This window comes from Leucoraja erinacea, chromosome 10, assembly GCF_028641065.1.
Source record: "Leucoraja erinacea ecotype New England chromosome 10, Leri_hhj_1, whole genome shotgun sequence".
Classification (NCBI taxonomy): domain Eukaryota; kingdom Metazoa; phylum Chordata; class Chondrichthyes; order Rajiformes; family Rajidae; genus Leucoraja; species Leucoraja erinaceus.
In genome coordinates, this window is record NC_073386.1 from 3989119 (window position 1) to 4061207 (window position 72089).

Genomic DNA, 72089 nt, shown 5'->3' on the forward strand with positions numbered 1-72089 from the left:
AATCCCTTTACTGGGCAGAAAAGCCAGCGAGGCAATGAAGTTGATAAAAGTACAGTACGAGAATATTCTGGCTATAGACAACATAGTGAAGACAGAGCCGAGCCCAGTGACAAAGGGAGAAAGTGGCAAATCCGTGACCATGGTCAAAATAAATGAAGAGTTTGAGGATGTGTTCACTGGAGATGGCTGCATGGAGGGTGAATATAGAATAGAGATAGATGACAGAGTACCGCCAGTGAAACTGCCAAAGCGCAGAGTGCCTGTAGCTATGATGACACCTCTACAAGAGGAACTCAAAGATCTAGAGAGAAGAGGGATAATCACACCAGTGGAACGCAGCACTGACTGGATCAGTAGCATGGTCGCAGTGAGAAAACCTAATGGGAAGCTGAGGATCTGTATAGACCCAAAACCGCTGAATCGGGCACTAAAAATAAGTCACTATCCACTCCCAACTATAGATGACATCCTGCCGGAGATGTCAAAGGCAAAAGTATTCACAGTCTGCGACGTGAAGCAAGGCTTCTGGCACGTCAAACTAGAGGAAGAGTCGAGCTACCTTACCACATTCGCCACCCCATTTGGTCGCTTCCGTTGGCTAAGGATGCCGATGGGAATAAGCCCAGCACCGGAAGTGTTCCAAAGAAAGCTCATGCATGCCCTGGAGGGCCTCCCAGGAGTCTGCGTCATAGCAGATGATGTGTTAATCACGGGGGAAGGAGCAACACAAGAGGAGGCAGGAAAGGACCACGACGAGAAAGTCAGACGCTTTCTAACCAGGTGCAGAGAGCGTAACATCAAGCTGAACGCGGACAAATTCAAGCTCAGACAAAAAGAGGTACCCTACATAGGTCATCTGCTCACGGCCAAGGGACTGAGGGTTGACCCGGAGAAAGTACGGGCAATCAGAGGGATGCCAAGGCCAACGGACGTGAAAGGGGTACAGAGATTAGTTGGGATGGTCAACTATCTGTCGAAGTTCTATGACCACCTTTCAGATGACTCTGAGATTCTGAGACAACTCACGCGCAAGGAGAACATGTGGGAATGGACGGACATCCAAGAAGGGGCGTTTCAAAGACTGAAAGACAAAATCGCTAAAGCACCAGTTCTACAGTACTACAACAAGGAAGAGGAGTTGACACTTCAGTGTGATGCATCTGACACGGGACTGGGGGCCGCCCTGACACAGAAAGGTAAACCGGTAGCATTTGGTAGTAGGGCACTCACACCAACTGAAAGGGGCTATGCCCAAATAGAGAAAGAATGCTTAGCCATAGTGTTTGGGATGGAAAAGTTCCATCAGTATACTTATGGTAGAGAGGTCACAGTACAAAGCGACCACAAGCCTCTAGAAAATATACACAGAAAGCCATTACTTAGTGCACCTAAGAGACTGCAGAGAATGCTACTCAGACTGCAGCAGTATGATATTAGTGTGACCTATGTTCCAGGCAGGGATATGCTACTTGCAGACACGCTGAGTAGAGCATACTTACCAGAGAGCACTAAGGGAGAGAGTGAGACAGATATCGAGACTGTGAACATGGTCAGCTACCTACCCATTTCAGCAGAGAGGCTGAGTGCCATCAGGGCTGCAACAAACGATGACACAAAGTTACAGAGTGTGGTAAACAGAATTCTGTCAGGGTGGCCCAAGAGAAAAAAGGACCTACCAAGTGACATCAGGCACTACCACACGTTCCAAGATGAACTGAGTTTCCAGGACGGCATAGTGTTCCGAGGGGACAGAGCCGTGATACCTGACGCACTCAGGGTGGACATCACTCACAGGATCCACTCCTCTCACCTGGGAGTAGAAGGATGTCTGAGGCGAGCGAGGGAGTGTGTATACTGGCTTGGAATGAACGAGGAGATCAAGACCTTCATCGCCAAATGTGACATATGTAGGTCAGTGGACCCAAGGCAACAAAGAGAGACACTACATCCACATGACATGGCCAGCAGACCCTGGGCCAAGGTAGGAACGGACCTTTTCTCCTTTCACAATAAAGACTATCTGATAACAGTGGATTATTATTCAAACTTTTGGGAGGTCGATTATCTACCTGACACTAAGAGCAACACAGTGATCAAAAAACTCAAGGCACATTTTGCCCGACAGGGGATTCCGGACATTGTTATCTCGGATAATGGACCCCAGTATGCATCACAAGAGTTTCAGCACTTCAGCCAGAAGTGGGGTTTTGAACACCGTACATCGTCGCCGGGATACCCGCAGAGTAATGGGAAGGCGGAGTCAGCGGTAAAGACAGCCAAGCGCCTGATGCTGAAGGCTGCAGCAGCGAGACAGGATCCGTACTTGGCAATGCTGGATCATCGCAACACACCGAGCCAGGGCCTCAACACAAGCCCGGCACAGAGACTCCTAAGCAGGAGGACCAGGACCCTGCTTCCCACAAAGGACACTCTGCTGAAGCCAGAGGTAACACACGACGAACAGGGACTGAAATACAACAGACAGAGACAGGAAAAGTACTACAACCGCACAGCAAAAGACATGGACACTCTGAAAAGAGAGGACAGTGTGAGAGTACAGCCCTGTGATACACACAAGGGCTGGAGACCAGCGAGAGTGGTCCAACAGGTGAGCCATAGATCGTATGAGGTGGAGTTAGAGTCAGGAGGTGTTCTGAGACGAAATCGTCGCCACCTCAGACACAATCCCACCACGCTCACACCAACACAAAACACACCCACACCAACAGTGACTGAGGCGGCCATACCGCCAGATGGCCCAGCAGAGAACCAAGGCACGGTCACCAGGTCAGGTCGACAAGTTATCAGACCCCGCTACCTGACAGACTATACTCAGTGATTAGAGTATGGACTATGAAAGGAAAAGAAAAGAAATGAAAATGTGTTGTTTATGCACTTGTGGGAAAAAACTGATGTTTTGAACTGTTGATTTATTATTGCTTATGTTGTTAGATCTGTTGTAAATGAGCAGAGCATATGGTACAAGTTTGTTGCACTAGAATACCTAAGGGGAAGAGACTTAACTTGAAAAAAGAAAAAGAAAGATGTAACAATAGGATTGTTTATTTAAGTACTGTTGTACGGGGGACTGTTTTACTGTTGTACGGGGGACTGTTTTAGAGGTGACACTGGGCTTGTGGCCCAGTTGCAGATAAGGATACAGAGGCAGATGGATGAACTGCACAAAGCCAATAAAGTTCAAGTAAGCAAAGCTGCTTTAATCGTCCATTATGTATCGTCCAGATGCACAGAAACAGGCCTTTCAGCCCATCATGTCCATACTGACTCTCTGATATTCATTTAGACCAACCTAATTTTCATGGCCAATTATGCCTTGGTGGGTTAAATGTTCATCTTGATCTTTTTTAAACAGGTGAGTGTCCGCCTTCCACCATCCTCTCAGCCAATGTGTTCATAGATTCCAACCACACTCTGGCAAAAGTCCTTCCTCAGATCCCAACTAATCCTCCTCCTCTTTGCCCTTGACTCATGCCCACTGGTTTTAAGACACCACTGCTTTTAGAAACATAGAAACATAGAAAATATCAGCAGGAGTAGGCCATTCAGCCCTTCGAGCCAGCACCGCCATTCAACATGATCATGGCTGATCATCCAAAATGAGTACCCCGTTCCTGCCTTCTCCCCATATCCCTTGATTCCTTTAGCCTGAAGAGCTCTATCTAAACCTCTCTTGAAAACATCCAGTGAATTGGCCTCCACTGCCCTTCTGTGACAGAACTCCACAGATTCACATCTCTCTGGGTGAAAAGGGTTTTCCTCATCTCAGTCCTAAATGGCCTACCCCTTATTCTAAAACTGTGTGACTCCTGGTTCTGGATTCCCCCAACAGCGGGAACATTTTTCCTGCCTCTAGCCTGTCCCAATCACTTAAGAATTTCATACATTTCTATATGTTTCTATAAGAAAAGGTTTCTTTTGGGAAAGGTTTCTTAAGGGGCAGTCCCACTGTACGAGTTAATTCAAGAGCTCTCCTGAGTTTTAAAAAAATCAAACTCGTGGCAAGCACGTAGAATGTACGTAGCGGGTACGTCGGAGCTCGGGGACGTCTCTTAGCGGCTCGTAACCCTAACGGCAGGTACTCGGGAAACACGGTAAGCTCATGAAGGCTCGCGAAGATTTTTCAACATGTTGAAAAATGTCCACGAGAGCCCCGAGTACCTACGAGCGGCCATTACCGTAATTCTCTGAGTTCGAATCAGGGGAAACTCGGGAGAACTCTTGAATTAGCTCGTACAGTGGGACAACCCCTTTACAATTTAAGGATAGTAAGAATACTACGCCCAGCATCATTTTGGATACCCCTGTCAGAACCCTCTCGGCCCCCTCCATCCACTCCAGCAGATAGAAAACGGTATCTCCTCCTAACGTGGGGCGGCACGGTGGCGCAGCGGTAGAGTTAGTTGCTGCATTACAGCGCCAGAGACCTGGGTTCAATCCTGACTACAGGGGCTGCCTGATATCAGAATCGAACACGGGTCTCTGCCGCTGTGAGACAGTTGCTCTGTTACCTACGCCACTGTGTACCACCCATGGCCCATATTGAAAACTGTAGTTCAGTTCAGTTTCGGAATAGAGCTTGGGAACATGCCCTTCGGCCCACCGAGTCCCATGCTGGCCACCAATCACCCCGTACACTAGTTCTATCCCACACGCCGGGGGACAATTTAGGGAAGCCAATTAACCTGCAAAGCTGTGCGTCTTTGGAATGTGGGAGGAAACCAGAGCACCCGGAGAAAACCCACGTGGTCACAGGGAGAACGTGCAAACTCCGCACAGACAGCGCCCGTAATCAGGATCAAACGTGGGTCTCTGGTGCTGGGAGGCAGTAACTCTACCGCCAGCAATGATCCCCCTCATGGTTTCTACATAGATTGTCCACCGGGTGGCGCCGTCAGCAATGGCAGCCTCGCCAACGGTCTGTCTGTCTTTTTGTCTATTCTGTTATTATTTTTAGTATGTTTTACCAAGTTTTTGCTAATGTTCTCTGGTTTGTTTTATGTGGGGGATGGGGCAGGGGAAACTTTTTTTCAATGTCTTACCTTGCCGGAGATATGATTTTATTCGGGATCGTATCTCTGGTCGCTCTGCAGCCTAACATCATGGAGCTGGAGGCCTCGCTCGGGACTGACTTTGAGCCCCACCGCGGGGATGTGGACTTACCATCGGAGCCTGCGATCCCTTGCCTGGGATCGACGCTCCTGCGGATTCCACCATCGAGGAGCTCGCAGACTCGGGTAGAGACCGATGTCGGGATGTTCCAAAGTCGCAAGAGGTTCGACAGTCCCCGACCCAGGGTCCGATCGCCCGGCGCGGTGCGCTGAGATTCCCCCCCAATGCGGGAGCTTGATCGCCCCGACGTGGAGGGCCTGACTGCCGGCTACGGGAGCCAAGATCGCCCCGTCAACGGAAGGCTCGAGGCCCCCCGACCGAGGGGGAGAACAAACAAGGGAAGAGATTGAACTTTCTTTCGCCTTCCATCACAGTGAGGAATGTGGAGGAGTCACTGTGGTGGATGTTTATGTTAAAATATATTTTGTTGCTTTTTATTGATATGGACTGCATGGCAAATGAAATTCCTCATATGTTGCAAAACACACTTGGCTATTAAAATATGATTCTGATTCTGATTCTGATTCTGATGGTTGTGGCCCATTCATGGCACTGGGACAAGAGTACGTAAGTATTAACACAACTCAAAATCAACCAAAGAAAGTGATTACATGTATCAGTACGTTACATCCCAGTCATGCAATTTATTTAACAAATAAAAACATATGGGTACGTTCAGTTTCTGAATCTTAATGAATCCCACTTGGGTACATGTCACGTATAAAACATGCTTGGGTCCATGTTCCCATACATGCAGATCATATATAAAACATGCTTGGGTCCATGTTCCCATACATGTTGTGGGTCACATATATAACATGCTTGGGTACATCCTGTCATACATGCAGATCATGTATAAAACATGCTTGGGTACATGTTCCCATACATGCAGATCATATATAAAACATGCTTGGGAACATGCTCTCATATATGTCGCAGGTCACATATATAACATGCTTGGGTACATGCTGTCATACATGCAGATCATGTATAAAACATGATTGGGTGCATGTCCCAAACATGTTGAGGGTCACGGATAAAACATGCTTGGGTGCGTGCTCTCATACATGTTGCAGGTCACGGATAAAATATGTATCAACATTCCTGCTGTCTCAACGCAGAGAGCCATTGGTGTTCGGTAAGAAGGAACTGCAGATGCTGGTTTACACCGATGACAGGCACAAAATGCTGGAGGAGCTCAGCAGGTCAGGCAGCATCTCTGGAGTCAAGAAATAGATGGTGTTTCTGGGAGAGGAGGATCCTGACCTGAAACGTCACCTATTCCTTCTCTCCAGACGTGCTGCCTGACCCGTTGAGTTTCTCCAACGTTTATGTGACTACCTTGATATCCTGGTGATAGACACAAAAAGCTGGAGTACCTCAAGTAACCATTGCATCCCCTCTCTCTCCCTCCCCCACCCACCCAAGTCGTTGTACTAGTTTCAAAGTTGGTCTTGTTGAGTCTCATTGGCTGTAACTAGTTTTCACCCAGCACACAGCTAACAATGGCCTGTCTCCTTTACCATCGTTACTCTTTTGCCTATCGTTCATTAATTTGTTCTATATCTCTCTATATCACCGTCTATAATCTCTCTTTCCCACCCCCCACCCCCCCCCCCCCCCCCACCCCCCCTTTCCCTTTCTCTCAGTCTGACCCGAAACATCACCTATTCCCTTTCTCCAGAGATGCTGCCTGACCCGCTGAGTTACTCCAGCATTTTGTGTCTGTCCTCCAGTTGAAACCAGCATCTGCAGTTCCTTCTGGCACATTTCGTCATCTCCACTGCGAAATCTTCTCTTGATATCCTGGCCGCTCGTCTATCCAAGACTCGTGTCGGAGGAACCAACAAGGAAGGTTTTAGTGCAGCAGAGGGTTGCAAAGACCAGTCTGTGTGTCCCATAGGGTCTACTACCCAAAGCTTACAAAGCCTTGACATAACTCACGCACAAGTCAACCAGCATCGCCGGGATGCTCAGGTTTTCTGCGATTGCTTTCTCATGGAGGCCAGCGTGCGTTCCATAGCCGCCGACTTGATGGACCGTTCCAGGGTGCTGCAGTCCCATCTGGAGTGTCCCACGTCTTGCTTCCCCCGGCACAGCTGCACAACATCGTATCCCCTCCTCAGCATGGACCTCCGCAGCAGGATGTAGACCCAGGGATCCAGGATCTGATTCCAAGCTGCCATCCGTACTCCCAGGAGCAGGGAGCTTCTGGTCTGAGGGCCCTCGTGCGAACAGCCTATCATCACCGTAGTCACCTGGATGAGACGAGAAGGAAAGAGAATGTAACTCCTTTACCAAGGTCAATGATAGAAACATAGACATAGAAACACAGGTACAGGAGTAGGCCATTCGGCCCTTCGAGCCTGCACCGCCATTCAATTTGATCATGGCTGATCATCCAACTCAGTATCCCGTACCTGCCTTCTCTCCATACCCTCTGATCCCCTTGGCCACAAGGGCCACATCTAACTCCCTCTTAAATATAGCCAATGAACTGTCCTCAACTACCCTCTGTGGCAGAGAGTTCCAGAGATTCACCACTCTCTGTGTGAAAAAAGTTCTCCTCATCTCGGTTTTAAAGGATTTCCCCCTTATCCTTAAGCTGTGACCCCTTGTCCTGGACTTCCCCAACATCGGGAGCAATCTTCCTGCATCTAGCCTGTCCAACCCCTTAAGAATTTTGTAAGTTTCTATAAGATCCCCTCTCAATCTCCTAAATTCTAGAGAGTATAAACCAAGTCTATCCAGTCTTTTCTTCATAAGACAGTCCTGACATCCCAGGAATCAGTCTGGTGAACCTTCTCTGCACTCCCTCTATAGCAATGATGTCCTTCCTCAGATTTGGAGACCAAAACTGCACGCAATACTCCAGGTGTGGTCTCACCAAGACCCTGTACAACTGCAGTAGAACCTCCCTGCTCCTATACTCAAATCCTCTTGCTATGAAAGCCAACATACCATTCGCTTTCTTTACTGCCTGCTGCACCTGCATGCCTACCTTCAATGACTGGTGTACCATGACACCCAGGTCTCGCTGCATCTCCCCCTTTCCCAATCGGCCACCATTTAGATAATAATGATGATGCATGTTCTTGAAGGAACTGCAGATGCTGGAAAATCGAAGGTAGACAAAATTGCTGGAGAAACTCAGCGGGTGCAGCAGCATCTATGGAGCGAATGAAATAGGCAACGTTTTGGGCGGAAACCCTTCTTCAGTCTGATGCAGAAATGTTGCCTATCCTTCTCTCCATAAATGCTGCTGCACCCACTGAGTTTATCCAGCAATTTTGTCTACCAACGATGATTCATCTTCAGCGTTGCATCCCACAGCAAGAATCTCATTCTTCTATCCGGGACACAAGACTATAAATCACTCCTGACTCTCGACTGTCTTGACGAAAGCCAGAAACAAGGAACTGCAGATGCTGGTTTACACAAAAGGGCACAAAGTGCTGGAGTAACCGTGGCCCGGCGTAAGGAGGCACGGTGGCGCAGCGGTAGAGTTGCTGCCTCACAGCACCGGAGACCCGGGTTCGATCCTGACGATGGGTGCTGTCTGCGGAGAGTTTGCACGTTCTCCCTGTGACCTGCGTGGGTTTTCCCCGGGTGCTCCGGATTCCTCCCACACTCCAAAGACGTACATGGTTTGTAGATTAATTGGCTTCAGTAAAATGGTTTAAAAAGCTCCCTGGAGTGTAGGATAGCGTTAGTGTTTGGGGTGATCGCTGGACAGTGCGGACCCGGTGGGCCGAAGGGCCTGTTTCCACGCTGTATCCTTAAAGTCTAAAATCTATAGTAAAGCAATTTGTGTCAGTTTTAGCCACGTATCATTCTCAAATGCTTAGTCTATATTAGAGGCCTTGAAAAGGAAAATCTGGAATATTGGGAGTTGCAAACTCTTTGTTGCCAAGGCTCTGACATCTTCACTGAAACGGAAGAGATGGAAACAACATGTTTTATTCCTGGTTTTTACAGTTTACCTGGAGCCACAACAGGATCCGAGTAAATCCTTGCGTAATTTCAGAAGTCAATTCTAATTCAGTTGACATTCCTAATGTAGCTACAAACATACAGAGCGGCTCAGGAACAGGCCCTTCAGCCCACAATGTCCATGCTGGACACAAGGACAAATTAATCTAATTTGTTAAAATTTAGTTTAGAGATACAGCAACTGAAACAGGCCCTTCGGCCCACCGAGTCCACACTGACCAGCGATCCCTGCACACTAGCACTATGCTACCAAGTAGGGACAATTTACCAAAGCCAATTAACCTACAATCCTGTATAGAAACATGGAAACATCGAAATGTAGAAAATAGGTGCAGGAGTAGACCATTCGGCACTTCGAGCCTGCACCGCCATTCAATATGATCATGGCTGATCATCCAACTCAGTATCCCGTACCTGCCTTCTCTCCATACCCCCTGATCCTTTTTGCCTATTTTTGCCGAAACGTTGCCTATTTCCTTCGCTCCATAGATGCTGCTGCACCCGCTGAGTTTCTCCAGCACTTTTATCTTTCCATCCTGGGTAACAGGTTCTGACTGTCTACCCTATCTACGCCTCTCATCATTGTCCCTGCTAACATCAGGTCACCCTGCAGCCTCCAGCTCTCCAGAGAAAACAATTAAATTTGTCCAGCCTCTCCCTGCAGCTAAGACCCCCCCCCCCCCCCCCCCCCCCCCTAATTCAGGCAAGAAATCTCCTCCGCACTCTCCTTTCCAAAGCCCCCACATCCTTCCTGAAACGGGCAGCAAGGGTGGTGCAGCGGTAGAGATGCTGACTTACAGCGCCAGAGACCCGGGTTCAATCCCGCTGTCTATACAGAGTTGTGCAATCTCCCTGTGACCGCGTGGGTTTTCTCCTGGTGCTCCGGTTTCCTCCCGCACTCCAAAGACGTACAGGTTTGTCGGTTAATGGGATTGGGTAAAATTGTGAATTCTGTAGTAGGATACCGCTAGTGTACGGGGATCGCTGGGCGCTGCGGACGCGGTGGGCCGAAGGGCCTGTTGCCGTGCTGTGTCTCTAACCTAAAGTGAACTGCATGCAATTATCCAAATGTGGCCTAACCACAGTACTGTAAATCTACATCCTGACTTCCTAACTCTAATATGCCACCTTGTTTTAAAATAATTAAATCATTAAAATATTCCACTTAGGTAATGAAATGGTATCGCAAAGGTTGTAAAACAGGACCAACCAGTATGTATAAATACACCATGATAGATATCGTAGGCGTTGACACCTTTTGTAGACCTGTACATTCCTACAACACTACTAAGCTCAAGACTCCAACAATTCGGGCCTCATGTGTTTCACTGACTTAATTTACATAGAAACATAGAAAATAGGTGCAGGAGTAGGCCATTCGGCCCTTCGAGCCTGCACCGCCATTCAATATGATCATGGCTGATCATCCAACTCGGTATCCTGTACCTGCCTTCTCTCCATACCCCCTGATTCCTTTAGCCACAAGGGCCACATCTAACTCCCTCTTAAATATAGCCAATGAACTGGCCTCAACTACATTCTGTGGCAGAGAATTCTATAGATTCGCCACTCTCTGTGTGAAAAATGTTTTTCTCATCTCCGTCCTAAAGGATTTCCCTTCTATCCTTAAGCTGTGACCCCTTGTCCTGGAATTCCCCAACATCGGGAACAATCTTCCTGCATCTAGCCTGTCCAACCCCTTAAGAATTTTGTAAGTTTCTAAAAGATCCTCCCTTAATCTCCTAAATTCTAGCGAGTACAAGCCGAGTCTATCCAGTCTTTCTTCATATGAAAGTCCTGACATCCCAGGAATCAGTCTGGTGAATCTTCTCTGTACTCCCTCTATGGCAATAATGTCCTTCCTCAGATTTGGAGACCAAAACTGTACGCAATACTCCAGGTGTGGTCTCACCAAGACCCTGTAGAACTGTAGCAGAACCTCCCTGCTCCTATACTCAAATCCTTTTGCTATGAATGCTAGCATACCATTTAGTTTCGAGATACATCGCGGAAACAAGCCCGAGTCCGTGCCGACCAGCGATCCCCGCACATTAACACTACCCTGCACACACTAGGGATAATTTTACATTTACACCAAGCCAATTAAACTACAAACATGTTAAAGAAAGAACTGCCGATGCTGGTAAATCGAAGGTAGATACACAAAATGCTGGAGTAACTCAGCGGGTGAGGCAGTATCTATGGAGAGAAGGAATAGGCGACGTTTCGGGACGATACCAGGACATTAGTCTGAAGAAGGGTCTCGACCCGAAACGTCGCCTATTCCTTGTCTCCATAGATGCTGCCTCACCCGCTGAGTTACCCCAGCATTTTGTGTCTACAAACAAGTGCTTCTTTGGAGTGTGGGAGGAAACCGAAGATCTCGGAGAAAACCCACGCAGATCAAAGGTTTCAAAGGCCTTTTATTGTTACGTGTACCGATCAAGGAACAGTGATATGTGAATTACCATACAGCCATGCGAAAAAAAAGCAACAAGCCACACAACTACATAAAAGTTAACATAAACATCCACCACAGCGGATTTCCCACATTCCCCACTGTGATGGAAGACAAAAAAGTCTAATCCACTTCCTCTTTATTCTCCTGCGGTCGGGGCAGTCGGTCGGGGCGATTGAAGCTCCCGCAGCCGGCAGTCGAAGCCCCCGCGTTGGGGCGGTCACAGGGAGATCGTACAAACTCCATACAGACAGCACCCGTACTCAGGATGGAACCCAGGTCTCTGGCACTGTGAGGCAGCAACCTTATCGCTGCGCCACGGCGACGATTACTAAACACCGGTCAGGTAACTGTATCATTGTGCGTCTGGATTGTGAAAGTGAGACAATGCGGAGCCACAGTCCCACCCCGGTCACTCCCTCCCCTCTCCTCCCATCGGGCAAGAGATACTAGAAGTGTGAAAACGTACACCTCCAGATTCAGGGACAGTTTCTTCCCAGCTTTTACCAGGCAACTGAACCATCCCATCACCAACTATAGCGTGGCCCTGAGGTGCCAGCTACATCATTGGTAATCTTTCATCTTTAATCAGACTTTATCTTTCACTAAACGATATTCACTTCATCCTGTATCTGTGTGCTGTGGATGGCTGGATTGTAATCATGTGTTGTCTTTCCGCTGACTGGTTAGCACGCAACAATTGCTTTCCACTGTACCTCGGTACACGTGGCAATAAACTAAACTCAACTTGACGAATGGGTGTTCGATATGCAGAGTGAACTAGATGGGCTGAAGGGCCAGTTTCCACGCCGCATGCTTTAAGACTTTCTCTCTTACCAATATATGATACAGTGTTTGGTCTACTGTATGTCGCTCGAAACCTTTCTGATCCAAACCTGAACAAATGGTTTTATGACGATTGTTTTGTCATGAGAAGCAACGGGTGACGTTTCGGGTGGAGACCCTTCTTCAGACATCATCCATTCCTTCTCTCCAGCGATGCTGCCGGTCCCACTCGCTACCACCTAGTCGACGTCAAGCTACGACAACCGAGGGGACGATTCCTCGCGACTAGAGACGTCCAACTACGACCACACCTACCTTCAATCACACAGGCGACAACCTACAACCCGAAGTCAACCTACCTCCACCAGCGACAAGCTACAACCCTGTCGGCAACAAATGAAGACAACAGAAGACTTCTCTCCACGACGGAACTGTCGACGGTTGAAGTAGGCTGTCGCCAATGGAATTCACCGAGGTCATGACCTGGCGACAGCCAACGCCACCCGGCGACAACCTACGACAGGAGAAGACGGGCAACGTCAGGCAACGTCAGGCCCACTGTCGCTGAGAGGTTTTGAACATTTCAAAATCCAGCGGTGTCAAGAAGACCGCTCACAACAATACAGGCGTCACGCCGCGACCAAGCAGTCGCTGTAAAAATCGCCTAAGTGGGACAGGGGCTCAAACTAAAACAAAAACTAACTCTAAACACACCTCTATGTTGTTATAGAACCTGCCTTGGAACGACCTCTTCTGGCAGCTCATTCCATTTACCTACCTATCTTTAGCCACCAAGTCTATGCCAACCATTGTTATTGAGTTTGACTCACTTGTATTTATGTATCGTGTATCTGGTCTGACTGAACAGCATGCTTTAGAAAACTATTCTCTGTACCACGGTCGGCTTCAGACTTCACAGAGACAGCACGGAAACAGGCTAATCGGCCCACCCAGTCCACGCCGACCAGCGATCATCCCGTACACTAGCGCTAGCCTACACACTAGGGTCAATTAAGTGGACACTAAGACCACATCTGGAGTATTGTGTACAGTTATGGTCTCCTAATTTGAGGTAGGACATCCTTGCGATTGAGGCAGTGCAGCGTAGGTTCAGGAGATTGATCCCTGGGATGGCGGGACTGTCATATGAGGAAAGATTGAAAAGACTAGGCTTGTATTCACTGGAGTTTAGAAAGATGAGGGAGGATCTTATAGAAACATGTAAAATTATGAAAGGACTAGACAAGCTAGATGCAGGAAAAATGTTCCCAATGTTGGGCGCGTCCAGAACCAGGGGCCACAGTCTTCGAATCAAGGGGAGGCCATTTAAGACCGAGATGAGAAAAAACGTTTTCACCCAGAGAGTTGTGAATTTGTGGAATTCCCTGCCACAGAGGGCAGTGGAGGCCAAATCACTGGATGGATTTAAGAGAGAGTTAGATAGAGCTCTAGGGGCTAGTGGAGTCAAGGGATATGGGGAGAGGGCAGGCACGGGTTATTGATTTTGTTGGATGTGTTCACGTTTGACAAATTGTTTCGCATTGTTGGTATGACTTAGCTTCCTATTTTTGAAACGTCACCCATTCCTTCTCTCCAGAGATGCTGCCTGTCCCACTGAGTTGCTCCGGCATTTTGTGTCTAACTTCGGTGTAAACCAGCATCTGCAGTTCCTTCATGCACAAGAATCCATCTATCTCCTATCCATTGACTTGGCCTCCACAGCCTTCTGTTTCAGTGAATTCCACAGATTCACCTCCCTGTGAAAAGAAATTCCTCTCGTGTTCGTGGGAGGAGCAGGCTGTGGGTCCTCCAGGTTACTTTGACCAAAGTTAATCTCTCTTGAGAGATGTTCACATTCAAGTGTCAACACCAGGAGTCAGGTTATGCACAGCTCCCCTCACTTCAAATCCATTTGACAATATAAATCATATTTGCATGGCTGAGAACAAACATGGGTATGTTACGCAGCAACTGACAATCGCCTTGTGTCCCACCTTAGCTACTGTGTTTAGTTTTAGATTAAAGTCAAGGAGACACACATAGCAGGGAAACAGGCCCTTTGTCCCAACTTGAATTGAATTGAATTTCCTTTATTGTCATTCAGACCTTACGGTCTGAACGAAATTTCGTGCCTGCAGTCATACATACAATGATACAATAATAAACAACAATAAACACAAATTAACATCCACCACAGTGAGTCCTCCAAACACCTCCTCACTGTGGTGGAGGCAAAAATCTTAGGGCTGCAGTCTCTTCCCTCTTCTCCCTCTGCGCTGAGGCGATTCCCCACCGGGCGATGGTACAAACAGTCCCGCAGCTCACCGAACCCCGCGAACGGGCCGGTTCAAACACTGCGGCCCGGGGTGGTCGAAGCCGCCGCACCTCCAGTCCAGCACACGCAGCCGCCGGCCCGCGGCTGAACCCAGGACTCTGGACACCGCCGCCAGAACGTCGTCCCAGCCACCGGAGCACCGTCCCAGCCCCCGGACCGGATCGCCCTCACGTGAGTACCGTTCCACCCTCAGGCTGGGCCACTCCAGCGGGAGTGCCGGGTTCCTCCCTCGGGCTGGGCCACTCCGACGGGAGTGCCATTCCTCCCTCGGGCTGGGCCACTCCAGCGGGAGTGCCATTCCTCCCTCGGGCTGGGCCACTCCAGCCCCTCACCATGCCGCTCTCACGGGAGCACCGTTCCATCCCGGGCTGGGCCGGGAGCGAGCCCAGGACGAGTCCTGTCAGCTGCCTCCAGATTCCCGAGGTCGCCGGCTCCGCTAGGCCTCAGCGTAGACGGAGGCAAAGAAGGGGGATACGACAAAAAGGTCGTATTCCCCCGAAGGGAGTGACAGCAGCCCCCGTTTCACCCCCCACCCCCCTCCCCACATAAACACAGCCTAAAAACCAAAAACATAACTAGACAAAACGAAAAAAAACAACACAAAAAAGTAAAAGACAAACGGACTGCAGGCGAGCCGCAGCCGTTCCCAGCGCCGCCACTTCCGGACAACATTTAAAAGACATTTTGCCCATTCAGGCCGAAATGTCCCATCCAGGCTAGTCCCACCTGCCCACATTTGGTCCAAGGTAGACGAAAGTGCTGGAGAAACTCAGCGGGTGAGGCAGCATCTATGGAGCGATGGAAATAGGCCGAAACCCTTCTTCATTTGGTCCATATCCTTCTAAATCTTCCCTGTTCATGTACCCATCTAAATGTCTTTTAAATGTTGTTATATTATCTGCCTTCGAAAGGTGGCGGAGGCCAATTCTCTGGATGCTTCCTAGAGAGAGTTAGATTGGGCTCTTCAAGAAAGCAGAGTCATGGGATATGGGAAGAAGGCAGGAACGGGGTACTGATTGTGGAGGATCAGCCATGATCACAGTGAATGGTGGTGCTGGCTCGAAGGGCCGAATGGCCTACTCCTGCACCTATTGTCTATTGTCAACTACGTCAAGTTGCCTCAAGTTCATGTGATAGGAGCAGAATGAGGCCATTCGACCCATCAAGTCGACTCCGCCATTCAATCATGGCTGATCTATCTCTCCCTCCTAACCCCATTCTCCTGCCTTCTCCGCATAACCCCATGACACCTGTACTAATCGAGAATCTATCTATCTCTGCCATAAAAATATCCATTGACTTGGCCTTCTGTGGCACAGACTCGGCGGGCTGAAGGGCCTGTTCACGCGATTTATCTCTAAACTAAACTACAGTAAGTTTTACATGTTGATATAACCTTTTGGAATCAACTCCAGTTACTTTGCCAAAAGCAATGAGAAAGTGTTTCAGGACACCATGTCCTAATAGCTTGTTAAAATCAGTTTCTCTACATCCAGAAGGTCCACACAAGAGAACCCGATTTGTCCCGATTTGCCAAAGACGGCTGTGGAGGCCATCGATGGATATTATTTAAAGCGGAGGTAGATCGATTGTTGATTGGTACGGGTGTCAGGGATTTTGGGGAGAAGGCAGGAGAATGGGGTTGAGAGATAGATCAACTATGATTGGATGGCGATCTATTCTGCTCCTATCACATGAAATTATGAAGGTGTATGAGATGTTCATAGAAACATAGACAATAGGTGCAGGAGTAGGCCATTCGGCCCTTCGAGCCTGCACCGCCATTCAATATGATCATGGCTGATCATCCAACTCAGTATCCTGTACCTGCCTTCTCTCCATACCCCCTGATACCTTTAGCCACAAGGGCCACATCTAACTCCCTCTTAAATATAGTCAATCAACTGGCCTCAACTACCTTCTGTGGCAGAGAGTTCCAGAGATTCATCACTCTCTGTGTGAAAAATGTTATTCTCATCTCGGTCCTAAAAGATTTCCCCCTTATCCTTAAACTGTGACCCCTTGTTCTGGACTTCCCCAACATCGGGAGCAATCTTCCTGCATCTAGCCTGTCCAACCCCTTAAGAATTTTGTAAGTTTCTATAAGATCCCCCCTCAATCCTCTAAATTCTAGGTTATAGCAGCAGAATTAGGCCATTCGGCCCATCAAGTCAACTTCACTATTCCATCATGGCTTTTCTATCTTTCCCTGTCAAACCCATTCTCCTGCCTTCCCCCCATAACCCTGACACCTGCACTAATCAAGAATCTGAAGAAGGGTTTCGGCCCGAAATGTTGCCTATTTCCTTCGCTCCATAGATGCTGCTGCACCCGCTGAGTTTCTCCAGCACTTTTGTCTACCTTCGATTTTCCAGCATCTGCAGTTCCTTCTTAAACACGAATCACAAATCTATCTATCTCTGCCTTAAAAATATCCACTGACTTGGCCTCCACTGCCTTCTGTGGCAAATAATACCACAGATTCGCCACCCTCTGACTAAAGAACAGGGGAATCAAGAACCCGGGGACATGGGGTTAAGGTGAGAGGGGAAAGATTTAATAGGAACATGAGGGCCAACTTTCACACACAGAGGGTGCTGGGTACATGGAATGAGCTGCCAGAGGAGGTAGTTGACGCAGGTACTCGAGGTGGTAGTTGATGCAGGTACTTGAGGCATTTAAGTCATTTGGACAGGTACATGGATAGGGAAGGTTGGGAGAGATATGGGCTGAACCTGGGCAGTGGGACTAGTGTAGGTCGGCATGGGCAAGTGGGGCCGAAGGGCCTGTTTCCACACTGTATGACTCTATGACTATGACTCTCATCAGACTGTCTGCCTCTTGGGAAATTCATAGTACGGAGAGCTATTAATTTCCATTGACTGACAAACCTGCTTTTAGCAGGTTGAACTCAAATTTGATACCTTGATTGGTGCATGTGGCAATAAACGTGAACTTGAACTTGATCTAATGATTACGAATCCCAAATAAGAAGGCAATTTGCACGTCGTTACCTCAATTACACTGTAATTACACAGTCCTTTGTCTTCTCCTGTGATTTGAGCTGTTGTGAATGACATGGGTATTGTTAACTCAGAGAGCCACAAGACAAGGCCCTTTAGTTTCAGTTTTAGCTCTAGTTTAGATTAGTTTAGTTTAGAGATACAGCGCCCACCGAGTCCGCACCGACCAGTGATCCCCGCACATTAACACTATCCTACACTTTACAAATTACATTTATAACAAGCCAATTAACCTACTGAAAGTAGACAAAATTGCTGGAGAAACTCAGCAGATGCAGCAGCATCTATGGAGTGAAGGAAATAGGCGACGTTTCGGGCCGAAACCCTTCTTTCAGACATTGCCGCTCAGTCTGAAGAAGGGTTTCGGCCCAAATCGTTGCCTATTTCCTTCGCTCCATAGATGCTGCTGCACCCGCTGAGTTTCTCCAGCAATTTTGTCTACCTTCGATTTTCCAGCATCTGCAGTTCCTTCTTGAACAATTATTGTATTGTATTGTATTGTATTGTATTGTATTGTATTCAAATTTATTGTCATTGTCTCAATTAGAGACAACGAAATGAATTTTCCTTACAGGCAGTATCATAAAAATAAATAAATAATAAATAATAAAACATATTAAAAATAAAATAGAACTGAATTAAAAAAAGATTAACCTACAGACCTGGTCGTCTTCGGAGTGTGGGAGCAAAACTGAAGATCTCGGAGAAAACCCACGCAGGTCACGGGGAGAACGTACAAACTCTGTACAGACAGCACAGTCGGGATCGAACCCGCGACTCTGGCGCTGAAAGCGCTGTGAGGCAGCAACTCTACCCCTGCGCCACCGTGCCGTGCTAAGCTTGTAAAGGGGCGGCATGGTGGCGCAGCGGTAGAGTCGCTGCCTCACAGCGCCAGAGACCCAGATTCAATCCCGACTACGGGCGCTGTCTGTACGGAGTTTGTACGTGGCCCTGCGTGGGTTTTCTCTGAGATCTTCGTTTTCCTCCCACACTCCGAAGACGTCCGAAGAGGTTTGTAGGTTAATTGGCTTGGTGTAAATGTGAGTGTAGGATAGTGTTTATGTGTGGAGATCGCGGGTCGGCGCGGACGCGGTGGGTCCAAGGGCCAGTTTCTGCGCTGTATCTCTAAACTAAACTAAACTAAACTAGAGCTAAAACTGAAACTCATAAGCTAAAGGGCCTTGTCTTGTGGCTCCCTGAGTTAACAATACCCATATCATTCACAACGGCTCGAATTACAGGAGAAGACAATGGGAGGTGAAGACGTGTAAATTGCCTTCTTATTTGGGAATCGTATTCATTGAATGGAAATTAATAGCCCTCCGTACTATGAATCTCCCAAGAGGTAGACAGCCTGATTAGAGTCATAGACATAGTGGGTTTCCCCCGGGTGCTCTGGTTTCCTCCCACAATCCAAAGACAGGTTTGTACGGCAGGTACCCAAAAATGCTGGAGAAACTCAGCGGGTGCAGCAGCATCTATGCAGCGAAGGAAATAGGCAACGTTGCCTATTTCCTACCGAAGGGTTTCGGCCCGAAACGTTGCCTATTTCCTTCACTGCATAGATGCTGCTGCACCATTTCCTATTTCCACCGTTGCCTATTTCCTTCCAAAGGGTTTCGGCCCGAAACGTTGCCTATTTCCTTCTGAAGGGTTTCAGCCCGAAACGTTGCCTATTTCCTTCGCTGCATAGATGCTGCTGCACCCGCTGAGTTTCTCCAGCATTTTTGTCTACCTTCGATTTTCCAGCATCTGCAGTTCCTTCTTAAACAGGTTTGTACGCCAATTGGCTAGGTAAAATTGTAAATTGCCCCAAGTAGGATAGTGTCAAGGGTCTATCCAAAACCTGCCGATATTGACGGCGTCATATCAGGGTCGCCAAAAGACTTTGAACATTTCAAAATCCAGCGGCGACAAAAAAGTGGTCGCGACACTTGAAATAACACCGCGCGTCAAACGCCATCGCCGTCCCGTCATATGGTATCACGCCACGTATTTTTCGGTGACATGATACGTCAGTCACCGAAAAAATCTCCAAGTGGGACCGGCCCTATAGTGTCCAGGTTAATTGACACACACACACAAGGTTAATTGGCATCTCTCTACACTGTAAATGGCCCAATTGTAATCATGCATTGTCTTTCCGCTGACTGGATAGCACGCAAGGCAAGCTTTTCACTGTACCTCGGTACACGTGACAATAAACTGAACTGTAATGCCCCTGTCCCACTTAGGAAACCTGAACGGAAACCTCTGGAGACTTTGCGCCCCACCCAAGGTTTCCGTGCGGTTCCCGGAGTTTTTTGTCAGTCTCCCTACCTGCTTTCACTACCTGCAACCTCCGGCAACCACCTGCAACCTCCGGGAACTGCACGGAAACCTTGGGTGGGGCGCAAAGTCTCCAGAGGTTTCCGTTCAGGTTTCCTAAGTGGGACAGGGGGCATTACTGCACCCAAGGGCATAGGGTGCAAAAGTGGGGCCACATAGAACTAGTGTGAACAGGTGATTGATGGTGGATGTGGACTCGGTGGGTCAAGTTGTCTTTCCATGTTGTATCCCTAAAAAATGCTTTTCGACTCAGCTGCTTAGAGTTTAGAGATACAGCGCGGAAACAGGCCCTTCGGCCCACCGGGTTCGTGCCGACCAGCGATCCCCGCACACTAACACTATCCTACACACACACACTAGGGACAATCTTTACATTTACACCAAGCCAATTAACCTGCAAACCTGCACGTCTTTGGAATAGACAATAGACAATTGACAATTGGTGCAGGAGTAGGCCATTCGGCCCTTCGAGCTAGCACCGCCATTCAATGTGATCAAGGCTGATCATCCCCAATCAGTACCCCTTCTCCCCATATCCCCTGACTCCGCAATCTTTAAGAGCCCTATCTAGCTCTCTCTTGAAAGCATCCAGAGAACCGGCCTCCACCGCCCTCTGAGGCACAGAATTCCACAGACTCACAACTCTCTGTGAGAAAAAGTGTTTCCTCATCTCCGTTCTAAATGGCTTACTCCTTATTCTTAAACTGTGTGGCCCCTGGTTCTGGACTTGGTTGGGAGGAAACCGAAGATCTCGGAGGAAACCCACGCGGGTCAGGGGGAGAGAACGTGCAAACTCCGTGCAGACAGCGCCCGTAGCCGGGATCGAACCCGGGTCTCCGGCGCTGTAAGGCAGCAACTCTACCACTGCGCCACCGTGCCGGTCTACATCTGTGAATCATCCATTAACTACCAGAGACGTCCATGTGGTTTAACTAATCAGTGATACATCATCACTGACCTTCATGGGGCGGGACTGCAACATTTCAGTATGATTACGCTCGTGATTTGTCAGTGTGGTGCAGTACTCTTGTGTTGTGGACAAAAAAAGAAATGAATGGGAGATTCTGAGTTCAAACCCCCTCTCTGGGATCACATGGCCAGCTCCCCTGCAGTTTAATCCAAAGACAGACCTTTTATATAATTGCTTCCAGGACATGGGCATCGGAAGCAAGACCAGCATTTATCGTCAATCACCAAACACCATTAAACAAATGTATCTTTCTTTGCCATTTCTCGGAGGGCGGAGGTCACAAGGAACGGGTTGCATGAGGGGATCGTTACGGCAGGGACAAAAACAACATTGAAAGACTTTTGGACAAGTACATGGATAGGAAAGGCTTAGAGCACGGCTGGGGAACCTGCGGCCAATCTAGACCATTAAGTGCGGCCTTTTGAATGAATCCAAATTTTGTGGAATTGCTGGAAAATCTGCAAAAAGATGCTGGAAAATCGAAGGTAGACAAAAATGCTGGAGAAACTCAGCGGGTGAGGCAGCATCTGTGGAGCGAGGGAAATAGGCAAAGTTACGGGTCGAAACCCTTCTTCAGGTCTGAAGAAGGGTCTAGACTGCTCACGCTGATCAACATGCCACATCCACATTAATCCTACCTGCCTAGGTTTGGTCCATTTAGCCTCTAAACCTATTCTATTCATAGAAACATAGAAAAGAGGTGCAGGAGTAGGCCATTCGGCCTTTCGAGCCTGCACCGCCATTCAATATGATCATGGCTGATCATCCAACTCAGTATCCCGTACCTGCCTTCTCTCCATACCCCCTGATCCCTTTAGCCACAAGGGCCACATCTAACTCCCTCTTAAATACAGCCACTGAACTGGCCTCAACTACCTTCTGTGGCAGAGAATTCCACAGATTCACCACTCTCTGTGTGAAAAATGTTTTTCTCATCTCGGTCCTAAGGGATTTCCCCTCTATCCTTAAGCTGTGACCCCTTGTCCTGGACTTCCCCAACATCGGGAACAATCTTCCTGCATCTAGTCTGTCCAACCCCTTAAGAATTTTGTAAGTTAATGTACCTGTCTAACTGTTTCTTAAACGTTGCGATAGGCCCTGCCTGAACTACCTCCTCCGGCAGCTCGTTCCATACACCCACCACCCTTTGTGTAAAAAAAGTTACCCCTCTGGTTCCTATTAAATCTTTCCCTGCTCACCTTAAAACTATGGCCTCAGGTCCTCGATTCACCTACTCTGGGCAAGAGACTCTACCCGATTTATTCCTCTCATGATTTTGTACACCTCTATAAGATCACCCCTCATCCTCCAGTCCCAGCCTGCCCAGCCTCTCCCTGTAGCTCAGACCCTCGAGTCCTGGCTACATCCTCTTCACATCATTCTTGCCAGCTTGACAACATCTTTCCTGTAACACGGTGACCAAAACGACAGTAGTTTCATACTATGTAGGAAGGAACTGCAGATGCTGGTTTACACCGAAGATGGGCACAAAATGCTGGAGTAACTCAGCGGGTCAGGCATCGAGCCAGCACCGCCATTTAATATGATCGTGGCTGATCATCCACAATCTGTACCCCGTTCCTGCCTTCTCCCCATATCCCTTGACTCCGCTATCTTTAAGAGCTCTATCTAACTCTCTCTTGAAAACATCCAGAGAATTGGCTTCCACTTTCTTCTGAGGCAGAGAATTCCACAGATTCACAACCCTCTGGGTGAAAAAGTGTTTCCTCATCTCCGTTCTAAATGGCTTACCCCTTATTCTTAAACTGTGGCCCCTGGTTCAGGACTTCCCCAACATTGGGAACATGTTTCCTGCCTCTAGCGTGACCAAACCCTTAATAATCTTATATGTTTCAATAAGATTCCCTCTCATCCTTCTAAGGAGTATACAAGCCCAGCCGCTCCATTCTATCACCAGTCCTGCCATCCCAGGAATTAACCTTGTAAACCTACACTGCACTCCCTCAACAGCAAGAATATCCTTCCTCAAATTTGGAGACCAAAACTACAGACAATACTCTAGGTGTGGTCTCACTAGGGCTCTGTACAACTGCAGAAGGACCTCTTTGCTCCTATACTCAACTCCTCTTGGTGTGAAGGCCAACAGGCCATTCGCTTTCTTCACTGCCTGCTGTACCTGCATGCTTACTTTCAGTGACTGTTGAACAAGGACCCCCAGATCTCGTTGTACTTCCCCTTTTCACAACTTGACACCATTCAGGTAATAACCTGCCTTCCTGTTTTTGCCACCAAAGTGGATAACCTCACATTTATCCACATGAAACTGCATCTGCCCTGCATTTGCCCACTCCCCCAACCTGTCCAAGTCACCCTGCATCCTCATAGCATCCTCCTCACAATTCACACTGCCACCCAGCTTTGTGTTATCTGCAAATTTGCTAATGTTACTTTTAATCCCGTCATCTAAATCATTGATATATATTGTAAATAGCTGCGGTCCCAGCACCGAGCCTTGCGGTACCCCAATAGTCACTGCCTGCCATTCTGAAAGGGACCCGTTAATCCCTACTCTTTGTTTCCTGTCTGCCAACCAATTTTCTATCCATGTCAGTACCCTACCCCCAATATCATGTGCTTGAATTCTACCCACTGATCTCCTATGTGGGACCTTATCAAATGCTTTCTGAAAGTCCAAGTACACTACATCCACGGGCTCTCCCTTGTCCATTTTCCTAATTACATCCTCAAAAAATTCCAGAAGATTAGTCAAGCATGATTTCCCCTTCGTAAATCCGACCTTCCATTTTTGCTGAACATTATCTATCTCTCACGGAACAGATTGGCTCCGTAAAATGATGAGGTTGCATTTCCAAGGTTCGAGAGTCAAGGAAGGACAGACGTGCTGGCTCCGGGAAGGGTCCAGAGGAGGTTTGGGAGTGGGTTAACCTGTGATGAGCGTCTGACGGCACTGGGCCTGTACTCGCTGGAGTTTAGAAGAATGAGGGGCCACCTCATTGAAACATACCAAATAATGAAAGGCTTGGATAGAGTGGATGTGGAATGTTTCCACTAGTGGGAGAGTCCAGGACTAGAGGTCATAGCCTCAGAATTAAAGGACGTTCCTTTTACAAGGTGTTGAGGAGGAATTTCTTTAGTCAGAGGGTGGTGAATCGGTGGAGCTCTTTTCCACAGAGGGCTGTGGAGGTCGTCAATTGATATTTAAAAGGTAGTGATAGATAGATTGTTGATTAGTGCGGGTGCGGAGGTTATGGGGAGAAGGTAGGAGAATGGGGTTAGGAGGGAGAGATAGATCAGCCATGATTGAATGGCAGAGTAGACTTGATGGGCCAAATGGCCCAATTCTGCTCCTATCACTTATGACCAAATGAAGTGTTTTATTGCCAAATGTCACGAAACAGGACAATTAAATTTTAACGAGCAGCAACATGACAGATATGTAAACACAGTACTCTGTAAAACCCAGAATACATTTATTTTAAGTTCTGTATATATATACATACATTTAAAAAATGGACAAATGAATAGAAATATAATAGTGCGCAAATCTATATAGTTCCGAGCCTCTTTGAAGGTTGTGGTGTGTATTAGCCTGATGGTTGTAGGGAAGAAACTGCTCCTAAACCTAGACGTTCATATGTGATAGGAGCAGAATTAGACCATTCGGCCCGTCAAGTCTACTCCACCATCCAATCATGGCTGATCCATCTCTTCCGCTCAACCCCATTCTCTTGACTTCTCCCCATAACCCCTTCTGCTTGTGCAGTGTGTCTTTTAGTCCTGCAGCTCCGTTGAGGCGAGCCAGGCCAACGTGTCATCGTCCAGGCCAATCAGACCTCGTTCACCATTTGGTGGCCGGTGTTTGGGGCAACTGGTGACCATGTGTGCTCCACTGTCTGTGTTGGGTCCCCACACTCGCAGGAGGCGCTCACTGTCCACGAGGCCCCACCTTCTTCATCGCTACTCCATAGCGTCCGACGCCCGTCCTCAAGCAGTTGAGGGTTGTCCACTGCTTTCGGGGCAGGTCCTGGCCAGGGACGTCCATGGGGTCATCGATGTACTGGTGTAGCCTAGATGGTTCCGCTGACTTCCACAGGTCTCTCCATCTCGTCTTGACCCAGGCAGCCTTATAAGTGTCAGCCGGTGTTGTGCAGGGCAGCTCTTGGGCTTGCGTGGCCAAGTTGCCCCGTGACTCGAGGCGCACACGTCGTGGTGTCTCTGTCACGATCTGATGGAGGAGGTGGGATTCACTGGTCCCCAGACGCCCGTACTAATCCAGAATCCATCAATCTCCATTTTAAACAATATCCATTCACTTGGGCTGAGTTACTCCACAGCCTTCTGTGGTGACAAATTGTGATTCTGTGGCACGTCAGAGGGCGGTGGAGGCCGGTTCTCTGGATGCTTTCAAGAGAGAGCTAGATAGGGCTCTTAAAAATAGCGGAGTCAGGGGATATGGGGAGAAGGCAGGAACGGGGTACTGATTGTGGATGATCAGCCACGATCATATTGAATGGCGGCGCTGGCTCGAAGGGCCGAATGGCCTACTCCTGCACCTATTGTCTATTGTCTATTGTTACAGTTTGTCAGGCTCCTGCACCTTCTTCCCAATGAAGACGGTGAAATGCGAGGGTGACCAGAGGGGTGTGGGTCTCCGATGATGCTGTCTGCTTTTTTGAGGCATCGACTCCTGTAGATCCCTTCAATGGTGGGGAGGTCATTCCTGGGCGGTCGAGTTGCCAAGCAGATTTATAATATGTTATTTGGCAATTGTGATAAAAAATGTTTTTTGATGACCCCCCCCCCCCCCCCACCACCAAACACGGTGCAATAATTTAGAACAGTTTTATAGTTGCATCTACAAGACTATGAATGTTCTGTTCAGTAAACTCTGAGAGTGACTAAGATGGGTTTATGTGCCTCTTGCCGACTGAGACTGCATGGATTCAGAAGTGATCTCATTTGAAACATGCAACGTTATTCCTCCGGGTCTCCGCGAGGCTGTTTACGACTTTTCCTAGATGTGCAGCCTCCTGCCAAGTGTCAATATAAGGAGTCAGCATTCAGAAAAGAAAAAAAAACAATAATATAGGAGCAGGAACAGCAAAGAACTGAGATGACATTTCTCCATTCGGTATTGGAGGGCGGCACGGTGGCGCAGCGGTAGAGTTGCTGCCTCACAGCGCCAGAGACCCGGGTTCGATCCTGACTGCGGGTGCTGTCTGCACGGAGTTTGTACGTTCTCCCCGTGACCTGCGTGGGTTTTCTCCGGGTGCTCCGGTTTCCTCCCACATTCCAAAGATGTGTAGATCTGCAGGTTAATTGGCTTCTGTAAATTGCCCCTAGCATGTGTAGGATAGAACTAGTGTATGGAGGGGGGGGGGAAATCGCTGGTCGGTGGGCTGAAGGGCCTGTTACAATGCTGGTATCTCTCAACGGAACTAAGTCAAACTAAATTACGGCCTCCAGCCCATATAACCATATAACCATATAACAATTACAGCACGGAAACAGGCCATCTCGGCCCTACAAGTCCATGCCGAACAAATTTTTTTTTCCCCTTAGTCCCACCTGCCTGCACTCATACCATAACCCTCCATTCCCTTCTCATCCATATGCCTATCCAATTTATTTTTAAATGATACCAATGAACCTGCCTCCACCACTTCCACTGGGAGCTCATTCCACACCGCCACCACTCTCTGCGTAAAGAAGTTCCCTCTCATATTACCCCTAAACTTCTGTCCCTTAATTCCGAAGTCATGTCCTCTTGTTTGAATCTTCCCTATTCTCAAAGGGAAAAGCTTGTCCACATCAACTCTGTCTATCCCTCTCATCATTTTAAAGACTTCTATCAGGTCCCCCCTGAACCTTCTGCGCTCCAGAGAATAAAGACCTAACTTATTCAACCTATCTCTGTAACTTAGCCCAATTCGGCCATGCTGACCAAGATACCCATCTATGTTAGTCCCATTTGCCCATATCTGGCTTATATCTCTCTGTTGGAGAGAACTCTGTGATTCACCTGCAGAGTGAATCTGGCTTTCACGTGGGGCCCAGTTGCCCAGTAATGGAATTACGGAACAGGTGGGAACAGACAAAAAGAACATCTCACAGAACAACGGAGACTTTCTCAAACAAGTTCTTTAGTCCTCAGGGTTCTTGTTAGAGGACCTGTCCCACTGTACGAGCTAATTCAAGAGTTCTCCCGAGTTTCCCCCGATTCGAACTCGGAGTATTACGGTAATAGCCGCCCGTAGGTACTCGGGGCTCTCGTGGACATTGTTCAACGTGTTGAAAAATCTACACGAGTCTTCACGAGCTTACCGCGTTTCCCGAGTACCTGCCGTTAGCGTTACGAGCCGCTAAGAGGCGTCCCCGAGCTCCGACGTACCCGCTACGTACATTCTATGTGCTTACCACGAGTTTGATTTTTTTTAAACTCGGGAGAGCTCTTGCATTACCTCGTACAGTGGGACAGGGCCTTAAATCTTTTCCTCCCCCTCACCATAAAACTTCTGGCGTGCTCTGGTGCTCTATTTCCCCTCCACTGGGCAAGTCACTCTGTGTGTGTTTTCCCGATCTATTCCTCTCATGATTTTGTACACATCCTACACATCGGGGGAAGGGGGGGAGGGGAGGGGAGGGGGACAATTTACAGAAGCCAATTTACCTATAAAACCTGCACGTCTTCGGAGTGTGGGAGGAAACCGGAGCTCCCGGAGAAAACCCGCGCAGGTCACGGGGAGAACGTACATACTCCGTACAGACGGCACCCGTGGTCAGGATCGAACCTGGCACTGTGAGGCAGCAGATCTATGGACTATGTTCTAATTGATATCATTGCAAGTTGTCCCTAGTATGCGCAGGATGGTGTTAGTGTGCGGGGGTCCCTGGTCGGCGCGGACTCGGTTGGCCGAAGGGCCTGTTTCCGCGCTGTATCTCTAAAACTAAAATAAAAGCTAAAATGAAAGAGCAACAACACCCTGGCCACGCTCTCATCTCGCTGCTAACATTAGGAATAACCTACAGGAGTCGGAGAACCGTGATCTCTAGGTTTAAGAACAGCTGCTTCCTACCAGCCATTAGATCCTGGCCACCAGCGGTAAACAAAATGGAGGAGCAGCACCTCATATTTCGCTTGGGTACTTTACACCCCAGCGGTATGAACATTGACATCTCTAACTTCAAATAGCCCTTGCTTTCCCTCCCTCTCCACCCCCTCCCCCTGTCCAGTTCTCCCACCAGTCTTACTGTCTCCGACTACATTCTATCTCTGTCCCCCTCTCCCCTGACATCAGTCTGAAGGAGGGTCGCGACCCAAAACGTCACCCATTCCTTCTCTCCATAGATGCCGCCTGTCCCGCAGAGTTACTCCAGCATTTTGTGTCTCCCACCAGAATTAAAGGGCGTTCTTTTAGGAAGGAGATGAGGAGGAATTTCTTTAGTCAGAGGGTGGTGAATCTGTGGAATTCTTTGCCACAGACGGCTGTGGAGGCCAAGTGGATATATTTCAGGCGGAGATAGATAGATTCTTGATTAATACGGGGCATCTGGGATTATGGGGAGAAGGCAGGAGAATGGGGTTAGGAGGGTGAGATAGATCAGCCATGTATTCTGTGGAATTCTCTGCCTCAGAGTGCGGTGGAGGCCGGTTTTCTGGATGCTTTCAAGAGAGAGCTAGATAGGACTCTTAAAGATAGCGCAGACAGGGGATATGGGGCAGGAACGGGGTACTGATTGGGGATGATCAGCCATGATCACATTGAATGGCGGTGCTGGCTCGAAGGGCCGAATGGCCTACTCCTGCACCTATAGTCTATTGTCTATTGTCTATGGAATGGCGGAGTAGATTTGATGGGCCGAACGGCATGATTCTACACCTATCACTTATGGCCTTATGGCCTTATGACCTTATGACCTCATGACCTTATGACCTTCTGACTCGAGGTTATAAATGTATTGCTTTATGTATTTACTGACCTGTTACGCTACTGCATGTGATGATGTCATAATTCTGTTGTCCACAGTAGAATAAAGGGCCGGTCCCACCAGCATGCGACTGCATGCGGCAAGCGCGTCCTAACGTGGTCGCTTGAGCCGTACGGCCTCGCGGGGCCGGTCCCACTTCGATCGCCGGAGCCCGTATGGAGTTGTGCGGAGCTGGTCCCGACATCGCACGGGGCTCCGAAAAACTGACTGTGTTTAAAAATTCCGCGCGGCAACGGCCTGCCGGCCCACAGCCACCTCGACGCCGTGTCACTCACTCGACCTCCGCGCGGCTCCCACTTCTGGTTAGGTCGCGCCTGCCGCATGCAGTATGGCTCAAGCGACCACTTTAGGTTGTGTTTGCCGCATGCAGGTCGCATGCTGGTGGGACCGGCACTTTAGGCCATTCAGCCCATTGAGTCTGCTCTGCCATTCGATCATGGTTGATCTACCCCACTCTCCTGCCTTCTCCCCCGTAACTCCCCTGACACCCGTACTAATTAAGAATCTATCAATCGCTTTACAAATACCCAATATCTTGCTGCAAGTATAAAGGTGAAAGGTCATGGGGAGAAGGCTGAAGAATGTGGTTGAGAGGGAAAGATAGACCAGCCGTGATTGAATGGCGGAGTAGACTCGATGGGCTGAATGGCCTAATCCTGCTCCTATGACTTACGAACTATTAACAGTCTGTCTGAGACAACGAATTCCACAGATTCACCACCCTCTAGCTAAAGAAATTCCTCCGCATCTCCATTCCAAAGGTACGCTCTTTTATTTTGTGGCTGTGCCCTCTGATCCTAGACTCTCAGGCAAGAGGTACAGAAGTGTAAAAACGCACACCTGCAGATTCAGATTCAATTTCTTCCCAGTACTTACCGGGCAACTGAACCATCCTACCAACAAGAGAGCAGTCCAAAGCTACCATCTACCTCATTGAAGACCCTTGGACTATCTTAAATCGGACTTTACTGGACTGAATCTTGCACTAAATATCATTCCCTTTATCATGTATCTGTACAATGTGGACGGCTCGATTGTAATCATGTATAGTCTTTCCACTAACTGGATAGCACGCAACAAAATTACCTCCTATTTACCTAATTGAAGACCTTTGAACTAAGTTTAATGTGATAGCTTGCACTGAATGTTGTACCCTTTATCCTTTATCTGTACATTGTCGATGGCTTGTTTGTATTACAGTCTTTTCTTTGACTGGGTAGCATGCACGCAACAGGAAGCTTTTCCCTGTACCTCGGCACACATGACGATAAACTAAACTAAACTAAACTGGACTGAACTAAACTAAACTGGACTAAACTGAACTAAACTCAACTAAACTGAACTGAACTGAACTGAACTGAACTGAACTGAACTAAACTGAACTAAACTGAACTGAACTGAACTCAACTCAACTCAACTCAACTGAAAATGAAAATGAAATATAGAAAAATTCTTCTCATCAATAGTTCCAACTCTCTGAGTTGCCAAATGACAAAACAAAATTAATTTGAGCTTAATATCGCAGGGACATTATGTTCACTGATTTCTATTGTATTTGAAAGATGTATCTATTTCCTTCTATCCAGTTATAATCCTTTTGGATTGATTCTGCATGCTTCACGTTACCAGTCTGAATAGTCTGAAGAAGGGTCTCGACTCAAGACATCACCCATTCCTTCTCTCCAGAGATGCTGCCTGTCCCACTGAGTTACTCCAGCATTTTGTGTCCATCTTCGTATAACACGTATACCTCTAGCACATTGTTTATGCATTTTATAATTTTATAAGCTTACTTCTGTACAGACAATCACATTCTTGTAATATTGGGATCGTGATGGTCAACCTTCCACCATGAGATCTGAGAAATATTCTTCTTATTCCTTTGTTTAATTTAAAAGCATCAAGGCTTTCAAGTATAATCTTTTTTTCCTGCCTTTTCTTGGAGAAAAAGGAACTAAACTAAACCAAACTAGTGGAAGCATCCCCATCCACATCCACATCCACACTATCTAGGCCAGTCAATACTCAGTAGGCTTCGATGACAATTAATTGGCAATTAAACACTGTTGAAGTTAAAAGCAGAGGATAACTTACCAGGAATGGTCCCCAGCAGATGCAGGAGACACACATGACGGTGACTAGCTGGACCAACATCTCCACATGCTGGGACTTTCCCCTGCGGTGGGGTTTGGTCTTGGCCCGTGTCCTCACCAGAGTCACGCCACTGATGGTGTTGCATATCAAGGAGATGCCCAGAGCGCCCAAACCCAGGAATGAGAAGAGGAGCAGAATCGCTCTCTCTTTGGCCAGGGTGACGTTCTGGGTCTTTATAAAGCACCAGGTCTGGGCGCACTGTACGGTGTATTCTCCGAAGTGCAGGATGGGCAGCAGGGCGACGCACAGGGCAAACGTCCAGATGGAGCCCAGGATTATCTTGGCGCAGCGCGCCCTCACGTTGACGGAGTGGAAGAAAGGTTGCGTGATGCCCAGGCATCTCTCGATCGCCATGACGCTGCCCAGGAACAACGCAACCAGCCCAAAGAAAACCATGCAGGTCCCCAGTGTGGAGCAGAGGTACCCGTAAGGGTCAAGTTCCCCCCAGTCCTTCCCCTGGGCGTAGATGCTGACCGTTATTGCCCCGGTGATGATATGCCCCAAGCAATCCGTGAAGACCAGCGAGCTGGCAAACAGCAGGAAGGAAGCTCTCCATTTCTGCCTGAACCTCTTGTAAGCCTTCACTAGAATGACGAAGGCTATGCTGTTGGATACAATCCCGATGGTCATGAAGATAATGGGGACCTTGACCGACACTACGTATTTGGTGCAGGGATCGCTGGTTGTGTTGGGGGTGGAGCCCGCCGAGCTGATGTTGGCCTCAGACATTGTCCAGTGCAGATCGGCATAAAGCTCTGGCAGTAACTCAGCGGGTCAGGCAGTATCTCTGGAGAACGTGGATGGGCGAGGTTTCTGGCCGGCATCACGTCCGATAAAAAGGATCCCTTGAAGATAGTTTGTCAAACCCCATCCTGTAGCAAGTTCCCAGCTCACAGATCTGTAAGTGATACAAAGTTAGCTTCAGCACTATTAACAGTCAAGAGAGTTTTATTGTCATGTGTCCCAGATAGGACAATGACATTTGTGCTTGCTGCAGCACAACAGAGTATGTAAACATGGTACAGAACAGGAGATAAACGTTCAGGGTGTCTATAGACCATAGACCATGTACACACAATAAATAAACAGATAAAGTGCAATAATAATAATAGGCTGTTATTGTTCAGAGCTTATTTGATGTCATGTTTAATAGTCTGATGGCTGTGGGGAAGAAGCTGTTCCTCAACCTGGACGTTACAGATTTCAGGCTCCTGTACCTTCTTCCCGATGGCAACGGTGAAATGAGTGTGTGGCCAGGATGGTGTGGGTCTCTGATGATGTTGGCAGCCTTTTTGAGGCAGTGACTACAATAAATCCCTTCGAGTAGTCACTATTGAGGACAGAGCCGGTGAACACTACAACCTCCAAATGAGCTCTGAACTACATAGACTTTTGTCTTTATGTACTATTATTGTTTGTATGTAGGTGTATATATATGTGTGTGTATGTATGGATATGTATGTGTATATATATGCATATCTATATAACTAACAGTCTCATCTTGAGCACTTCCTGTCCGCGCTGTATATTGATTTTAGAAAAAATGCTACCCTGTTTCGCTGTGATTTTTTGGCCACCTTACTCACAGTCCTCCTCCACTGAGCCAGCACCGAGGATTTTTCCCATCGGTGAAAATTAAAAAAGGTATGAGTGTTTAAAAAACCTTGCGATCAGCTGATTGGTCCTCTCGCCTGTCAATCACCGCGATGAAGGTAACGCCCCTGCCGGGGGAGGTGGAGGGTAGGACTATAAAACCACAGATGCCTGGACGTGAGTCAGTCACTCTGCAAGATCGCGAGGGAGAGGCCAGAACTGTCATTCTGAGCTGTGAATCAACTGAACCGTGAGTCTGCAATGTACTTGCAATAAATGATTTGTTAGCCCTTAACGACAATGCCATGATTTGTTTAGCCTGCTGCCCTGCCTGTGCTTGAAAGTGCAATGCTTTATTAGGTCCGACTGTGTTTGGAAGGAATAAATGCTTTGTTATGGCTGACTGTGTGTGTGTGTGTGTGTGTGTGTGTGTGTGTGTGTGTGTGTGTGTGTGTGTGTGTGTGTGTGTGTGTGTGTGTGTGTGTGTGTGTGTGTGTGTGTGTGTGTGTGTGTGTGTGTGTGTGTGTGTGTGTGTGTAGGTGTGCATATATATATATGATATATACACACACTGAACTTTTTTTCCTCATTTATAATAGTGTTTATAGTGCACTATATAACCATATAACAATTACAGCACGGAAACAGGCCATCTCAACCCTTCTAGTCCGTGCCGAACACGTATTCTCCCCTAGTCCCATCTACCTGCACTCAGACCATAACCCTCCATTCCTTTCCCATCCATATAACTATCCAATTTATTTTTAAATGATAAAAATGAACCTGCCTCCACCACTTCCACTGGAAGCTCATTCCACACAGCTACCACTCTCTGACTAAAGAAGTTCCCCCTCATGTTACCCCTAAACTTCTGTCCCTTAATTCTGAGGTCATGTCCTCTTGTTTGAATCTTCCCTATTCTCAAAGGGAAAAGCTTGTCCACATCAACTCTGTCTATCCCTCTCATCATTTTAAAGACCTCTATCAGGTCCCCCCTTAACCTTCTGCGCTCCAAAGAATAAAGCCCTAACTTGTTCAACCTTTCTCTGTAACTTAGTTGCTGAAACCCAGGCAACATTCTAGTAAATCTCCTCTGTACGCTCTCTATTTTGTTGACATCCTTCCTAAAATTAGGCAACCAAAATTGTACACCATACTCCAGAATTGGCCTCACCTATGCCTTGTACAATTTTAACATTACATCCCAACTTCTATACTCAATGCTCTGATTTATAAAGGCCAGCACACCAAAAGATTTATTTTTCACCCTATCTACATGAGATTCCACTTTAAGGGAACTGTGCACAGTTATTCCTAGATCCCTCTGTTCAACTGCATTCCTCAATTCACTACCATTTACCATGTACGTCCTATTTTGATTTGTCCTGCCAAGATGTAGCACCTCACACTTATCAGCATTAAACTCCATTGGCCATCTTTCAGCCCACTCTTCCAACTGGCATAAATCTCTCTGTAGACTTTGAAAATCTACTTCATTATCCACAATCCCACCTATCTTAGTATCATCTGCATACTTACTAATCCAATTTACCACACCATCATCCAGATCATTGATGTACATGACAAACAACAGTGGACCCAGCACAGATCCCTGTGGCACTCCACTAGTCACCGGCCTCCAACCTGACAAACAGCCATCCACCATTACTCTCTGGCATCTCCCATTCAGCCACTGTTGAATCCATCTTGCTACTCCACCATTAATACCCAACAGTTGAACCTTCTTAACCAAACTTCCATGAGGAACCTTGTCAAAGGCCTTACTGAAGTCCATATATACAACATCCACTGCTTTACCCTCATCAATTTCCCGAGTTACCTCTTCAAAACATTCAAGAAGATTAGTCAAACATGACCTTCCAGGCACAAATCCATGTTGACTGTTCCTAATCAGACCCTGTTTTTCTAGATGATTATATATATTATCTCTAAGTATCCTTTCCATTCATTTGCCCACCACTGACCTCAAACTAACAGGTCTATAATTGCTAGGTTTACTCTTAGAACCCTTAAACAAGAACAACATGCGCAGTACGCCAATTCTCGGGGACTATTCCCGTTTCTAATGACATTTGAAATATTTCTGTCATAGCCCCTGCTATTTCTACACTAACTTCCCTCAATGTCCTAGGGAATATCCTGTCCGGACCTGCAGACATATCCACTTTTATATTTTTCAAAAGTGTCAGTACTTCTTCTTCTTTGAATCTCATAGTTTCCATAGCTACTCTACTTGTTTCCCCTACCTCACATAATTCAATATCCTTCTCCTTGGTGAATTCTGAAGAAAATAAACTGTTCAATACCTCCCCCATCTCTTTTGGCTCTGCAGATAGCTGTCCACTTTGACTCTCTAATGGACCAATTTTATCCCTCGTTATCCTTTTGCTATTAATATAGCTGTAGAAACCCTTTGGATTTACTTTCACCTTACTTGCTAAAGCAACCTCATATCATCTTTTAGCTTTTCTAATTTCTTTCTTAAGATTATTTTTTTACATTCTTTATACTCCTCAAGCACCTCATTTACTCCATGCTGCCTATAATTATTGTAGATCTCTCTCTTTTTCCAAACCGTGTCCAATTTTCCTTGAAAACCATGGCTCTTTCCAATTTTTACTATTTCCTTTCAACCGAACAGGGACATAAAGATTCTGTACTCTTAAAATTTCACCTTTAAATGTCTTCCATTTCTCTTCCACATCTTTCCCATAAAACAAAATGTCCCAATTCACTCCTTTTAAATCCTTTCGCATCTCCTCAAAGTTAGCCTTTCTCCAATCAAAAATCTCAACCATAGGTCCAGTTCTGACCCTCTCCATAATTATATTGAAACTAATGGTATTGTGATCACTGGTCCCGAACTGGTCCCCAACGCATACCTCTGCCACCAGACCCGTCTCATTTCCTAACAGGAGGTCCAGCACTGCCCCTTCTCTAGTAGGTACCTCTATGTATTGCTGCAAAAAACTATCCTGCACACATTTTACAAACTCCAAACCATCCAGCCTATTTACAGAATGTGTTTCCCAGACTATGTGTGGAAAATTGAAATCTCCCACAATCACTACCTTGTGCTTACTACTAATATCTGCTATCTCCTTACATATTTGCTCTTCCAATTCTCGCTCCACATTTGGCGGTCTATAATACACCCCTATAAGTGTTGCTACCCTTTTCCCATTTCTCAGTTCCACCCAAATAGCCTCCCTAGACGAGCCCTCTAATCTATCCTGCCAAAGCACTGCTGTAATATCTTCCCTGACAAGCAATGCAACACCTCCACCTCTTGCCCCTCCAATTCTATCGCACCTGAAGCAACGAAATCCTGGAATATTTAGTTTCCAATCACAGCCCTCCTGCAACCATGTTTCACTGATCGCCACAACATCATACTTCCAGGTGTCAATCCAGGCTCTAAGTTCATCCACCTTTCTTACAATGCTCCTAGCATTAAAATATACACATTTAAGAAACCCACCCCCTCTTATTCTCTGTTTATTGTCTTTTTCTTCTCTCTCCCCTACATTTTGGGTCAGAGTGCGACCATTCTCTGCCCCCTGCCTCACACACTGACTGCTAGCTTTCCCAATTTGAGTCCCTCCCTCCAACCGTTCTAGTTTAAAGTCTCCCCAGTAGCCTTTGCAAATCTCCCCACCAGGATATTGGTCCCCCTCGGGTTCAAGTGCAACCCGTCCTTTCTGTACAGGTCGCACCTTCCCCAAAAGAGGTCCCAATGATCCAGAAACTCGAATCCATACCCACTGCACCAGTCCCTCAGCCACGCATTTATCCTCCACCTCGCTCCATTCCTACTCTCACTGTCGCGTGGCACAGGCAGTAATCCTGAGATTGTTACCTTTGCGGTCCTTCTCCTTAACTCTCTACCTAACTCCCTAAATTCTCCTTTCAGGACCTCTTCGCTTTTTCTACCTATGTCATTGGTACCCATATGTACCATGACCTCAGGCTCCTCTCCCTCCCATTTCAGTATATCTTGGACACATTCAGACACATCCCTGACCCTGGCACCAGGGAGGCAAACTACCATCCGGGTCTCCTGACTGCGTCCACAGAATCGCCTATCCGACCCCCTGACTATAGAGTCCCCTATTGCAATTGCCCTCCTCTTCTTTTCCTATGTTTACATATTCTGTTTGTCACAGTCTGCCCTCTCCTCATTCTCATCCACTTCATCTCTCGGTACTTTTCCACCGGTCCCTCCTTGTCCTGCTGAGTTACTCCAGCATTTTGTGCCTGTCTTCAGAATACATTAACTCGCTCTTTCAAATAAAGCAACAAAAAAAATCCCCAAAATACACGCATCAACCCCTTGGTTCAGAAGCTAGATTGTAAAAATATTAAACATATTTGCAACTGTAAAATGTGCAAGCAGGGGGCAATGCAGAGACTCTGCCCTGACCTGAAACGTCACCTATTCCCTTTTCTCCACAGATGCTGCCTGACCTGTTGAGTTACTACAGCTTCTTGTGCCTATCCTCTGCTGAAACATTAAGATTTAGTCGTGGACTAGTTGCAAGCAAAGATACAATAGACAATAGGTGCAGGAGTAGGCCATCTGGCCCTTCGAGCCAGCACCGCCATTCAATATGATCATGGCTGATCATCCCCAATCAGTACCCCGTTCCTGCCTTCTCCCCATATCCCCTGACTCCGCTATCTTTACAAACCCTATCTAGCTCTCTCTTGAAAGTATTCAGGGAACCGGCCTCCACTGACCTCTGAGGCAGAGAATTCCACAGACTCACAACTCTCTGTGAGAAAACGTGTTTCCTCGTCTCCGTTCTAAATGGCTTACCCCTTATTCTTAAACTGTGGCCCCTGGTTCTGGACTCCCCCAATATCGGGAACATGTTTCCTGCCTCTAGCGTGTCCAAACCCTTAATAATCTTATATGTTTCAATGAGATATCCTCTCATCCTTCAAAACTCCAGAGTGTACAAGCCCAGCCGCTCCATTCTCTCAGCATATGACAGTCCCGCCCTCCCGGGAATTAACCTTGTAAACCTACGCTGCACTCCCTCAATAGCAATGCTAGATGAGTATATTTGCTCCTCTAGTACTCCTCTAGTATCTTTGGTTGCAAGATTGCAGTATGGCAACTATCCCCGACCTGAAACGTTGTCTGTCTCTTTTGTGTTTAGCTGGAGACACACGCCGGTGAGAATTATAACCATATAACCATATAACAATTACAGCACGGAAACAGGCCATCTCGACCCTTCTAGTCCGTGCCGAACACATAATCTCCCCTAGTCCCATATACCTGCGCTCAGACCATAACCCTCCATTCCCTTCCCATCCATATAACTATCCAATATATTTTTAAATGATAAAAAACGAACCTGCCTCCACCACCTTCACTGGAAGCTCATTCCACACAGCTACCACTCTCTGAGTAAAGAAGTTCCCCCTCATATTACCCCTAAACTTCAGTCCCTTAATTCTCACGTCATGTCCCCTTGTTTGAATCTACCCTACTCTCAGTGGGAAAAGCTTTTCCACGTCAACTCTGTCTATCCCTCTCATCATTTTAAAAACCTCGATCAAGTCCCACCTTAACCTTCTGCGCTCCAAAGAATAAAGCCCTAACTTGTTCAACCTTTCTCTGTAACTTAGTTGCTGAAACCCAGGCAACATTCTAGTAAATCTCCTCTGTACTCTCTCTATTTTGTTGACATCCTTCCCATAATTAGGCGACCAAAATTGTACACCATACTCCAGAATTGGCCCAGAATTCTGATTACAATTATGATTTTCGGGGGGTGGGTAAAAATGTCACAAAGTGCTGAAGTAATTCGACGGGTCAGGAAGCACCTCTGGAGAACAAGGATAGATGACGTTTTGGGGTCGGGACCCTTCTACATTCTTCGTTTGGGAGGTTTAAGAATAAGGGGTAATCCATTGAGAACGGAGATGAGGAAAGACATTTTTCTCACAGAGAGTTGTGAGTCTGTGGAATTCTCTGCCACAGAGGCCGGTTCTCTGGATACTTTCAAACATAGAAACATAGAAACTAGGTGCAGGAGTAGGCCATTCGGCCCTTCGTGCCAGCACCTCAATTCATTGTGATCATGGCTGATCGTCCCCTATCAATAACCCGTGCCTGCCTTCTCCCCATATCCCTTGACTTCACTAGCCCCTAGAGCTCCATCTAACTCTCTCTTAAATCCATCCAGTGACTTGGACTCCACTGCCCTCTGTGGCAGGGAAGAGAGAGCTAGATAGGGCTCTTAAAGATAGTGGAGTCAGTGGATATGGGGAGAAGGCAGGAACGGGGTACTGATTGTGGATGATCAGCCATGATCACATTGAATGGCAGTGCTGGCTCGAAGGGCCGAATGGCCTACTCCTGCACATATTGTCTATTGTCTATTTTCTTTGAAACTTTAAAAGTCAAAGAGTTTTATCGTGCACGGAACCAGGCCCTTCCACACTCGCCCACACCGACCAACATGTCCCATCTACACTAGTCCCACCTGCCAGCGTTTGGCTCATGTCTCTCAAAACCTGCCCTATCCATGTACCTTTCCAAATGTATTTGACCTTTCCAAATGTATTTGAAATGTTGTTATAGTCCCAGCCTCAACTATCCCCTCCGGCAGCTAGTTCCAAACACCCACCACCCTCTGACTGGAAAATCTGCGCCTCGGTTTCTTGCTGAACCTTCCCCCCTCCCCTCGCCTTAAACCCATGTCCTCTTGATTCCCCAACTCGGGGTAAAACACTCCGTGCATTCGCCCCGTGAAAATTATTCGTAGAGTTTTCTAAGCCCCCATAAATCTCTATAAATTTAGCGTTCTAACTATAAATCACCCCTGGGTCTCCTGCGCTCCACGGAATGGTGTGGTATTTTATCAAATATCTTCTTTTTTTAATGTATATCCCACATTGCATAATTACACAGCATTTCAATGTCAACGCACTTGCAGACATTCCAAGAAAGTGGGACTTTAAAACACATTTGGACAGGTCCATGGATAGGATGGGTTAAAGAGAGATCTGGACCCAACGCGGCCAAATTGGACTAGCGTGGATGGGGCATCTTGGTCGGCATGGGAGAGTGGGGCCGAATGGCCTGCTTCCCTGCTGTATCACTCTTTGTCTCTATGTTTCAAAACCGCCCCCAAAATAAGCGGCCCGACCTGAAACGACACCTATCCACGTTCTCCAGAGATGCTGCCTGACCCGCTGAGTTACAACAGCACTTTGAGTCTCTCTCCCCCCCCCCCCCCCCCCCCCCCCCCCCCCCCCCCCCCCCACCCCCCCCAAGAAAATAAACACAGAATTGTAATCAGAATTCCCACTGTTTTTTTTAATGTATAGAGCAAAACACAAAGTGCTGGAGGAACTCAGCGGGTCAGGCAACATTTACAGAGGGAATGGACAGGCAGCGTTTCGGTTTGGGACCCTCCTTCAGTTTGTTAAGTCTGAAGAGGGGTCTCGACCCGAAACGTCACCCATTCCTTCTCTCCAGAGATGCTGCCTGTCCCGCTGAGTTACTCCAGCACTCTGCGTCTCTCTTTGGTACAAACCAGCGTCTGCAGTTCTTTGTTTTCTTCAAGAGTACTTGTCATTAAACCATTCCCGTTTTCTATAGCGCAGGAAGGAACTGCAGACCCAAGAAAGACACAACGTGCTGGAGTAACTCAGCGGGACAGGCAGCGTCTCTGGAGAGAAGGAATGGGTGACTTTATTTCGGGTCAAGACCCTTCTTCAAACTCACTGGCCACAGCAAGACTCACAGCCTGAAGAAGGGTCCCATTCCTTCTCTCCAGAGATGCTGCCTGACTCGCTGAGTTAACTCCAGCATTTTTGCGTCTCCCTTCAGTTTTCTGCGGGATAGAGGCAATATAAGGTGAATAATACTCACGGTTTTCGCCCCCCCCCGAGCCGTCAGATCCGACGCGGCTGTCTTGTGCGGAGCTGTGTAGCCGGCGAGAGGAGTCGCTGGTCTGGGCTCCCAACCTGTGTTGTTGGGCTTGGCCGGGCTGGGAGCCTGCTCTCCAAACAGTACCGTCACGTTGCCAGCTGTGGTTACACCTCTCCTCGCCAGCGGCCAAGTCACTCCGAGAGCACTCGACAGCAAAGATCAGAGAGCGATCCTTGCTCCACCCTGAAGACATACGCCCGTCTCTCAACACGAACAAAATTACCCAAAACTATAGGAAAACATGCCGGAGTAACTCAGCGGGTCAGGCAGCATCTCTGGAGAGAAGGAAATAGGTGACGTTTCGGGTCGAGACCCTTCTTCAGGCGATGATCAAGGAAGAGTGGAGCCCACAACGGTCCATTGTTGGCTGTGGGCTAGTTGATAACGAGTTGTACAGGCAGTGAAACTCAACGGGACATTAGTGCAGATAGACACAACAATGCTGGAGTAACTCAGCGGGACAGGCAGCAGCATCTCTGGGGAGAAGGAATGGGTAATATTTCGGGTCACTGGACACACAGACTCAGCCTGGCCTCGAAACATCGCCTGTTCCTTCTCTCCAGAGATGCTGCCTGATCCGTTGAGTTACTCCAGCATATTGTGTCTATCTTCTGTGTAAACCAGCATCTGCAGTTCCTTTCCACACAAAAAAATAAGAACGACCTCAAGGCAAACTGAGACGTTATAGGACTAGTGTTGATTGGGACATTTTGTTCCTCGTGGGCAAGGCAATCATCCAACTCAGTAGGGCCGTTTTGCCTTCTCTGGCTAAACCCCCTGATCCCCTAGTGTAGGACCACATCTTGGTCCCTCTTAAAATAGAAAATAGACTGGCCTCAACTACCCTCAGGGCAGAGAGTTCCAGAGATTCGGCCCTCTCTGAGTGAAAAAAGTTCCATTCATCTCGGTTTTAAAGGATCATCCCCTTTATCCTTAAGCTGTGACCCCTTGTCCTGGACTTCCCTAACATCGGGAACAATCTGACTGCACTAGCCTGTCCAACCCTATCTAGCTTTGTAAGTTTCTATATCCAGAGAACCCCCTCCAATCTCCTAAAGGCTAGAGATTCCCACAGACTCACGACTCTCTGTGTGAAAAAGTCTATCCAGTCATTCTTCGTTAAGACAGTCCTGACATCCCCTTAATCAGTCTGTGGTGAACCGTCTCTGCACTCCCCCTATGGCAATATGTGTCCTTCCTCAGATTTGGAGACCAAACCCTTATCAATCTGCATTTCTTCTGACAAAAAATTCCTCGCATCCTTCTAAAACTGAGACGTATTGATTGGGACCTCTTTTGTTCTCTCGTGCATAAGAAGCCCGCCATCCAGGGATATGGATAGGGCATCTTGTAGACCTACAGTGGCTAAAACTCCCAGGTGGGACTAGTGGATGGGACATCCTTCCTCAAATTAGTGGGCCATAGAAAATACACAATAGGTGCAGGTGTAGGCCATTCGCCCTTCGAGCCTGCACCGCCACAATGTGATCATGGCTGATCTTTCCACTCCTATACTACCCCGTTCCTGCCTTCTCCCCATATATGAAGGACTCCGCTATCTTTACAAACCCTATCTAGCTCTCTCTTGAAAGTATCCAGAGAACCGGCCTCCACTGACCTCTGAGGCAGAGAATTCCACAGACTCACGACTCTCTGTGTGAAAAAGTGTTTCCTCATCTGCATTCTAAATGGCTTACCCCTTATTCTTAAACTGTGGCCCCTTGTTCTGGACTCCCCCAACATTAGGAACATGTTTCGTGCCTCTAGGGTGTCCAAACCCTTATCAATCTTATATGCTTCAATAAGAATTCCTCGCATCCTTCTAAACACCAGAGTATACAAGCCCAGCCTCTCCATTCTCTCAGCATATGACAGTCCCGCCATCCCGGGAATTAATTTTGTAAACCTACGCTGCACTCCCTCACTAGGAAGAATATCCTTCCTCAAATTAGTGGACCAAAATTGTACACAATACTCCAGGTGTGGTCTCACTAGGGCCCTGTACAACTGCAGAAGGACCTCTTTGCTCCTATACTCAACTCCTCTTGTTATGAAGGCCAACACGCCATTTGCTTTCTTCACTGCTTGCTGTACCTGCATGCTTACTTTCATTGGGACTGATGTACAAGGGCCTGTTTTTCCCATTGCACTTCCCCTTTTCTAAAATTTGCACACCATCTAGATAATCATAGTCTTGACTTTCCTGTTTTTGCTACCAAGCGGCCAACGTCTCATTTACACTAGTCCCTCCTGCCTGTCGTTGCCCCATATCCCTCCAAACCTGTCCTATCCATGTAAGTGGCAAGATGGACAAGTGCAGAAGGAACTGTGCGTCAGTTCCACTGGAAGGAAGTCGTCAAGTCAAGTGTTTTATTGTCATGTGTCCCAGATAGGAATTAAGCCTCTACTTGCTGAATATGCAAACAGAATATTGGCCAATAGAAACTAGTAAACATTACCTTTCGTGTGTAAGGAGTAGGCCATGCGAAAGTCGGCCTGCACAGAACAGTTCAATATGATCTGGCTGATCATCCAACTCAGTATGTACCTGCCTTCTCTCATACCCCGTGATCCCCTTAGCCACACTCACATCTAACTCCCTCTTAAATATAGCCAATGAAGTGGCCTCAACTAAACCCTCTGTGGCAGAGGTTGCAGATAGAACCATAGTCTGTGTGAAAAAAGTTTTGGCCCATCTCGGTTTTAAAGGATTCCCCCCTTATCCTTAAGCTGTGACCCCTTGTCCTGGACTTCCCTAACATCGGGAACAATCTTCCTGCATCTAGCCTGTCCAACCCCTTAAGAATTTTGTAAGTTTCTATAAGATCCCCTCTCAATCTTCTAAATTCTAGAGAGTATAAACCAAGTCTATCCATTCTTTCTTCATAAGACAGTCCTGACAGAATATGCAAACATAATAAGTAATATAATAAAAACTCATTAAAAAAACCCAATAATAGTGCAATAATAATAATAATAATAATAATAATAATAATAATAATAATAATAATAATAATAATAATAATAATAATAATAATAATAATAGGCTATTGTAGTTTATAGCTTATAGGGTTGTAGTGTTTAATAGCCTGATGGCTGTGGGGAAGAAGCTGTTCCTGAACCTGGATGTTACAATTTTCAAGCTCCTGTACCTTCTTCCCGATGGCAATGGTGAGATGAGTGTGTGGCCAGGAAGGTGTGGGTCTTTGATGATGTTGGCTGCCTTTTTGAGGCAGCGACTACGATAGATCCCTTCGATGGTAGGGAGGTCAAAGCCGGTGATGGACCTGGGCAGTGTTTACAACTTTTTGCAGTCTTTTCCGCTCCTGGACGTTCAAGTTGCCGAACCAGGCCACGATGCAACCAGTCAGTGTGCTCTCTACTGTGCACCTGTGGAAGTTAAAGAGAATCCTCTCCGTAATCTTCTCAGGAAATAGAGGCGCTGATGTGCCTTCTTTATAATTGCATCGATGTGCTAGGTTCAGGAAAGATCGGCGGAAATATGTGCGCCCATGAATTTGAAGTTATTGAATCTCTCCACCATCTAGAATCAAGGGATCAAAGGAATCACGGGATATTGGGGAAAAAAGCAGGATCAGTGTACTGAATTTGGATGATCAGCCATGATCATACTGAATGGCGGTGCTGGCTCGAAGGGCCGAATGACCGACTCCTGCACGTATTCCTATGTGTTGGATCCAAGTCTTTCTGATTACAATCTGGTTTCAATTTCTGCAGCTAATCTTCAAGCTGTGATGACTGATGGAAGAAAACGCACGAGACTCTCAACAGAGGTTTACAGTTAATCCTCCAGCGTAGAATTTTAAAGATTTATGCAAGGAAACATACCAACTTATTATGTAGCAGTTCCAAAATCAGCATCGTGGCTCTTAATGACAGAAGTATTTCCAGAGAACCGTAGCCCGGTTCCTTTTCACTGTCTACATTAATCCCCTTTGCTTGGCCTTCTCAAAATCCTTTTATATTTTTCAAAGCGGGCGGCACGGTGGCGCAGCGGTAGAGTTGCTGCCTTACACCGCTTACAGCGCCAGAGACCCAGGTTTAATCCTGGCTAAAAGTGATTGTCTGTTTGTACGGAGTTTGTACGTTCTCCACGTGACCTGCGTGGGTTTTCTCCGAGAACTTTGGTTTCCTCCCACACTCCAAAGACATACAGGTTTGTAGGTTAATTGGCTTGGTTTATATCAAAGATCCAATAGCGGAGCAAGAGAGACCACTCCTGCTAAATGCAATAGGCTGACGTGTAGTACGCAACGGAACGGAACGTGGGCCTTTTTTTCATCCATTTTGGTAACCTGACCCGACCCGACCCGACCTGACCCGACTCGCAGTGTAATCAACGTTGCGGGGGAACAGTTTGCGTTAGTAAATTAAAATTCTGAAAATGAGGAGAAGATTTTTACCAAATAACTTTTATTTTTACGAGGATGTTTCCGTAACCGGCTTCCGTCCACGCACTAGTATCTTTGCTCCGCTACGGGATCTTTGGTGCGGAGACGGAAGCCGGTTACGGAAATGAGGCCGAAAATTACCTATGAATCTGCCGTTGATCGTACTATGTCTTTTTCATCGAGTGGACTATCTTGCTCGCGATAGGATCTTCGATTTATATGTGAAAATTGTGAAAATTGTGCCTACAGAGACAACGAAATGCATTAATGCAGGATAGTGTTAATGTGCGGGGATCGCTGGTCGGTGCAGACTCGGTGGGACTAAGGTCCTGTTTCCGCCCTATATTAGTTTAGTTTAGTTTAGAGATACCGCCCGGAAACAGGCCCTTCGGCCCACTGAGTCCACACTGACCAGCGATCCCCGCATATTAACACTATCCTACACACACTAGGGACAATTTATTTTACATTTACCAAGCCAATTAACCTACAAACCCGCACGTCTTTGGAATGCGGGAGGAAACCGTAGCGCCCGGGAAAAAACCCGTGCAGGTCACCGGAGAGAACGTGCAAACTCCATACAGACAGCACCTGCAGTCAGGATCGAACCCGGGTCTCTGCCGCTGTGAAGCAGCAACTCTACTGCTGCGCCACCGTGCCGCTCCAATAGTTCCTCCAGGAAGCATGCAGTCTCTCGGTTCAGAGTAATATACCAGGAATAAATGGCAATCTGATTACAGCTGATGCTGAAATCATAACAAAATCAAATAAGAAAGGAATATATCAAGGTAGAATAATTAAAACTGCATTCCAATTTGACCATCTCCTCCTGACAGCATAACTCTGAGAAATCAGTTTGGCAAACCGTGAGACGGAAATGGTGTACAGAGATTCTGTATTTATAATTGCCCCCGAACAGGAATGATGTGCAGTTTCCAACAACGTCTCGGCTCAGTGATTCTGGTAACCAAAATATTCCTGTAAATGCAAAACTTTCTTTGTTGGACTTTGCGATCAATATCAAATCACGTGGGCCGGCACGCTGGTGCAGCAGTAGAGTTGCTGCCTCACAGTGTCTTCAGCACCAGAGATCTGGGTTCAATCCCGACCACGGGTGCTATCAAAGATAGAAACATCGAAACATAGAAAGTGGGTGCAGGAGTAGGCCATTCGGCCCCTCGAGCCAGCACCTACATTCAATATGATCGTGGCTGATCATCCAAAATCAGTACGCCGTTCCGGCCTTTTCCCCATATCCCTTGATTCCCTTAGCTCGAAGAGCTAAATCCAACCCTCTCCAGAAAACATCCAACATACCACACCTGGAGTATTGTGTGCAGTTTTGGTCCCCTAATTTGTGGAAGGACATTCTTGCTATTGAGGGAGTGCAGCGTAGGTTTACAAGGTTAATTCCCGGGATGGTGGGACTGTCATATGCTGAGAGTATGGAGCAGCTGGGCTTGTACACTCTGGAGTTTAGAAGGATGAGAAGAGACCTCATTGAAACATATAAGATTGTTAAGGGTTTGGACACGCTAGAGGCAGGAAACATGTTCCTGACGTTGGGGTAGTCCAGAACCAGGGGCTACAGTTTAAGAATAAGGGGTAGGGCATTTAGAACGGAGACGAGGAAACACTTTTTCTCACCGAGAGTGGTGAGTGTGGAATTCTCTGCCTCAGATGGCGGTGGAGGCCGGTTCTCTGGATACTTTCAAGAGAGAGCTAGATAGGGTTTGTAAAGATAGCGGAGTCTGGGGATATGGGGAGAAGGCAGGAACGGGGTACTGATTGTGGATGATCAGCCACGATCAAATTGAATGGCGGTGCTGGCTCGAAGGGCCGAATGGCCTACTTCTGTACCTATTGTCTACTGTCATACCACCAGGGGCGCCGGATAATTGCCAGCCCCCGCCAACAGTCTGTCTGTTTTTTCATATATTTTTTTAAATTTTTAGTGCGTTTTAAAAGTCTGTGTAAATGTTCTCCAGTTTGGTTTATGTGTGGGGTGGGTGGGGGGGGAGGGAGGGGGTCGGGGGAAACTATTTTTCACTTTCTTACTTTGCCAGAGATGTGATTTTTTTCCAGATCGAATCGCCGGTCGCTCTGCGGCCAACCATCGATGGAGCTGGAGGTCTTCTCGGTCTAACTTTGTGCCCCACCGCGGGGCGTGGACTTAACATCAGAGTCGATCCCTTGCCTGGGATCGCTCCAACCTGCGGCTTGCCGACTTTACCAGCGTGAGCTCGTAGTCTCGGGAGAGGCCGAGTCGAGAGTTCTAGCGACGCAGAGGCTCGATCAGCCCCGACCCGGAGCGGGTGAACTGACATCCCCCCCCCAATGCAGGAGCTGATCGCCCCGATGCAGAGGGGCCAAACGCCCGTCCCGTCAACTGAAGGCTCGAGGCCCCGGACCTCGAGAGCAAAGAAGTGAAGAAATTTGAACTTTCTTTTTACATTCCGTCACAGTGAGGAATGTGGAGGGGTCACTGTGGTGGATGTTTATGGTAAGTGTCTTTTGTATGTTCCGTTGCTTTTTACTTGTATGACTGGCTCGGCAAATGAAATTCCTCGTATGTTGCAAAACATACTTGGCTAATGAAGTGTTATTGTGATTGTGATTGTGAATTGGCCTCCGCTGCCCTCTGTGGCAGAGAATTCCACAGATTCACAACTCTCTGGGTAAAAAGGTTTTTCCTCATCTTATTCCTAAATGGCCTACCCCTTATTCTTAAACTGTGACCCCCTGGTTCTGCACTCCCACAACATCGGGAACATTTTTTCTGCAAAGCTTTAAGAAGACTACAAGGGATATGCGTTTATCTAAAGGATATTTAAAGTCCTCTTCATGTCATATAATAATTCTGTGCTTTAAAGAAGGTTGAAACTGAGCACGTGTAAATGACATTCACTGTAGTCTACTTGTCAGATTATGTTCTCTGTTGTCAATGGACAAATGGCAATCGTAAAACAATGCTGAGAGAATGGAGCAGCTGGGCTTGTATACTCTGGAGTATAAGGATGAGAGGTTCCTTATTGAAACATATAAGATTTTTAAAGGTTTGGACACACTAGAGGCAGGAAACATGTTCCGGATGTTGGGGGAGTCCAGAACCAGGGGCCACAGTTTAAGAATACAGGGTAAGCCATTTAGAACGGAGCCGAGGAAACACTTTTTCTCACAGAGAGTGATGAGTCTGTGGAATTCTCTGCCTCAGAGGGCGGTGGAAGCTGGTATTTCTGGATACTTTCAAGAGAGAGTTAGATAGGGCTCTTAAAGATAGTGGAGTCAGGGGATATGGGGAGAAGGCAGGAACGGGGTACTGATTAGAATAGAATAGAATAGTTTAGAATAGAATAGTTTCTTTATTGTCATTGTAACATGAACCATGTACAACGAAATTTAAAAATGTCAGCCAGTCAGTGAACCATTCAAACATTTCTAAAAGCTAATGATACATACAAGATAAAATATTAAAAGATAAACAACTAAAATAAATATCATGAAAATAGCATGCATAAACACCCAACACTCCATCCTTCTGTCGATTTCACAGTGTACCACAGTCCCTTAGTATGTATCGCCCCTGCGTTCATTAGGAATGAACTGCCATGGTCACATTAAATGGTGGTGCTGGCTCGAAGGGCCGAAGGGCCGAATGGCCTACTCCTGCACCTATTGTCTATTGTCTGTTGTCTAATAAAATAAGGTCGAATGGGTAAAGGGCCCGTGCCACTTAAGCGATTTTGGTCGCCGAAACTTTTCAACATGTTGAAAATCCAGCGGCAACCAGAAAAAGGTACGACTCTTCGGGTGACTACTCACGACCATACAGGCGACATGTCGCGGAATAACGCCTGTATGGTCGGGAGCAGTCGCTCAAAGAGTCGTACCTTTTTCTGGTTGCCGCTGGATTTTCAACATGTTGAACATTTTCGGCGACCCGCTGCGACGAAGACACCGATAAAAATCACGTATGTGGGACAGGCCATTTACAGGACATTTGCTTCTTTGTAACGGAGTGGAGTTGGGCTGTGTTTAATCTGCTGTGTCTTTCAGGGGTTGGGGGTGCATGATGTATAATTGTTATAAGACCATTTGGAAGAAGGACAAATGCTTAAGTGCCTGCTGTAGTAAACAACGCATCAAAGCAAAACTCTGTATCTACGTGGCAGATGAATCTCTGTTCTTTGAGCAATCCCCCAGTTTGATCCCAGTAATCACTGGTATTTGGCTCACTTGAATAAAGTCTTGTTTGTTTTTACCCGATCTTTGTGTCGTGTTTTAAAGTCTTTCTTTAACAGTGCTGTCTGTACGGAGTTTGCATGTTCTCCCCATGACCCGCGTGGGTTTGCTCCAAGATATTCAGTTTGCTCCAACGCTCCAAAGACGTGCAGGTTTGTAGGTTAACTGGCTTGGTGTAAATTCAAATTGTCCCTAGTACGTGCAGGATAGTGTCACACAATAGACAATAGACAATAGGTGCAGGCCCTTCGAGCCCAGCACCGCCATTCAATGCAATCATGGCTGATCATCCCTAATCAATACCCTGTTCCTGCCTTTTCCTCATATCCCCTGAATCTGTTATCTTTAAGGGCTCTATCCAACTCTCTCTTGAAAGCATCCAGAGAACCAGCCTCCACTGCCTTCTGAGGCAGAGAATTCCACAGACTCACAACCCTCTGTGTAAAAAAGTTTTTCCTCATCTCCGTTCTAAATGGCTTACCCCTTATTTGTGAACTGTGGCCCCTAGTTCTGGACTCCCCCAACATCGGACACATGTTTCCTGCCTCTAGTGTGTCCAATCCCTTAATAATCTTATATGTTTCAATAAGATCCCATCTCATCCTTCTAAATTCCAGAGATTATAAGCCCAGCTGCTCCATTCTATCTTCTTCTTGCGTATGGCGTGCACAGCCTAAAGTTGTCGGACAACTTGTTCTATTTGATCTTATTTGACTGTGCACGCCGGGTTGATTGCATTTGTCGAAACAGGTCGGAGGTTTGTCGAAGGTTGCAATCTCCCACCCCCTCCATTCTATCAACATGTGACAGTCCCGCCATCCCGGGAATTAACCCGGTGAACCTACGCTGCACTTCCTCAATAGCAAGAATAGTGCGCGGGGATCGCTGGTCGGCGCGGACTCGGTGGACCGAAGGGTCTGTTTCCACGGCGTATCTCTAAAACTAAACTAAACTGATTGCTTGCCATCTTTGGTTAAAATGATCGCCACTCGTTGTCGATGAAACTATATCAGCAAGGGCTGGGAGTTGGATCAACAACAGCGTGGCAGTAATATGCAGACAGACAGGAACTGAATAGCCAGTGTATTCCCCAAGCGTTTGAGATGATCATCATTATTTATTAATGCTGATACTTTACAAATATTTTAAGCACAGCACATCTAGAAAGCTGGAAGTGGACGGATGTTGTCTTGTCTGCAGCAAAAATTAATGTTCCTAATTCAAATACTCTTATCAATTTAGAGTCTGTACTCATGGCATTAGAGAGAGGATGGTGGGAATGGGATTGATGGGACTGGGCTGAAAACCAGCATGGACACATAGGGCCGAATGGCCTCCTAGGCTAGTGTGAAAGGTGAGGTAGTATGAAAGTCAGAGAGAGAGTCAAGGAACTGCAGATGGTGGAATCTTGAGTAAAACACAAAGTGCTGGAGTAACTCAGCAGGTCAGGCAGCATCTCTGGAGGACGTGGATGGGCGATGTTTTGGGTCATCGTCCGTCCTGAAAAGGACGCAAGCTTCCGGCGACAATCAGTGGGAGCCGTCACTTGTCGCAGTAGATGATGGTGGTAGCAGAATTAGCTCAGAATACTTCCAGTTTTCAGCCCCACCACGTGGACACTTCTACTACAGGTAACTGGAACAGGACTTGCTAACTCAACTTGTACTCAGTTCCCTGGCTGATGTTTCCAAATAAATAGGACAAGATGGTTAAAAACCCAAAGAGCCAATTATCAACTTGGTATCAACCCAATATCAGGTGGTGATGGGAGCCTTCTGCACTCACCTATGCTCCTCTGATGTTAAGAAAGGCTAGACAGATACGTCATTGGGGTTATCAAGTGGGCACCTACTTTCATGGACGTTTCGCTGATTGAACCCACGATGTCTCCAGTCGGCTCAGCGGTGCATCCTGGCATCCCAGAACAACCCCCCCTCCGCATCTGTCTCGTCGGTTATTTGGGGGGAGCAAATGGGGTCTTTCCTCTTCGGCCAGAGCCACTGGCTACTCCGCTCTGCCACCCGTGATGTTTCTTTGATGGCCTGGCGTAGGGCTTGTCCGCTGATCCCCAGGTCCTTCATCAGTCTGAAGGTAGATGTTGCCACGAATCCTCGACATTCAACTTCTGCCGGGCAGATCTTAGCTCTCCAGCCCCGCTGTTCTGCCTCCGCTGCAAGCTCCGTAGATCGCAGTTTCTTTCTTTCGGAGGCTTCCTGCACAGCACCCTCCCAAGGGATTGTGAGCTCCACAAAATACACCAAGTGCTGAGAGTTCGACCAGAGCCTCAAGTTGGTGATGGCTATCTCTGATGGAACTGTAAGCCGTTGATCCACATCCAGCAGCAACTGCCTTTAGCTGTCCAAACCCTAACCTTGGTGGAATTTTCCATTGCCTTTGTTCCCCCCCCCCCACACACACTTTACCCCACCACACCCCACACACCCCACACCCCCCCGAACAAAGACAACTGGCTTAACTGGGTTTGGTTTGTTGCTTGCGGCAGGGCATTGTTGGCTGTTCCTCCTGCGTTCCAGAGAGTCGCTGCCAAGCATTTGAGCACTTGATTATGTCTCCAGGTGCACCATCCTTGGGAGAGGCTAATGCCCCTGTCCCACTTAGGAAACCTGAACGGATACCTCTGGAGACTTTGCGCCCCACCCAAGGTTTCCGTGCGGTTCCCATCACCAAATGTTTCATTCTATTTCTGACTTCTTTCTAATTCGTTTTTTAAGCGATATGTTTTGCAATGCATGTTCTGTGAGCTCAAAATATCAGTGCAATAACATACCAGGGATGCTAGTGTAATACACAGCACACAAAGTTCATGGCAGACCTTCATACCAACTTCATCCAAATTCATACTCATGTTTTCTTACTGTATTGAAGAAGGCCATTTAGCCCATCGAGTCTATGCCAGCCCTTAGGGTATTCACACCAGTCCCATTCCCCCTCACTTATGTACAGGGGGGGGGGGGGGGGTACTGATTGTGGATGATAGCCATGATCACATTGAATGGCGGTGCTGGCTCGAAGGGCTGAATGGCCTACTCCTGCACCTATTGTCTATTGTCCATTGTCTATAGTAAACGACAGGATGTTTGCCAGATAGACACAAAAAGCTGTAGTAACTCAGCGGGTCAGGCAGCATCTCTGGAGAAAAGGTGATATTTTGGGTCGAGGTGCTTAGTTTAGTTTAGTTTAGAGATACAGCGCGGACACAGGCCTTTCGGCCCATCGAGTCCGCACCGACCAGCGATCCCTGCACACTAACGCTACCCTACACACACACACACACACACACACTGGGGACAATTTACTTTTACAACAAGCCAATTAACCTGCAAACATGTACGCCTTTGGAGCGTGGGAGGAAACCGAAGATCTCGGAGAAAAGCCACGCAGGTCACGGGGAGAAGGTATCAACTCCGTCCAGACAGGGGCCCGTAGTCAGGATCGAACCCGGGTCACTGGCGCTGTAAGGCAGCAACTCTACCGCTGCGCCACCGTTCTTCAGACTCTTTTTTTGCGTCTGTCTTGGGTTTAAACAAGCGTCTGCAGGTGGTGGAAGCAGGTAGGGAGACTGACAAAAACCTCCGGGAACCGCACGGAAACTTTGGGTGGGGCGCAAAGTCTCCAGAGGTTTCCGTTCAGGTTTCCTAAGTGGGACAGGGGCATTACTTTACACCCAGTGAGGACGTGCCTAAGTGTGGCTGGTGTTGAACACAGGGGGCATGACGGATCTTCACCCAGCCATTGGTTGACATTTTTTGGGCTAGTAAAGAAAGGCCAGTGAAGTAAAGAATACCGTACATGTTTTTTACCACCTTTGTGTTACTACTTTCTCGGAGCTATGGAACTGCACTCCAAAGTCCCTCTGGACATCGACGTTCCGATCGATCCTGTGTCGGGAGGAACTGCAGACGCTTGTTTAAACCCAAGACAGACGCAAAAAAAGAGTCTGAAGAACGGTGGCGCAGCGGTAGAGTTGCTGCCTTACAGCGCCAGTGACCCGGGTTCGATCCTGACTACGGGCCCCTGTCTGGACGGAGTTGATACCTTCTCCCCGTGACCTGCGTGGCTTTTCACCGAGATCTTCGGTTTCCTCCCACGCTCCAAAGGCGTACATGTTTGCAGGTTAATTGGCTTGGTGTAAAAGTAAATTGTCCCCCAGTGTGTGTGTGTGTGTGTGTGTGTGTAGGGTAGCGTTAGTGTGCGGGGATCGCTGGTCGGTGCGGACTCGATGGGCCGAAAGGCCTGTTTCCGCGCTGTATCTCTAAACTAAACTAAACTAAGTACCTCGACCCAAAACATCACCTTTTCTCCAGAGATGCTGCCTGACCCGCTGAGTTACTACAGCTTTTTGTGTCTATCTGGCAAAGATCCTGTCGTTTACTATAGACAATGGACAATAGACAATAGGTGCAGGAGTAGGCCATTCGGCCCTTCGAGCCAGCACCGCCATTCAATGTGATCATGGCTGATCATCCACAATCAGTACCCCCCCCCCCGTACGTAAGTGAGGGGGAATGGGACTGGTGTGAATACCCTAAGGGCTGGCATAGACTCGATGGGCTAAATGGCCTTCTTCAATACAGTAAGAAAACATGAGTATGAATTTGGATGAAGTTGGTATGAAGGTCTGCCATGAACTTTGTGTGCTGTGTATTACACTAGCATCCCTGGTATGTTATTGCACTGATAGTTTGAGCTCACAGAACATGCATTGCAAAACATATCGCTTAAAAAAAGAATTAGAAAGAAGTCAGAAATAGAATGAAACATTTGGTACCCCAGAAGAAGGTAGGTCTGAAGAAGGGTTTCGGCCCAAAGCATCGCCTATTTCCTTCGCTCCATAGATGCTGCTGCACCCGCTGAGTTTCTCCAGCATTTTTGTCTACCTTCGATTTTCCAGCATCTGCACTTCCTTCTTAAACATTTGGTACCCCAGCCCAGCTTTACGCTGTACTATTCGGGAAAAAATAACATCACGTGTATCAAGTCAAGTCAAGTCAAGTCAAGTTTATTTGTCACATACACATACGAGATGTGCAGGTGAAATGAAAGTGGCAATGCTCGCAGACTTTTGTGCAAAAGACAAACAACCAAACAAACTATAAACACAATCATAACACACATATTCTTTTACATAATAAATAATGGAAGGAAAAACGTTCAGTAGAGTTAGTCCCTGGTGAGATAGGCGTTTACAGACCGAATGGCCTCTGGGAAGAAACTCCTTCTCAACCTCTCCGTTCTCACCGCATGGCAACGGAGGCGTTTGCCTGACTGTAGCAGCTGGAACAGTCCGTTGCAGGGGTGGAAGGGGTCTCTCATGATATTGTTGGCTCTGGAGTTGCACCTCCTGATGTATAGTTCCTGCAGGGGGGCAAGTGAAGTTCCCATAGTGCGTTCAGCCGAATGCACTACTCTCTGCAGAGCCTTCTTGTCCTTGGCAGAGCAATTCCCAAACCAGATGGTAATGTTCCCGGACAAGATGCTTCCCACCGCCGCTGCGTAGAAGCACTGGAGGGTCCTCGGAGACACTCTGAATTTCCTCAATTGCCTGAGGTGGTAAAGGCGCTGCCTTGCCTTACTCACGAGTGCTGCGGCGTGTGATGCCCATGTCATATCCTCGGAGATGTGGACTCCCAGATATTTAAAACAGTTCACCCTATCCACAGGATCCCCATTTATCCTCAATGGAGTGTACAGATCAGAGAAGTTTCAAGTTGAGACCCTATCTGAAGAAGGGTCTCGACACAGAAACATCTCACCTATTCATGTTCTCCAGGGATAGATCAGCCATGATTGAATGGCGGAGTAGACTTGATGAGCCGAATGGACGAATTCTGCTCCTAGTAACTATGAACTTACAGTATATATTTCCCATATTTGCTGCTTACAAAAAAAGTCAAAACTGCTGGAGTGAATGTATCTGGTCGACCTTGGCAGACCAAGCGCAAGCTTTTGGCAAAACAGTCTTGCGTTGGATCTAGCAGAGAAGGTAGACTGGTCGGTCTTGAATGCAACTCCAAACTCCCCCTCACTCCCCACCCCCCCCCCCACACTAGTATCTGCCAAACAGACTTGTACCTGGTATGTTATTGCACTGATATTTTGGGCTCACAGCACATACTTTGCAAAACAAATAGCTTAAAAAAAGAATTAGAATTAAGTCAGAAGTAGAATAAAACATTTAGTACCCTAGCCCAGCTTTATGCCGTAATATTCAGGAAAACATAACATCATCCAATTTGAGGAAGGACATTCTTGCTATTGAGGGAGTGCAGCATAGGTTCACCAGGTTAATTCCCAGGGATGGCGGGACTGTCATATTCTGAGAGAATGGAGCGGCTGGGCTTGTACACTCTGGAGTTTAGAAGGATGAGAGGGCCTCTCATTGAAACTTACAAGATTATTAACGGTTTGGACACGCTAGAGGCAGGCAGGAAACATGTTGGGGAGTCCAGCACCAGGGGCCACAGTTTAAGAATAAGGGGTAAGCCATTTAGAACGGAGCCGAGGAAACGCTTTTTCTCATAGGTAGTTGTAAATCTGTGGAGAGTTGTGAGTCTGTGGAAATCTCAGAGGGTGGTGGAGGCCAGTTCTCTGGATATTTTCAAAAGAGAACTAGACAGAGCTCTTAAAGATAGCGGAGTCAGGGGATATGGGGAGAAGGCAGGAACGGGGTACTGATTGGGGATGATCAGCCATGATCACAGTGAATGGCGGTGCTGGCTCGAATGGGCCGAAGGACCTACTCCTGCACCTATTGTCTATTGTCTATTGTCTATCCAGGGTAAAACATTGGATCAAGGAACTGCAGGTGCTGGTTAATGCACAAGAGGACACAAAGTGCTGGAGTAACTCAGCGGGTCGGGCAGCATCTCTGGAGAATGTCCCTTCTGGCCTGGGCCTGTTCACTGTCAGTGTGAGGTCAAACGCAAATTGGAGGAACAGCACCTCATATTTCGCTTGGACAGCTTACACCCCAGCGGCATGAAGTCTGAAGAAGGGTTTCGACCCGAAACATCACCCATTCCTTCTCTCCAGAGATGCTGCATGTCCCGCTGACTTACTCCAGCATTATCTTCTGTTTAAACCAGCATCTGCGGTTCCTGCCTACGGCATGAAAATTGATTCCTCTAACTTCAAGTAGCCCTTGCAATCCTTCTCACTCCGTCCCTCCCCCTACCCTAGTCCTCTTGCTAATTCTACCCTTTGTATCCCTTCGTTATCACCTCGTCCCCAGCCAACAATGGCTCATTGTGGGCTCCACATTTCCTGAGTCATCGGTGCAAGCTCTGCTTTGTTCTGTACCCTCTAGTTTCACCTCTCGCCCGAATCTCGGTCTGATGGAGGGTCTCGACCCGAAACGTCACATGTTTCTTTTCTCAGAAATGCTAAATATCCGTGCTGCCTGTAAGGAGTTTGCACGTTCTCCCTGTGACTGAGTTACAGACAAGGAGACTCAACAAGACGACTTTGAGCCATATTCCAAAGCGTCAGTCTAAATGTAAATGTATATGCAGGGTACAAGTTACCAGGGGGACAAGGACTTTTATTATTTCTACCCAGTCTTATGATTTGAGACAAACAAAATGACACAAACTTCTGGAGTAACTTTGTGACTTTGTCAACGCCCTTTATGTGTGACTATTTGCATACCTTGGGAATGCAAACAAAGAATTTTCACTGCGACTAGTCACATGTATTCAATTCAATTCCCCAAAGAGGCAAAGTGCTGGAGTAACTGAGCCGGTCGGGCAGCCTCTCTGGAGAACGTGGATCGGTGAAGTTTCAGGTTGAGACCCTGTCTGAAGAAAGGTCTCGACACAGAAACATCACCTATCCATGTTCTCCAGGGATAGATCAGCCATGATTGAATGGCGCAGTAGACTTGATGGGCCGAATGGACTAATTCTGCTCCTGGAAACTATGAACATGAACTTACAGTATATATCTCCCATATTTGCTGCTTACAAAAAAAGTAAAAACTGCTGGAGTGAACGTATCTGGTCGACCTTGGCAGACCAAGCGCAAGCTTTTGGCGAAACAGTCTTGCGTTGGATCTAGCAGAGAAGGTAGACTGGTCGGTCTTGAATGCAACTCCAAACTACCCCCCAACTCCCCACCCCACCCCCCGACCTCCCCCCACTACCCCAGCACCCACCCTCCACTCCCCATTTGCCACCCCCAACCCCCCCACTACCCCCCCACCCCAACTCCCCACTCCCACACCCCTCCCCACACCCCCCCCACCCCCACCCCCCACCCCCCCCCCCCCCCCACCCCCCACTCCCCACCCCCCACAAACAAACCCCCACCCCCCTCCCCACTCCCCACCCCCCACTCCCCACCCCCCCACTACTCCCCACCCCCCACTCCCCACCCCCCCTCCCCACCCCCTCCCCACCCCCCTCCCCACCCCCCACTCCCCACCCCCCCACCCCCCCACTCCCCACCCCCCCCCACTCCCCCACTCCCCACTACCCACTACCCCACCCCCCCCCACCCCCCCACTCCCCACCCCCCCACTCCCCACCCCCCACTCCCCCCCCCCCCACTCCCCACTCCCCACCCCCCACTACCCCAACCCCCCACTCCCCACTACCCACTCCCCACCCCCCACTCCCCACCCCCCCCACTCCCCACCCCCCCTCCCCACCTCCCACTCCCCACTACCCCCCCCCCACCCCCCCACACCCCCACCCCCCCCACTCCCCACCCCCCCACTCCCCACCCCCCACCCCTGCCAACCCCCCACTCCCCACCCCCACCCCCCCCAGCCATCCCCACCCCCCGCTTCCCCACCCCCCCACATCCCCACCCCCCACTGGTTACTACCCACTCCCACACCCCCACTCCCCAAATTCCCCACCCCCCACTGCACCCCACTCCCCCCCCACCCCCCACCCCCACTAAACCCACTCCCCACCCCCCCCACTTCCAATCCCAACCCCACCCCCCTCCCCACTCTCCCCACTCCCCACTCCCCACTCCCCCCCCCCACTGCAGCAAGCCCACCCTTTGTCCCCCCTCCCCACTGATTCCCCCCCCCCCCACTCCCTTTGTTTTTGTACTCCCCACCCCCCACTCCCCCCCCCCCCCCCACCCCCCCTCCCCACGCCCCCCCTCCCCCCCCCTCCCCCCCCCCCCCCCCCTCCTCCCCCCCCCCCCCACCTTCCCCCCCCCCACTCCCCCCCCCCCCACTCCCCCACCCCCCACTCCCCACCCCCCACCCACCACCTCCCCAACACCCCCCCCCACATCCCCACCCCCCACTCACCACCTACCCCCCACTCCCCACTACCCACTCCCCACACCCCCCTTCCCCAGTCCCCACTCCCCACCCCCCCCACTGTCCCCACTGAGCCTCCCCAGGACAGAGTCCCCCACCCCCACTCCCCCTACCGAAGGTCCCACTGACCCACCCCCCACCCCATTTACCCCAGGAATATTTGGCTCCCGTCGATCCCCCCTCCCCACTCCCCACCCCACCCCCACTCCCCACCCCCCCACTCCCCACCCCCCTCCCCCTCCCCACCCCCCACTCCCCCACCCCCCCTCCCCACCCCCCGCCCCCCCCCCCCCCCCCCCCCCCACTCCCCCCCCCCCACTTTCCCCCCCCACCACCCCCCACTCCCCACCCCCCCCCCATTCATCCCCCACTCCCCACCCCCCCACCTCATCCCCCCACACCCCATCCCCCACTCCCCCCCCCCTACACTACCCCCGTGCCAATCCCAACCAGCCATCGCTTGTGTGTTGAGCTTTGCCCAAATTGGATGCGGCCAAATAGCACGGCTCATTTTTGTAATGTCCCGACTGATTTGTTTTGTTCCCTTTAGAGTTGGCAGCAGAGTCTGAGTCTGGTCCCACCATCCATGTGAAAGCCAAGTGATGAATCTGCGTAGGAATATTTGGCGTTCGATCCTTATCATTGACTCCTTGTGAGGGAGCTTTTTCCCCAAGGATTTCCCAACGCGCTTTGAACGCGCTCCCAGGATTCGTCGCGCAGCCGAACGAAGACAGCGCCAGGCCAGGCTCGCTGCTGCGGAGATGGAACCCGAGGGGCCGCAGACTGCAGGGGAGGTGGGGGGGGGAATGAGCCCAGAAACCAACGAGCTCACCCCCGTAGACCAGAGAGTGGAGGAGGAGGGGGCGGATGTTCCCAAAGAGGGAGAGGATATTCCCAATGTTGGGCGAGTCCAGAACCAGGGCCCACGGTCTTAGAATAAAGGGGAGGCCATTTAAGACTGAGGTGAGAAAAAACATTTTCACCCAGAGAGTTGTGAATTTATGGAATTCCCTGCCACAGAGGGCAGTGGAGGCCAAGTTACTGGATGGATTTAAGAGAGAGTTAGATAGAGCTCTAGGGGCAAGTGGAGTCAAGGGATATGGGGAGAAGGCAGGCACGGGTTATTGATAGGGGACGATCAGACATCGGGAACATGTTTCCTGCCTCTAGCGTGTCCAAACTCTTAACAATCTTATATGTCTCAATGAGATTCCCTCTCATCCTTCTAAATTCCAGAGTGTACAAGCCCAGCCGCTCCATTCTCTCAGCATATGACAGTCCCGCCATCCCGAAATTAACCTTGTAAACCTACGCTGCACTCCCTCAATAGCAAGAATGTCCTTCCTCAATCTAGAAACCTAGAAGCATAGACAATAGGTGCAGGAGTAGGTGCAAGTGCCATTCGGCCCTTCGAGCCTGCACCGCCATTCGATATGATCATGGCTGATCATCCAACTCAGTATCCCATCCCTCCCATCCCTGCCTTCTCTCCATACCCCCTGATCCCTTTAGCCACAAGGGCCACATCTAACTCCCTCTTAAATATAGCCAACGAACTGGCCTCAGCTACCTACTACTCATACTCATACTCAATCTATTAGCCAAGTATGTTTTGCAACTTACGAGGAATTTGATTTGCCGTACAGTCATACTAATAAAAAGCACAGAACACACAAAATACATTTTAACATAAACATCCACCACAGTGACTCCTCCACTTTCCTCACTGAGATGGAAGGCGAAAAAAAGTTCAATCTCTTCCCTTCTTTGTTTTCCCGCAGTCGGGGACTTCGAGCCCTCCATCGACGGGACGATCTTGGCTCCCGTAGCTGTCGGCAGGCCCTATATTTCGGGGCGATCAAGTTCCTGCTTCGGGGCGATGTCAGTTACCCGCGCCGGTGAATCGGACCCCGGGTCGGGGCTTGTCGGCGAACATCGTGCGGTTTTGGAGCTGCCGACTCGGTCTCTACCCAGGCTTTGTGTCGCTCTTCATATAATACTGTTAGAGCTGGTTTAGTTAGTACGTGTGTAAAATCATGAGAGGAATAGATCGGGTAGATGATGCACAGATCCCCTTGCCCAGAGTAGGTGAATCGAGGACCAGAGGTCATAGGTTTAAGGTGAAGGGGAAAATATTTAATAGGAATCTGAGGGGTCACATGAATGTTTACAAATGGAGACACAAAGTGCTGAAAGTAACTCAGTGAATTCAATATGGGCAGCGTCTGATAGAGACATGAAGAGGGCAGGTTGCGGGTGTGTTTGCAATTGAGGGTGGGGTGGGGGCTGGAGAGAGCTGGAAGGGAGAGGGGCAGGACAAAGCGTGCTTGACCCGCCGAGTTCCTCCGGCAGAGGGTGTCTTTGCTCCAGATGATTGCATCTGCAACTCCTTGTGCCTCCATGTTGGCAATCTCTTTTAGACAGTTACTTTAGGCTTTAGAGGTACAGGGTGGAAACAGGCCCTTTGGCCCATTGAGTTCGTGCTGGCCCGCGGGGTGATCGCTGGTCAACGCTGAGTCAATGTGCCAAAGGGTCTGTTTCCGCCCTGTACCTCTATCTGTAACAGTCCACCTTGTGCATGCCTACATGCTTGGCAATTTACAATTTTAGTAAACATAGAAAACATAGAGGCATAGAAATTAGGTGCAGGAGTAGGCCATTCGGCCCTTCGGGCCTGCCCGCCATTCAATATGATCATGGCTGATCATCCGCTCAGTATCCCGTACCTGCCTTCTCTCCATACCCCCTGAGTCCCTTAGCCACAAGGGCCACATCCGCCCTGTAAATATAGCCAATGAACTGGCCTCAACTACCCTCTGTGGCAGAGAATTCCAGAGATTCACCACTCTCTGTGTGAAAACCAAAGCCAATTGGCCTATAAACCTGCACGTCTTTGGAGTGTGGGAGGAAACCGGAGCACCCGGAGAAAACCCACGCAGATCACGGGGAAAATGTACAAACTCCGTACAGACAGCACCCGTCGTCGGGATCAAACCCGGGCCTCTGGCGCTGTGAGGTAGGAATTCTACCGCTGCGCCACCCTGCCGCCCCTAAAGGGCCTGTCCCACGAGCATGCGACTCCATGCGGCAAGCGCGACCTAACCAGAAGCGGGGGCTGCGTGGAGGTCGAGTGAGTGAGATGAAGTTTGAGCGAAGTCCGCGGGAAGTTCACGCGTGACGTACGGCGTCGAGGCGGCTGCGGGCCGGCGGGCCGTTGCCACCCAAAGTTTTTGAACAGTCAGTTTTTCGGAGCCCCGCGCGATGTCGGGACCAGCTCCGCACAACTCCATATGGCTCCGGCGATCGAAGTGGGATCGGCCCCGCGAGGCTGTACGGCTCAAGCGACCACGTTAGGTCACGCTTGCCGCACGCAGTTGCTTAGGTCGTGCTTGCCGCATGGAGTCGCATGCTCTTGGGACAGGCCTCCTCAAGAACACAGCTTCCTTTTCAGAGTTGAGGTGGCATTTACTAATCATTTTCACCTTCATTTCGACATCTCCTTCCGTGCTCAGAAAACTGACTCATCCCAGAAGTCGTACAGGAAAAGAAATGTTTGCGAATTTGTTGGAGAATGTAAAGAATGTGATAATTATTTTCCGGTGTGCCCTCTCAATTGATCTTGCATCAGGAGTGAATAACGCCTATCATTATTTATTTTTTTCCACCAAATATTGTTTTTGTTCCACAATCTGTATCAAATCACACCCCCTCTTCTCAAGTGGTGACGGTGAGGACTCTGACCTGCCAAACATAACTAAACCCTTACGTTTGTTTGCTTACTGGAAGCCCCAAAAAAAATGTCTCCACATATTGGGCCAACGTGGCTCTGGTTGGAACGGGAAGCAGTGAAAATAGCCAATTGTCCAAAGCGTCTGGTAAAGGAGATCGCTGAGACACTTCACACGCACGCACATGGGATTACTGAAGCAATACATGTCAAATGTTCATCTGGTTCGTGTCAAACCTGTCCCGGCTCTCATTCCCCGTGCTGTTGCCGCATAGCTCGAAATCTTCAGTCCGGTGCAATCCCGATACCACGGGTGCTGTCTGTACGGAGTTTGTACGTTGTCCTCCTGTGACCTGCGTGGGTTTTCTCCGGGTGCTCCGGTTTCCTCCCACGTCACAAAGACGTGATGGTTGCCTCATTAACTGGCCACTGGTCAATGCTCCGAGCGTGCAGGCGAGTGAGTGGCAGCGTTTTAGGGAAGTCGAGTGAATGAATAAGTTTATTGGCCAAGTAAGTGCACATACAAGGAATTTGCCTTGGTGCTCCGCTCGCAAGTAGCAACACGACATACAGTAAACGACATACATGGGCGGTCGCGGTGGCGCAGCGGTAGACTTGTCGCCTTTACAGCGAATGCAGCGCCGGAGACACGGGTTTTTTTCGAGATCTTCGGTTTCCTCCCACACTCCAAAGACGTGCAGGTTTGTAGGTTAATTGGCTTGGTAAATGTAAAAATTGGCCCTAGTGGGTGTAGGGTAGTTCTAATGTGCGGGGATCGCTGGTCGGCACGGACCCGGTGGGCCGAAGGGCCTATTTCCGCGCTGTATCTCTAAACTAAACTGAAAAAAAAGGGAATAAGAAGAATACTTCTCAGATCTCACAGTGAAAAATTAATTATCACGTTTCCAAAATTGCAAGAATCTGATTGTCTGTACAGAATCAAGCACTTAAAAGTCGTAAACAACGTGTAAGATATAAACGTGTTATATGACACTGGTAACAGGAATCATAGGATCTAACTAGATGAAAGGAAAGAAAAGTCTTTCAAATATAATAAAAATCTGTGAAAATAAATCTCACAGGCTTCCCGTAATATCAAGCTTAAATTGATTTAGTTTTCACATTTGGCAACTCAGAGAGTTGGAACGATGGATGAGAAGAATTGTTCCGTTTCATTTTTTGTTCTGTTTATCTTAGCTTAGCTTAATTGGGTTGAGTTTAGTTGAGTTTAATATTGTCACGTGCATCAAGGTGCAGTGAAAAGCTTTTGTTGTGTGTGTTCTCCAGTCTAAACTATACATGATTACAGTGCAGGCATCCACAGTTGTCAGATGATGCATAGAGGGTGCAACATTTAGTGCATGGTAATGTCCGACTAAAGATAGTTCAAAAATGGACAAAAAATGCTGAGGAACTCAGTGAGTGAGGCAGCATCTATGGAGAGAAGGAATAGGCGACGTTTCGGCTCGAGACCCTGAGTTTCTCCAGCATTTTTTGTCTACCTTCGATTTTTCCAGCATCTGCAGTTAACATAGAAACATAGAAACATAGAAAATAAGTGCAGGAGGAGGCCATTTGGCCCTTCGAGCCAGCACCGCCATTCATTGCGATCATGGCTGATCGTCCCCAATCAATAACCCGTGCCTGCCTTCTCCCCATATCCCTTGATTCCACCAGCCCCCAGAGCTCTATCTAACTCTCTCTTAAATCCATCCAGTGATTTGGCCTCCACTGCCCTCTGTGGCAGGGAATTCCACAAATTCACAACTCTCTGGGTGAAAATGTTTTTTCTCACCTCAGTCTTAAATGACCTCCCCTTTATTCTAAGACTGTGGCCCCTGGTTCTGGACTCGCCCAACATTGGGAACATTTTTCCTGCTTCTAGCTTATCCAGTCCTTTTATAATTGTACCTGTATATGTTTCTATAAGATTTTCCCCTCATCCTTCTAAATTCCAGTGAATACAAGCCTAGTCTTTTCAATCTTTCCTTATATGATAGTCCCGCCATCCCAGGGATCAATCTCCTGAACCTACGCAGCACTGCCTCAATCACAATGATGTTCTTCCTCAATTAGGAGCCCAAAACTGTACGCAATACTCCAGATGTGGTCTCACCAGAGCACTATACTATACAGCAGAAGAACCTCTCTACTCCCATACTGAAATCCTCTTGTTATGAATGAAATACTGTTGTTACAAAGTTCTTTCTTAAAGAACGTTCAAAGGTCTCCATTGAGGTAAGGACCACACTCTAGCTGGGGAGAGGACAGCCCAGTTGCCGGGCGGCAGCTGGGGAGAAACTATCCCTGAATCTGGTTGCTAATTCGCTTGAAAACTGACAGGTAGATAAGACCCTCACAGAGTAATTCAGCACAGGAACAGGCCCTTCGGCCCAACTGGTCTCTGCTGACCAGTTTGCCCGACAAGCTAGTCACTTGCCCGCATCTGGCCCACGTCCATCCAAACCCTTCCTATCCATGTACCTGAATGAGCACGGTACCTGAACAGTACCATGTACCCATGTCTGAAGAAGTGTCCCTACCCGAGACATCAGCTGTCCATGTTCCCTCAGTCATGCTGCCTGCTTGCTGAGTTACTCCAGCACTTTGTGTCCATGTACCTGTCCAGTTCGTACAAACGAGGTCATTGTAACCCCCTCCACCACTTCCACATACCCACCAACCTCCGCACAAAAAAGTCCCTTGTAAATCTTTTTCCTCTCACCTTAAAACCTATGCCCTTGATGAAGCCGAATTTTAGTTAAAAATATAAGAAGATATTAAATTGGCTTCTGGGCTAGCTTACAGCTTATATTTAGTGTCAAATTAGGCTTGCCTTAGGTTGCGGTGTGTGAGATAATAAATCCTATAACATTGTCTCCCAAGTGAAGGAGCTAGAGAGATATCTTTGAAAGTAAGATGCCATAAACCAAATGACCAATGTTTATGGGGGAGGAGGCAATAAAGGAAGAGAGAAATAGATAGTCACATCTTTGTAACCAAATGACCTATGTTTATGAGGGACCAAATGACAGAGGAAGCAGCGAAAAGAGCTAGGGTGGTCTATTTGGAGATAAAGCAAATGGCCAATGTTTTTAGTATATCTTGTACCATGTAAACAAAAGGTTTGATGTGATGCATTCTGTGGAAACCTTTTCCTGTACCTCTGACCATGACTAATGTCTGTGGAATGTGCTAAGGGGACAAAAAAAACCTATTTAAGGCAATGTAATTCTGTTGTTCAGGGAAGGTGGCTGAGCACAGTCAAGTGTCTGTGTTGGTCACTTGACTGGAATTCTCGCTCCCTTCCATCGGCCGATGTTAAGTAAAGTTTTGAACTGGTCTACCAAACAGTTTGTGTGGTGTCTGTTTATTAAGAAGCGAACCTGGTTTAGTAGTTAAAATAAGTAGCTTTTTCACCCTCTAATTTGAGACTTCACCATCCTGAGGAACAGGCAATGGCCGCTCACCAAATACGTACAGGTTTGTGTGTTAATTGACTTGGTAAATGTAAAAATTGGCCCTAGTGTGTGTAGGACAGTGTTAGTGTGCGGGGATCACTGGTCAGCGCGGACCCGGTGGGTCGAAGGGCCTGTTTCCGCGCTGTATCTCTAAACTAAACTAAAATTGAACACCGTAACTACGCCTCTCATGATTTTATGCGGTTTGATAAGGCCACCCCTCAGCAGCCCTTCACTCATAACTTCATACAGTTAATTGGAGCAGAATCAGGCCATTTGGCCCATCGAGTCCATACTACACCATTCAATCATGGCTGATCTATCTATCCCTCTCAACCCCATTCTCCTGCCTTCTCCCTGTAACCCCTGACACCCTCAAGGGACTACAGTGACAGAAGCCCCAGCTGGTCCATCCTCTCCTTGCAGCTCCAACCCTCTGGTGCCACGAACAGCGGCAAAATAACTCTGTGTCTCGGTAAGCAGCTGTGAACTTAGAGCAGCTTGGATTTAGTGGATGAATCATCTGCATGAACGCTAAAATCCATCCAAAGTGTACACTAATCTGGCAGATATGAGCACGGCAGGGTATACTTGGAACAAACTTGGCAAAGTAACGGTCTAACTAGACAAGAACTTGGAGTGAGTTCAAAGCGCAGATCATGGCGTACAGACTCGGAAACTAAACCATCAAACGTGTCCTTTTATGGAGACCTGCCACTCAGAAGTCTCAAGTGGACTTTACTTCAGACTTTACACTTTAGAGATACAGCGTTGAAACAGGCATTTCGGCCCACCGTGTCCGCACCGACCAGCGATCGCTAGTGCTATCCGACACGCGCGGGTCTTTGGAGCGTGGGAGGAAACCGGAGCACCCGGAGAAAAAAAATCCACGCCGGTCACGGGGAGAGCGTAGAAATTCCATACAGGCAGCGCCCGTAGTCGGGATCGAACCCGGGTCTCCGACGCCGTTAGTCAGCAACTCTACCGCTGCGCCACTGTGCCGCTCCATTAGTTGCTTAATGCCCCCTGTCCCACTTAGGTAGGAAACCTGAACGGAAACCTCTGGAGACATTGTGCCCCACCCAAGGTTTCCGTGCGGTTCCTGGAGGTTTTTGTCAGTCTCCCTACCTGCTTCCACTACCTGCAACCTCCGGCAACCACCTGCAACCTCCGGGAACCTGAAGGAAACCTTGGGTGGGGCGCAAAGTCTCCAGAGGTTTCCGTTTAGGTTTCCTAAGTGGGACAGGGGCATTAGGAAACATACAGTCTCTTTGTGATGTACCAAAAATAGGTGGCAGTCTGGTCAGCCCAAAGCGGTTCCTGAGATTGATGATGTGTTCAAGTTCAGGTTCAAGTTCAAGTTCGTGTTTATTGTCACTTAACCAACTAATCAGTCACCTTCCTTCTTTGTTCACCCGTGGTCGGGACCTTTGAACCCTCCGCAGTTCGCCGCTGATGACGGTCCGATGTCCGAAGCCCTCGCGTCGGGGTGATGGAATCGTCCTCGCCGCTTCGGGACGGATCGGAACACGGAACACGCATGGAGATCCCAGAGTCGGCCTCTTCTTACCGGAGACTGCGGGCTTCACGGTGTTGAAGTCCACAGGCCCCGCGGTCTGAGCTCTTCCGCTGGCAATCCTCGTCAAAGGATCACCCGCTCCGCGATGGTATGTCCACACTGCGCCCACGGCTTGAAGCTCCGGGCCGGTCTCCAGGAAAGGCCGCACCACTCCACATTCTTAGGCCCTGCGGGGGGGGGGGGGGGGGGGGGGGGGGGGGGGGGGGGAAGAGATGCGACACAAATCGCATCTCCGTCGAGGTACGTGGATGAAAAAGCTTTCCCCCTTTCCCCCACATAAAACACACCAGGAAACACTAAAAAACATACCTTAAGCTTTTGGTGTGCTGGCCTTTATAAATCAGAGCATTGAGTATAGAAGTTGGGATGTAATGTTAAAATTGTACAAGGCATTGGGTGAGGCCAATTCTGGAGTATGGTGTACAATTTTGGTCGCCCAATTACAGGAAGGATGTCAACAAAATAGAGAGAGTACAGAGGAGATTTACTAGAATGTTGCCTGGGTTTCAACAACTAAGTTACAGAGAAAGGTTGAATAAGTTAGGTCTTTATTCTCTGGAGCGCAGAAGGTTAAGGGGGGACTTGATAGAGGTCTTTAAAATGATGAGAGGGATAGACAGAGTTGACGTGGATAAGCTTTTCCCACTGAGAATAGGGAAGATTCAAACAAGAGGACATGACTTGAGAATTAAGGGACAGAAGTTTAGGGGTAATATGAGGGGGAACTTCTTTACTCAGAGAGTGGTAGCGGTGTGGAATGAGCTTCCAGTGGAAGTGGTGGAGGCAGGTTCGTTGGTATCATTTAAAAATAAATTGGATAGGCATATGGATGAGAAGGGAATGGAGGGTTATGGTATGAGTGCAGGCAGGTGGGACTAAGGGGAATAAAAGTTGTTCGGCACGGACTTGTAGGGCCGAGATGGCCTGTTTCCGTGCTGTAATTGTTATATGGTTAAATGGTTAAGACACACTCAAAATAACAAAAAAAAGAGAAGGGACATGACAGGTTGCTGGCGAGGCGGCCATTACTGTCATCCACTGTAATGGCCGCTTCAGGCTTCTGGCGATGGTGGGGATCCCTGATGATGGATGCCAGCCTTCTTAGGGCAGTAGCTCATGTAGGTGCTTTGGATGATGGGAATAGCTTTGCCCATGGTGAACCGGGCGAAGTTATTCGGCCCATCAAGTCCACTCTACTATTCAATCATGGCTGATCTATATTCCCCTCTCAGCCCCTGTTCTCCTGCCTTCTCCCCATAACCCGGACATCCGTACTAATCAAGAATTTCCACTTTTAAAATATCAATGGCGGTCTCCACAGCCATTTCACAGATTCACTGCCCCAATGGCTAAAGACATTCCTCATCATCTCCTTTGTAAAGGTACATCCTTTTATTCTGCTTTTGTGTCCCCTGGGCCTGGACTCTCCCACTAGTGGAAACATCCTCTCCGCATCCACTCTATCCAGGCCTTTCACTGTCTGGTAGATTTCAAAGGGGTCCCTCCTCATCCACCTAAAATGCAACAATCTCTGTTGCTTCTTGCATTCCTGTGTATTGAAATTGCTGCAGCAGGCCATGAGAGATACTTTCCACAGTACATGAGTAGAGGTTTGTTCAGAGTATTCAGTCTAAAAGAAGGGTCTCGACCCGAAACGTCGCCGCCAGAGATGCTGCCTGTCCCGCTGAGTTACTCCAGCATTGTGTGTCTACCAGTGACTGCCACATCTGTTTAAACCTCTCTGAAAGTGGAGACGTTGGCAAGCCTTCTTTGTGATTACACAACGTTCAGGTCGCCCGAGATTTTCAAGTGAGAAAACTCCGAAACTGAGGAAGGATGTGAGGTTACCCACTTTGGTGGCAAAAACAGGAAGCAGATTATTATCTAAATAGTGGCCGATTAGGAAAAGGGGAGATACAACGAGACCTGGGTATCATGGTACACCAGTCATTGAAAGTAGGCATGCAGGTGCAGCAGGCAAAAAGAAAGCGAATGGTATATTAGCATTCATAGCTATAGGATTTGAGTATAGGAGCAGGATCCCCCCTCTACTGCAGTTGTACAGGGTCTTGGTGAGACCACACCTGGAGTATTGCGTACAGTTCTGGTCTCCTAATCTGAGGAAAGACATTCTTGCCATAGAGGGAGTACAGAGAAGATTCACCAGACTGATTCCTGGGATGTCGGGACTTTCATATCAAGAAAGACTGGATAGACTAGGCTTGTACTTACTAGAATTTAGGAAATTGAGGGGGGATCATATAGAAACTTACAAAATTCTTAAGGGGTTGGACAGGCTAGATGCAGGAAGATTGTTCCCGATGTTGGGGAAGTCCAGGAACAAGGGGTCACAGCTTAAAGATAGAGGGGAAATCCTTTAGGACCGAGATTAGAAAAACATTTTTCACACAGAGAGTGGTGAATCTCTGGAACTCTCTGCCACAGAAGATAGTTGAGGCCAGTTCATTGGCTATATTTAAGAGGGAGTTAGATGTGGCCCTTGTGGCTAAAGGGATCAGGGGGTATGGAGAGAAGGCAGGTACAGGATACTGAGTTGGATGATCAGCTATGATCATATTGAATGGCGGTGCAGGCTCGAAGGGCCGAATGGCCTACTCCTGCACCTATTTTCTATCTTTCTATGTTTCTATTTCCTTTGAAATAGACAGAAGTAAAAAGTGACGTCTCCCATGGGGCCGCCGGTCGGCGAAGTCTGCCTGGGTCGGTGTGGCCTCGGTGGCGGTGGCGGTGGGGCCTTCTCGGCAGTGAAGCCTCAGCGAAGGTGGAGCCTCGTCGGCAGTGTAGCCTCGGTGGTGGCAGTAGGGCCTTGGCAGCAGTGGAGCCTCAGCAGCGGCGGTTAGGCCTTGCGGGGCGACAGAGCCTTGCGGTGGCGGCAGGAATGTAGCCCTCGGGTTGGTGGGAGCCTCGCTGGGCGGACCACTGTCGGTGGTCGATGAGAGCACAGGGGGAACCGCCGTGAGGGGGGGGGGGGAGGGGAGGGGGAAGGGGAATGGAGGCGCCGGCATGGGGGGGGGGGGGAGATGGAAGGGGGGGGGGGGGGGGGGGGGGGGGAGAAGAAAGGAGGACCCAGCGAAGGCACTTTGTAAGTTTGTCAGCGCTGTTTACGTTCCGACTTTTTGCAAGCAAAGAATTTCACTATGCCTTGTCCATTCCTATCCAATCTTTCTCAACAATACACTGGAGGTAATGCCATTACTATTGAACTGACCTTTCTATCCCAGGCTTGTGCAATTAACTCGTTTTTTAAATTTCCAATCTGTCATGACGGGGATTTGAATTCAAGTCATCAGATCATTAGTCCGTGCCTTTGAACTGCCCGTCTACTAATGTGACCGCAATACCGCCCTATGCTGTTTTCTCAGAGCCTGTAGTTTAATGTTTGGCATTCTTTCCAGGTCATTTTATCCCGGGATTGCTCACACAGCAGGTTCTGCAACATGTGGCATGTTGAGTGAAAGATGCAGCATGGAAACAGGCCCTTCGGCCCATCGAGTCCACGACCATTGACCGATCGACCACACTTCAGTGATAAATCTTTGCACTACATGGTGTACCTTTATCCTTTGTCTGTGCGCCGCGGGCCACCTGACTGTAATCGTGTGTAGTTTTTTCTTTGACTGAATACGGTGTAAGCAATTTAAGGTGTATAAGGGGGTAAGCCATTTAGAACGGAGATGAGGAAAAACTTTTTCACCGGATCCCGACTACAGGTGCTGTCTGTACGGAGTTTGCACGTTCCGCATGGGTTTCCTCCGGTTGCTCCGGTTTCCACCTGCCCTCCAAAGACGTGCAGGTTTGCAGGTTAATTGTCTTGGTAAAATTGTAAATTGTCCCCAAAGTGTTAATGTACGGGGATCATTGGTCGGGTGGGTCGAAGGGCCTGTTTCCACGCTGTATCTCAGAACTAAACTAAACAAAGATGTGGTCATATAGGTCAAAAGACATAGGAGCAGAATTAGGCCATTCAGCCCATCGAGTCTACTCTGCCCCGCTGGTTGGAGCTCCGACCCCGGCGAACTCGATCCCACGCTCCGCGGCGCTCCAAATCCAGTGCCGCCCGCGGCCAGACGCCCACAGCCACAGCTCCGCGATATTGGGAGTCGGCGGCCACAGCGCTCTAGAGCTTACCGCACGGCGACCCAGTAAGGCATGGCCTGCTCCGTGATGGTATCCCAACGCTGCGCCGCCGCCAAAGCTGTAGTCCTGGCCGGTCCCGACAGGAAACTCCGCTCCATTCTCGATGGTAGGCCGCGAGGACGGGGCTAAGAAGCAGCTTGGAGGGATGCTGCCTCTCCGACCAGGTAGAGGACTAAGAAATAAAGTTTCCCCCTTCCCCCCCCCCACCACATAAAAGATCTCCAAATAACATTTTGTGACATTTTATGACAGGACTTAAAATAAAATAAAGGTGAAGTGCCTGTCCCACTTTCCCAAGTTATTCACGAATTCTCCCGAGTTTTCCCCTTGATTCAAACTCGCAGAATGTTCGCAACCAGTTCGTAGGAGGCTGTAGGCGTTCGTGGATATACCGTAGCGGCTCGTTATGCCAGCCGTAGGTACTCGTGGCATCGGGTAAGTCGGGACGTTTTTTTCCAGCCCGATAAAAAAATGGCCACGAGTAAAAAAATGG

The 72089-nt window shown here is 48.3% G+C and overlaps 1 protein-coding gene across 1 annotated transcript; it reads right to left on the bottom strand.

The window, feature by feature from the left end:
- Positions 1-6788: 6788 nt before the first annotated feature.
- LOC129700707 (prostaglandin F2-alpha receptor-like) lies at positions 6789-34046 on the bottom strand. Its single transcript, XM_055641305.1, has 2 exons — positions 31089-34046; positions 6789-7388 (listed from the first exon to the last, which is right to left on the bottom strand). Exons 1-2 carry the CDS (start codon positions 31875-31877, stop codon positions 7104-7106), a joined length of 1074 nt encoding a protein of 357 aa, XP_055497280.1. The 5' UTR covers positions 31878-34046; the 3' UTR covers positions 6789-7103.
- Between the last annotated feature and the right edge of the window lie 38043 nt (positions 34047-72089).

What these genes read in the sequence shown, in the direction of transcription:
- LOC129700707 (XM_055641305.1), bottom strand. Translation starts at nt 31,877, where the DNA reads ATGTCTGAGGCCAACATCAGCTCGGCGGGCTCCACCCCCAACACAACC. An exon ending in TCTGCTGGGGACCATTCCTG is followed by an intron (nt 7,389 to 31,088) that starts GTAAGTTATCCT and finishes CGTCTCATCCAG; the next exon opens with GTGACTACGGTGATGATAGG.